Source organism: Eurytemora carolleeae, unplaced genomic scaffold, assembly GCF_000591075.1.
Source record: "Eurytemora carolleeae unplaced genomic scaffold, Eaff_2.0 scaffold407, whole genome shotgun sequence".
Taxonomy (NCBI): Eukaryota; Metazoa; Arthropoda; class Copepoda; order Calanoida; family Temoridae; genus Eurytemora; species Eurytemora carolleeae.
The window spans coordinates 181-72,269 of record NW_019402188.1 but is presented as its reverse complement, the minus strand read 5'-3'; the positions used below and the strand labels follow the sequence as shown (position 1 = coordinate 72,269).

Genomic DNA, 72,089 nt, shown 5'->3' with positions numbered 1-72,089 from the left:
GAAACGATTGTATTTCAAAAAAGTTAAAAACAACCCATTCCTACCTATACCCATCATCTTTAGGGCTCACTTTACTTTGCAATTGGCTATATGTTTTAGTATTTATCATCTATATAATAAGACAAGACATTCGTATAAACGGTTTGACCTATTGGGCTCAATTTTTTTGTGGACACTCAGGGGTGGTCGGGGGGTGTTACAGGCAAAAAAATTGGAAATTTTTTTTCCAATTTTTTTATTTTGTTTTGTCAAATTTTTTTAAAAATATTTTTTTTCATATTTTTTTTCAAATTTTTTTTTCTCACGGGCAATGCTTGGCTCTTCAGCTAGTTTAAAATAAAATATGCAATAATATCTTTTTTTTAGTTTAGTATTCCAATCTCTTAGCATTATCCCATTACATGACTCTTTTATGTCGCGTATAGTGGGAGAAAATGGTGGGAGGAAAAAGAGAAGTAAATATATCTAAATGTATAAACAAGTGAATAATAAATGTTTGACCTCTCAGTCCTAATTCATTTTTTTATTTGACCAGTTTTCTACTTGCCCAAGCCATGTCTAGCTATAGAATAATGTAGACCTGAACATAATTTTCAGAAATATTCTAGAAAAGAGAATAAATCCCACAATACAGTTTACAGACCCGTCATTCTTTAATAAATAATAACCCATGAGCTTCGTAGCATCGAAAGAATTATTAAAATGTCGTCTTGACAATTTTTCAATGCCTAAATCTCAGTATTTTTGTAAAAATAGATAAAAAGCCATGAAATATGCGGGAACAGAGCTTTTTATAAATGAATATTTTATAATTTTTTGGGACATTTCCGAACATTTTGACTTTTTAACTGGATTTTGCAAAAAAAAATTTTATTTTTGAAAATTTGCCATTATTTTTGCAGATTCCTAAAGTATAGAGCAAATAAGAGCTTTCCAATGATGTATCATTTGTCATATTTGGATATCAAACATGGGATTTAGAGGGAGGGGGGGTCAAATAAAGCCCCCCCCCCCCTAGAATAACCTTGTTTTAAAGTACCCCAGCATGGATGATAAGGTTTAAGAGCTCCACATAATTATTCAAATAACAAACCGAATATCAAAGTATTCCATTATCAGCAGTTTAAGAAAGCGACATTAATTATTTCTTCTGTTGATTTCTCCAATGTTCTGGGTTAAAGTGAAACTTAATTAGTTATGAAATTAAGCAATATTTTCCAATAATGTTTAAAGAGATGTGAATATTTGAAAGTTCAGATTTGCAAAAATTGCGAATTTCTTTGACGCCGAGCATTTATAAAACTCTTCCCAATTCTTGATTTATTAAGGATTCTCGCACATTTTCGCTGATATGTACACTGTACAGGGTGTCCCACGAAACATGACAGTTTGTAAATAGTTTAGAATGTCTTCTTCCATAATATGTTAAGTTGTTTTATACCAAAGACAACAGTAAAAATATTATGTAGGATTCATATTATAGTAAAATTAACTTCAAAGTAAAATATATTTGAGCAAAAGATTTTTGAACGAAATTAATATCTAATGCAGTATATGGAAGAAGACATTCAAAACTATTTACCAACTGTCATGTCTCATGGGACACCCTGTATTTTGTAATTGTACAGTAAGAAGAAAACAATTTGGAATTAACTTTTCTTTCTGGAAAGTAAAGTTATTGCAATTAACTTATCCCTTAAAAATAATTCGGTGGAAAATTCCAGAATCCTACAGTCAAGTTCAAATTTATAGAGACATCAGAAGAATTTATAAAATGTCGTATTCTTAACTTACTGATATTGCAATGCTGGTTAAACGCTCAAAAATAATTTCAATCTCGATATATAATGTGGGTATAATTAAAAATCTGGAAACTTCGATGCCTCTCTTAATCCTTTCAGTTGTAAATCACTCCTGACAGTATAAACCTGCGTTCATAATTCTTACGAAGTGGAAAATGATTTTTTTAAAAAATTAAACTGTACAAAGAACCTTTCTTTCCCCTTTGAAAATATTTCTACATCCTCCATCTTCAATCTCTTCTCTCTTTAACCTGTACAGGCATATTTAGAACCGCAATATTTTGTATATAGTTAAACGAGAAACCACCTTGACCTGAACGCCTGATGATCTGGGAGACCCNGATATTAGAAACGAACAATAAATGTTCGCACTTCTTAATCGTTACGTCTGATCATCTTGCTAATTAAGCCGCAACATGATTAAATATTATCTATATTCCCATTCCTAGAATCGGCCTACGCCGATGCACTATCGATGGCTACTCTTATTTTTATTATGTTAAAAAAAACGGGAAACTCGATCCCGTGTATGTTCATTTTTAAGCATGCACACTCTTAAATGTAGCATTTTTTTAATAAGATATAACACGCACCGTGTTTGTAATATCTACAGTAATACTCCTGATAAGTATGCTATCTTTCAATAAGTAATTTAGTTTTTTCCTCACGAACTGCTTTATTATAAATATTTGAATATAAACTTACAAATAATTCAGAAATGGAAAAAATACGTAAAAAATGTATCTTTTAAAATCTATTCCGACTTTATTGATTTATTTAACTATATTCGTATGCACATGATAACTCGTTAATAAACTTTTGTGATAAATTCATATTTTCAACAATCCTGTAAACTATAAATGATACGTAAATAAATATCTAGATTTCAAAAAAGATATTGCAATGCTGCATATATTTAGTTTTTTAATTAAATTTTAATTAATGGAGCTCTTTGAAACTGTAAATGGCTATTTACTTATTTCAGCAATTACTGACTGAGATTAACGTACAATAGTAAAAAACCAATTAATAAAAATTGTCAAGACGACATTTCATAAATTCTTTCGATGGCTCAAAATCTTTGAGGTAAACTGTATGTGTTCTGGTTCTCGAAATGCATCTATATTGCTATGTTTAACCTTCTAAAGAAAAAGATTATCTTTTATATTAAATTGCTATATTCTAATCTGTGAACAACGTGAGCATTGTGTGAAAACTAAAGAAAGGTTTCTGAATTATTCAAATCAAAATCTAACCTTTCTCAGATAAAATAGATTGTATGAAATTTTATTAATTTATTGACATATAATTCAAATGCTTTGCAGTTTATAATCCTACATTTATATAGTAGCATGTTGGATCCACAACGGCACCCTGTACATCCCTATCCTTATTGCAACTTCCAAAATATAAAATTAATATTTGCATTGTTAAATCTTAATCTGAAATTACGTGAGTTCTTCCGTGAAACTTTGATCAACGAAATAGAATAAAAATAGAAAATATAATTGAATTCACTGTCATTTCTCGTTGTCTACATTTTATATGAATTATTTTTTGTGACGTATACTGGTCAGAAAATACAGAAAATACAGACAATACAGACAATACAGACAATACAGACAATACAGACAATACAGACAATACAGACAATACAGACAATACAGACAATATAGACAATACAGACAATACAGAAAATACAGACAATACAGACAATACAGAAAATACAGACAATGCAGACAATACAGACAATACAGACAATACAGACAATACAGACAATACAGACAATACAGAAAATACAGACGATACAGACAATACAGACAATACTGACAATACAGACAATACATAAAATACAGAAAATACAGACAATACAGAAAATACAGACAAAATAGACAATACAGACAATACAGACAATACATACAATACAGACAATACAGACAATACAGACAATACAGATAAAATACAGAAAATACAGACAATACAGAAAATACAGACAAAATAGACAATACAGACAATACAGACAATACAGACAATACAGACAATACAGACAATACAGACAATACAGACAATACAGAAAATACAGAAAATTCAGACAATACAGACAATACAGACAATACAGACAATACAGACAATACAGACAATACAGAAAATACAGAAAATGCAGAAAATATAGAAAATACAGACAATACAGAAAGTACAGACAATACAGACAATACAGAAAATACTCTTATTTAGAATCCTTTTAGAAGTGAAGAAATTTCCCAGTGTTTTAAGAAACCTAAAAAATGTCTAATAATCACAAAAATACAGTAAGAATAAAATTGTGGAATATAAAGACGAATTTACAATAATAAGTGTTTTTGATGTAATTCAAAATGACTTTTTAAAATCATAACTTGAGTCTAACAGTGGTCTTCCTTAGTTTTTTGTTCTCACTGTAGGTTAGATATTCGTAGAGTTTCTAGAGTATTCGATAGAATTATATCTTAAATTTTAAATATTTAATTTCTAAGAATAATCTGTTTAATGAGAATGCAAACTACTGAGAAATGTAAATTGGGAAATTAATATTCAAAGTACTTTCACAAGGACTCTTTAAGACTGGCATGTCCGACTCACAACGGTAAACCTAAAAGCTGTTTCTGATCAAGAGTGCATGACAGAGATATCAATGTTTTTGTTTCTAAAAATTGTTTATTTTTTGAGGTTTGTAGAACTAAAGTGACTTGTGCATTTTTTTACGGAGCAACAAATGGAGAAGTTATCAGAATCAAACAGAATTATAGAAACTAGAAAAACACGTTATCTTCCACATTAATAATCATATTAAAGGTTTTATTGATACCGTTGTGAATCGGACATATCCTTTTTTTAAATGGAGGGTCACTTAAAGTGTTAATGACATTCCCTTTTAAAAATATTGCTTTGCACATTTTTTTATTAAATAAACTTAACACTTGCCTTAACCTTTTATATTCTAATTTCTTTATCTTTTCAACATCATATCTAAGAGTCAAATTTTCAAATGTTTACATCATATGGGTGCATATATAAATATCCATATAATAAAACAAGACGTTCGTATTTATGTTCCCTATAGCCGGCCAAACGACATGACCGAATAGGCTTAAATTTGCTCAGCTAGTGTATAATAAAATCAAAGTTTGAAGTATGTAATTGGCTTCTTTAAAAAAAAACACAATTTTTGTTGATTGGTTTATTTGAATTAAGACTAAACTAAAAAAAGTATGTTTCTTTTATTTACTGGAAATTTTGACTATATATCGTTTTTCTGGAAATAAATTTTTTTTTAGTTTTTCTTGAATTTTAAAGGAAACAATTATTGATTAAAAAAGATGACCGATGATATTTGTTCTAAATAATAACAAATACCAATGAATTGCGATAAGTTTAGTTAAAGTATCACGCTGCAAGCTAAACAGAAGGAGAGAAGGTCAAAATTTTGTATTATTACTTAACATTTCTAATTTTAATACGAAAATTCTTAACTTTTTATGTTATTCATAACAGAGATAAACATTTTTAAAACCCTTGAAAAATGAAATATTTGCAAAAAAAACTGAAATAGTATTTTTAACATATTTCAGACCTCCCTATCATCGAAATCATTAAAGTTAGCGTTCAAATCTTTTTGTTAGTTAGCTGGCGCCCATTGAAAGATCAAAAGTTAGAGCGCAAACGCCCCCCCCCCCCACCGTCCCTCCTCTTTTTAGGGGTAACAAATCAAAATTAAACTTTAAAAATGTTCTCTAAAAGAAATGTATTCATCAAATTGTTGATGTTTGTTAGAATATTTTCCATTCATAAATTGATTAAAATCTTGTTAAATCGTATTTCTAAGAATATTCAATTACAAGACCAAATCTCATATTTATAATCTTTTAAGTATTCACAAAGTGGAAAATTATTATTTTAACAATCTCTTCTCAAAATGAAAAATTACTGAATTATCAAAATTAATTAGGGTTTCAAATTTGTTCCCAATCTATTTGAATCCGGAAACGTTTTTTTCCACAAAGGGACTGTTCGGGTAATTTTCAGTGGCCCTCCTTGAACAAACGGCAATCCCCGATTCACAACGGTACCCTTGAAACCTTAATCTAATCAAAAGTGTGGAAGATAACGTCGGTTTTTTGACTTGAAAAGTGTCATTTCTGTATTGCCTAATTGCGGAAGTCATTTTCGTAGAGAACCTGCAAATGAAAATAAACAGTTTAAAGAAACAGAAACATGGATATCTGATTCATACTTGACCAGGCGAAGCTTTTAAGGGTACCTTTGTAAATCGGCATCCTCATTACGCTGACAGTCCCAGTAAGAATTAGAAACTGTTAAATACTTTTGTGATTAATGGCGGAAACTTTCTTTAAATAAATACAAAAAAGTTTAAAATCAAATCATATATTTTACAGCAGTAATGATTAAACATATATAAGTATACTACCCAGGGTGTAAGGAATAGATGGGAGATACAACTGACGCGGTTCGCCCTACCATATGATTATATACATGATATTCCTTACTCCCTGGTACTACCGTAGCAGTCTAGCAGGAGAGTTTAGATAGCTTTAGTCTGGGTGTTAATTATTTTCCCAAGGGCGACTTCCCAAGTGGCAATATCCCAACTGGCACCTTTCCAAGTGTGCACTTTCTCATGCGGCAACTTAAATGTTCATGTAAGGTTAGGTTAGGCCTTCTGAAGCGCCGTAGGCTATAACCGGGGCCGAGCGCTGCGGCTAGGTTGGGGTAGGGGGCGGATCACTGTGGGTAGGACAGACTAGGGAAGTTTCCACTTGTTAAACTGCATATTTGGGAATTTGGAAGTACCCAACTTGGAAAACACCTCTTGAGAAGTTGCCACTTGGGAAAATACCTTTGGGAAAGTACCTATCAAGCTGATATCACAAAGCTCCTTGTAATATTTTTAAACCCATTTTTGAAAATTCTACGAAACAACGTGGAATTTATCATAGAAAAGTCGTTTCATATTTTGTTTTATAAATATTTTCAGAAAAGGTTCTCGTACGACATATCCTTAACGGTATTGAAGTCATGGATCGGAAACCGTAGAGCTAAGTTCTGTTAAATCACCGATATGTAAAATATTTCGACTTGACAGGATTAGAAGAAAAGGACCAGGATTAGAGGAAAATGGCCAGGATTCGAGGGAAAAGGGTCAGGATAAGAGGAAAAGGACCAGGATTACAGGAAAAGAGCCAGGATTAGAAGAAAATGGCCAGGATTCAAGGGAAAGGGCCAGGATTAGAGGAAAAGGAAAATGGCCAGGATTAGAGGGAAAAGGGCCAGGATTCGAGGGAAAAGGGTCAGGATTAGAGGAAAAGGACAAGGATGAGAGGAAAAAATCCAGGACTAGAAGAAAAAGGCCAGGATTAGAGGGAAAAGGCCAGGATAACGGTAAATGGTCAGGATTAGAGGAAAAGGATCAGGATAATGGTAAATGGCCAGGATTAGAGGAAATAGACCAGGATAATGGTAAATGGCCAGGATTAGAGGAATTAGACCAGGATAACGGTAAATGGCCAGAAATAGAGGAAAAGGACCAGGATAATGGTAATTGGCCAGGATTAGAGGAAAAGGACCAGGATAATGGTAATTGGCCAGAATTAGAGGAAAAGGACCAGGATAATGGTAAATGGCTAGGATTAGAGGAAATAGACCAGGATAATGGTAATTTGCCAGGATTAGAGGAAAAGGACCAGGATAATGGTAATTGGCCAGGATTAGAGGAAATAGACCAGGATAATGGTAATTGGCCAGGATTAGAGGAAATAGACCAGGATAATGGTAATTGGCCAGAATTAGAGGAAAAGGACCAGGATAATGGTAATTGGCCAGAAATAGAGGAAAAGGACCAGGATAACGGTAATTGGCCAGAATTAAAGAACAATGTCCCGCAAATTTAAGCAATAGTTAAAAGAAAGAAAACAAAAATGAAGACAAGCAAAGCCGCAAACTTAATTTAAAACAAACTAAATTTTCGCAGAATTAATTTTAGACTTCGCATTTTCTTTTAGTGCCTAGTGTAATAGAATTACAAACTAGGAATTTAATTTTAAAATTAGAAATAGGAAAAACAGGAAAAACCTTTAAACTTGTCAGTTTTAGATACTTTATTCGACCGCGTATCATTTCACGTCAATTAAAGGGACAGTAGGCATTATTTTAGATAACCTTCCATTTACTGAGTGAAATGTTCAATTTACACTGGTAGCTTTAAAACTGGTATTATATCAAAAATAAGGAATATCCCATTGTTTCTTTTTCTCTCCCTGTAAAAGTGTTTTTACAAGGAACCGCAATATAAATAATGAATTTTTAGATCTAAGTTTTTAATTAACTAAAATCGAACCGAATTATTTTTCAGGGGTTTGGGAGCGTTGGATCATCTTTTATGATAACATTTTTATGAAATTACCAAAGCCCCCAAAAAATTATAGGTCCTAAATGCTAAGGCAAATTTAAATTTAATTTCAGAGGGTTGTAACTTCAGCTAGAAAATGAAGCCAAAAGTGAAATCACTTTTATTCAGATAAACATGGAAATACATGATGTAAAACGATATCAATTAAAACCCTTTATCTTATCAAAAATGTGGAAATTAATGTCGTTTTTTTAAACTCTAAAAGTGAATTTAATTCAGATAATTCCAATATTGATTCTTATAAGCGAAAAATGTGCAAACCACTTTTGAAGAAAAACCGCGGGATAAAATAACCAGTTTAAAGAAACAAAAACACGGATATCTAATTTATAATTGATCAGACAAAGCTTTTAATTAAGGCTACCCTTGTAAATCGGGCATCGTCATATTTGAAATTTCGCTTTGAGTTCCTTTGATTTTAATAATTTATTTTTATTATAGATTTTAAACTACATTTATGTTATAATCTTAAATGTTCATAAAATACATTTCAGTGCATAGATGTATAAATGTTACATGTGGTGTACAGTTTACAATGAGAACTAGGTAGATGTGGATTAAATGTCGTTTTCATTAATTATACTTTATAAAAACATCTCCAAAATGCAAAAGGCAGTTTTGAGAAATAATTTAGTTGAAAATTACAAAACCCTTGAAAGTATTTTAAATAAATGTAAATGAGAAATAGACATAAATTCTACTATTTTCTGGTTCTCACTGTATATGTAAAGTACACTTAATCATAATTTCTGTGAGATTCAAACCAACAGCAGCCCTCAAATAATTAGCATTGTTTTAATATATTTGCAAAAGAAATAAAGTTTTGGCACTACATTGATTGTGAGAAAAACAAATCTGTTCGCAAAATCGCACTCACTATCAGCATTTCAAAGTTACAAATTTTTTTTTTTTTTTTTAATTACCAGTAATTTGATCAACATTAGGAACATTTTGTGCGAATAAAATTTATTTTCTTCAAAATTATGAACATTTTGTTTAAAATTAAGATTTTTTTTTCAAAATTACGAACATTTTGGTTCAAAATTACAAACATTTTATTCAAAATTATGACCATTTTGTTCAAAATTACGACCAATTTGTTCAAAATTAAGAACATTTTGTTCAAAATAACGAACATTTTGTTCAAAATCACAAATTTTTGTTCAAAATAACGAACATTTTGTTAAAAAATTCGAACAATATGTTCAAAATAATGAGCATTTGTTAAAAGTTACAAATTTTTGGTCAAAATTACGAACGTTTGTCCAGAATTAAGACCATTTTGATCAAAATTACTTAACATCACAGAACAAATGTTTGCAAATTCAAAATGTTGTCAAATATTAAATAATCTCAACTATCTTCGTCACAAAAATTAGATAAAAAAATTCTCAATATTTTTAATTTTAACAATTAGTAAAATTTTGTATATTGCGTCCAAAAAATATTGAATACTGCATTAATAGTTAGCAATATAATGTACATTCACGCAATAAAAATAGGCTAATAGTTAAAAAATGTTTTCTTTTTTACATTAATTAAGAGTTAAACTATTTTTATACAAATTATATTTTAAAGATGTGTTATGCTGCAAAATAAAAGCAAATCTGAAAAAAATGAATTCATGTGATTTTATTTTAGCTTATTTAATAACAAAATGTAGAATAAAAATAGTATATTTTTAGTAATTTGCTTTTAAACTGTTTAAGCACGAAGATTTTTCCATTTTCAAATACGTGATTGTGCAACAATTTGACAAAATGGACGGTTATAGTTAGGATCAGGTAAATTCTATAAAAATATATTTTAAATAAAATGAATTTTTTGACTTTATCTCCACTTTTTTTAATCTTCAACACCCCCCCCCCCCCTCGGCCAAAAACTCTTGTTTTATGCGGAATAGCGCATCGTTAATTATACTTACTTGTGCAAAATCAATTTTCGCGAAAAATGCAGAATTCTGCGTTGAATTGGGCATTTTTGAAAGAAAATTGGCTTCCCCTAGGAGCCCTGTGCTTGTTTCTAGCTGAGAATTTAACCCTGGTTTTCCTTTCTGTTAAATTGAAGAGATAAATTTTGAAATATGTAAATGGAGAAAAAAAGCATGTTCAAGTTGAGCTGTTTAATAAATATATATATATATAGCATTCTATTTTCTTAAAATAAGATATCTCTGGCGTTATTATAGAAAGGTTTTGCAAATTTCTTTTAAAAAAACTATGGTAAAATTTAAAAATGCTTTTGCCACGAGTGTGGAGAAAATAACGTTTTAAATAGTTTCAAATTGCACTGATATAGTCTATATGAATACGGAAAAGCGCAGACAAAATCCATCCGGTCTGTGCGTAAAATGAACTATCGTTTACCATAGATTGAATTAAAATCATTCAATCAAAATATCCGAATTTAGAATTAAAATGATGGAACAACCAGCTTTATATCTTCACTGCTGTTGTTCTCGGTTGGAAATTGGTTTGTAAACTCATTTACCATAGAGTCAAGCCGCTGCAGGTCTCCAGCCTAAAATATTTAATTGATATTGCACCTGTTGAATCTTAATTCTGAAACAGTTAAATTAATTGTTCTAAACTACCGTTCTTTTATCATAACAAACTATGAATATTAAAAAAGAATATTAAAAAGTGGAAAAAATTAGAAAATTGATTGAGACCAAATCATCAAAAATCAAAAAGTGTTGATTCATTTTATTATAAAAAAATAATCAGTTTACCTGAGAAATAAAGTTTTCAATGTCTGAAAGATCAGAATCAAAAATGAGTGGGGATGGAACACCGTTTTCTTGCTTTCGTTCCGAGGGTTCCTGGCTTTCGGAGGATTCAGAGGGTTCTAGGTTTGAATTGGAGGCATGAGCTGGGACTGGAGGCGGTAAATCAAGATCATTGGATTTTTCCTCATCCTCCAATTTTGACTGAGTTCTTTGGAAAAGTCGCTGAAAAAGGGATTGATTAAGTTTTTCTGATTCTGACTCTGGACTTTTTAATCTTTTTTCTTCTTCCTCTTTCTTCTTTTTCTGTTTTCGTTCTTCCTCTTCAATGCGTTTTCTTTCCCGTTCCTCATTTCTTTTTAGCTCTTTTTCCTCTTTTTCCCTCCGTTTTTGTTCATCAAGAATTTCTTTTTCTTTTCTTTTTTGTTCTTCAATTTGCCTTTTTCTTTCTTGTTCCTTTTCCCTTTCCTTCAGCAGTTCATTCTTCTTTTCACTAAGAATGGTTATAATTGATGGAGGTTTGGGGGCAGTTGGAAGTGGTTTATCTATACTTTGAACTCCTCTATCCACACTCAAGCCTCTCTTCCGAACTGGGGGTACAGGCGGGCCATTGACATCCATCATTGGTAGATCATCATACTTGACGTCGACATCATCGTAAACACATTGCATAACATCATCATAGATCTGGTTCATATCAATATCCTCTACTATGTTACTAGAGCTAGGCTCTTCAATAGGCTGTACTGACTGTGCCTTGTTTTCCCTGACTGTTGCAACAGAACTCATGGAGCCCATATAGTCAACAGATATTTTTCTCAGAGCTGGTGCTACCTTCACGGGAGATGGTTCCTCCAGCTTGATAAGTCCCTGCTCCTGGAAATAAAAGTCAATACTCATATTGTCCAAGTTTATATTATCTCCAGATGCAATAGATCCTTCGGCAAGGCTTAGAATTTCATTTACAGACTGCCTGGTCACTATGGAAGCATTGTCACATTGAGTAAAGTCTGATAAAAGCGACAAATCTGACATTGGCCTTGGTTGTCGACTTGGTATACTTGGTATCTGCGGCTGGTGTAATAAATGAGACTTTAATGGAGAACGGACCGGCACTTCTGGGGCGGAATCTCTATTTGATGTTGTTGTTGGAGATACTAATGAGGAGGATGGTGAATTTAAAGAAGAAGATACTGACATCAAACCTGGCTGGGACAACCGGTGGCTTCCAGATCCTGGCATTGCCACAGGATTCAGATGCTGCCTGTAACCTGCTGTAATTGGTTCAACTTTGATATCATCAGCGTCAAATGGTCTAGGACTAGTTTCTGAAATCCCAGGGTATTGAAGGTTTAGCCCCAAATGTGCTAATCCAGGACTAACAGGAAACTCTACTCTTTGAGTAGGAGACTTATGCCTCAGCTCTTCTGCTTGAATTGCCTGGTCAACGTTAAGTATTTGGTTAAAAACAGTATAGTTGGTTTTCAATCTTTTAGCAGACCAATATGATCGACCAGCGTCAAGAGGAAGAAATTCAAAAGATCTGGGCTCAGACACAGCCCCATCGGAAGGTCTTCGAAGCTGCAGCAATACTTTAACTGGTGTCTCAATCTAAATATAGGGTTAGAATTAATGTTTCATCTAAACAAGCCATATTCATATGACACATGGTAGAGAAAACTTGAATAATATATTTAACTTCAAATGCACATTCACATCAAACAAACTTCATTAGAAGTTCAGCATTGTCATATTCTCTTTTTAAACATTAAGTTCTTATTAACACTTAAAAAGATAATTTTAACAAATCTAAAAATTCTGTTAAGGCGCAGTTTTTTATTAATAGTTGATCATTAAAAGTGTTTTTCTAAAGAAGTTTTTTACAGGTAATAGAAGATCTATGTTAGATTCTCAGGAACAGAATTATGGCTGAAAAGTTGTTAAATGTTTTAATATGCACATTTAGAAAACAACTTTATAAAAATACTTTTAAGTATCAACTAACAGGAATAAGCTGCCTTAAATAAAATAAATCCTTTTCTTTTTATTGTATATTCCGAGATATATTTAATATGAACATGATTTTGTGTATCTCATATAACTAATATTCCTCTTATTAAAGCATATTAAGTAAGTAGATCATGATTTATTTATTAATATCTTAATGTATAGTTCTTCTGGGGGGAATTCAACCTTAATGGCCAGCAGATTCACTCCTCTGTTCCATCACCAAGCTCATGTATGTCACCAAGGCTAACGCATCCTTCCGCTTCGTCTCCTCCTATGTTCCTTGAAGGCTTCTATGATTACCACGCGGAGCTCCTGCCAAATCACTTCTATCCTACTCTTGATCTTTTTCCAGTTCTAGATCACCTCTCTTATACATCCTCCATCCACCCTTAATCCTAGATTGTTCCAGACCTCTGTAAACTCGTCCATCTCTTCCACATGATCTGGAGTCTCATCATGATCTACTCCTTGACCGCCCTTCTCTGTCCTGAAGTCCTTCATCTCCAGACTCCTCAGATATCTCATAAGCAGTCAAAGCAGGGTGATTATTACCATGTTTATCACGGTCATCATCCAAGTCTAGAGCAGTTATGATCTCTACAGGATCTATACAATTATAAGGATTATAAGGAGCCTTAATTATCTCTGTGGTATCTTTAGAGATCAACGGCTGATCATCTACGTCACTTACATCACTAGCCATACAATTATCTGGCAAGGATTCATTTATATCATCAATACAGTTATGATAACGCGCCATTGTTTTATAGTTGTTTGATATCAATTATGGTTGTTTAGTTACACTGGCCCCAAAGCTTCTAGAGATTTTTCTTCTATCCAGGTTGTGTGCGTACTACCCGTTCATTTAATCTCTTAAAGGGAATAAATAGATATATGTATATCTATATATAAGGGACTGTTAAAGTATAGATATACTCCTTCCTGCATTATATCATTATTTACCTCAATATTATGATATTTAGGAGTTTTGAAGCATATCCCATATTGTTTGTGAACATCCGCAGGCTGAAAATCTCCAAAACCCTCCCAGGTAAAAGAATCATTGCTGCTCTCCTCATAGAACCTTACTTGTATATCATCCTTAGTAACCTAGATACACATATAGATAAGAAAAAGAGAGTTTTGAATAGGACTGGTCAAGTGGGCACGTTCAGACTTTTTTTTAATCTTTAGTTGTTAAAAAAATATATTTTTCAGGTAATTTTTATTTACTAAGTTACCATTCATTAATGATCTCAAATCTAGTAGCGGCATTTGCGCGCGTGAAAATTTGAAGACAAAATTCAAAAATATCAAACTACATAAAGTTTATTTTTTGTTTCAAAATTAACGAAAGTCGCTGTTATTTCAAAATTAACGGTTTTTACAGCTTGTTAACGGAACTTTTTTATTTCAATCTCATTTGCACCTATCATCTACATTTATTTAATTTGTCTTAATGTAGAAAAGAACTTTCCACTGGCTGAATGAATTTTTTATGTGTTTAGTCTGTCCGGGTTGATAAAATTAAACGAAAACTTTTTTATTTTAATATTTTATTTGGTTCTGAATAAAACAACATTATTCGTTTTAAAAAAATATTTTATAACTATATCGGAGTGGTTTTTTACAAAATACTTTTGTTCAGTTGCAGACTTTTGCTGAGCTTAGGTTGGGTCGGAAGGGTGGAGGGCTCTAAGAGAAATGACTTATCAAAATAAAATTAAACCTTATCACAGAAGAGCAAGATTTCCTTCCCTCCTGCTACTGATGCTGAGGTCTCTGTTAACCGACAAATCGTCAGATCACACTTAGACTCTAAACACAGCAGTGTCAGGTTTACAGGGACTGTTGGTGTAATTTCAAGTAACCCTCCATGCAAAGATGGCAAAGCTCGATATTATCAAGTATAAATATTTACATTTTTCTACATATATGTGACTTGCGCTGTTAAGAATTATCAGAAGTCAACACTTTTAAAACTAAAAAAACGACAATATCTCCACATTATTGATAAGATAAAGGTTACAAGGGTACCGTTGTGAATTGGACATTGCCAGCCATATTTTACACAATTTTTTTAATGAAGGGTCGCAAATAAAACCATCTTACCCCCAACAGATCTATATAAAGACCAAACTATTTAATACTTTTTGCGACATGTTCATTAAACACAGTTTTATAGTGAATTATGCACTTACACTAAACACGTCCCGTACATTGGACCAACAAATAAGAAAATATATACTGCACATTCAACAAAGAGCATCAAAGGAATTGAGTTTTTGCCACAAACTCAGGTTTATAAAATCCTATATCTTAGCAAACTGTTAATCGATATTGTAGACCACCTTTGATATTTTACTATGAATTCTGTAGAATAACACTATAGTCAATGTTTAAAATATCAAATGTTTACACCATCAGGTTGCAAAGATAAAAAGATTAGAAAATATGACTTTGCGGCAAAGACGAATTCCTTTCAATGACTATTTTAAAATAGATGGAACAAGAACCGATATTTAAAAACAAAATTTATTTTGTATTTTATTTGAACTTACTTTTATCATAAATAGGATCTGACACTACAGGTTTGAGTGCAAAGGTAAAGGCTCCAGCATCATTTCCTTCCAGAAAGACCTTTAAAAGCCCGGATAAGTCTTATTCATTTTTCTCATTTTTACGACTGTGATATGCAAATCTGTTACATTCAAACATTTTAGAAAGCCCAAGGGAACTTTAATCATCTGCAATAAAGTTGCAAATATTTTTTAGCGAAAAATGTGAAAAAACAAAAGTGGTGCTCTATATGACAAGTTATTCATTTTTGAAAATCTTTTAAAAATCAAACATGCAAAAATATTAGCAAATTTTAAATTCTAATATGTGTTTTCAAGAAAACTAAAAATATTAGCAATATTTTCAATTCTAAATGTGTATTCAAAAAAACTTAAAATATTAGCAAAATTTTCAATGCTTAATGTGTGTATTCAAGAAAACTAAAAATATTAGCAATATTTTAAATTCTAAATATGTGTATTCAAGAAAACTAAAAATATTAGCAATATTTTCAATTCTAAATGTGTATTCAAGAAAACTTAAAATGATAGCATGAGGGGGGAAGGGCCAACAGTCTCCCATGCATTGGAACATTATTCATACAATCCGGATCAGCTAATTAATCCTTTCAATTCCTAATTTTACTTTTCTATAACATTCATTCTAGTTCTTATTTAGTCAATAAAGGCTCTCCGTTTAAATATTCTGTGTAAGCAAGGATTAAATGTAGAATAAAATTGAATGCAGAGTTCTATTAGAGTTTTCGTAGAACTAGTATTTATTTTTAGACTTCTAGATTCAAAAATAATTGGTTTTCAAAAAAATTCAAAACATTTTTGAACAAGTGTGGCTTAGACTTACATTACGACTAACAATTTAACAAAAATATTATTGTGACTGGTGACTAAAAAGTGGCTTTTCTCAGTCAATTATTGAGTTGATCTTTTCTATTTTCTGAATTGGAAGACTTCTGACAATTGTTAAAATTATGACTTTTTACAATGTAAAAGCAAAAAAACAAGATGACCTTTCATGAATCATTAATGGAGGTCATGCAAAGGTTGCACACTCTCAGGCCATTAATTGATGAGAGGGTTGCCAATTACTTTTAAACTAAAGCAAATACACCTGTTTATAAGTTCTAAAATTCACATGTCTAGCGCTACCAAAAAGTAGAAGTAAGTAATCAAGGGCAAAGCGTTGCAACACTTTAAAGTCGATCAAGTTTTAAAAATTGGCGCAAAATTTCCAAGCAGTCTGGAAATAACTAATCTATGTGTGGCGCAACTCTAACGTGGAATAGCTTATAAATCTATATATATATATAAAGTTGTAATCTCTGTTTATCTGGGTGTTTGTTTGTCCGATCATAACTCAGGAACCCCTGGACTGATTTGCCTTAAATGTTGGTTGGGGAACTTTGGAGAACCACAAGAATGCGCTTAGCTCAGATGAGTGGGTTTGAAAAATAGCTAAAAACGTAATATACGACGAAGTGCGGGTAAACGGCGGGATTAACTTTGAGAAACCTGGGCAATGCTAGTTTTGAATAAAATAATAAATATATAAAAAGTTTCTTTGAATACCTGAAAAGCAAGTCGAACACAGTTTAAATCCACAGCTGCTGGGTTGGTTTTATGAGTAAATCCGGCTGAAAAATAAACAAATTATAATTTATTAAAATTGAAAAGCTGAAAACTTATTTTACGTTAAACTAAAGTAATTTACACGTTGAGAGGTAGAAATCTTATATTATCGTTTTCTTTAAAACTTCTATAAGAAGAACCAAAATCTTCTAAATTTCATAACATATTAACGGATTAAATTGCTTTCCTCATAAAACTAGAATAGCTAAAAGGTCACAAAGTCGTACAATTAAAGTCGCGTGAATTTGACCTTCTTATTTTGTTCAGTTTTATTTTTATTTTTTCTAATTCCTACAGCTTTTCAATCCGATGGTGTAAACCTTAGATTTGTATTACTAAGCCAGTTTAATCTTTCAGAAACATCAAATGTTTAGAATATTATATTTGAGTTGGAACTATATGATCGCAACAGGCTACTTGGACTGAAATTTGAGGTTTTTTTCCTGTAGATATCTGAAGAATTAAACAGTAAAGAAGGGAAAGAAGAGAACTTTTTTCAATTTTCGGTTTTAAAGTACCCTTTTAAAGGACTTTTCATAAAAGGTCGGATAAATTTTCACATTTATCTCCGAAACCCTGGGAGCAATTCCAAAATTCTGAGAACATCCACCCCTCCCTCTTTCAAGGGTACCGTTGTAAATCGGGCATTGCCTTCTTTGCAGGGGGGGTCACTTAAATACACGCTTACAGTCCTCTTTTCTTTTAGATTGAATTTGCTGGTAATCTTTTGGAATGTAAACAGAGGCCGAATTGAAAGAGTTTGAGCAGCGGCTTAAATTTAAACCGCGGCTCAAATATGGTTGGTTTCACTTAGAATTGTAATAAAATTTAAGCCGACGCTCAATTGAAACCGGTTTTTGGGTGATTTGAGACGCAGCTTAAATTCCTTAAATTCGGACACAGGAAGAATATCATTTTTTTTAACAAAAACCTTAAAAAGATAATTTAAGATCTGAATGATTCTTACTTTGAAATGGATCTACTCGAATCTGTTGACGAAGGTTTAGAGACTCTTCAATATCTTTTTTCTTCACGCATTGGATCCCTAGGGAGGGGAAACTACAGGTCATATCCGCACCTTGATAGATAGATATATAGTAGATAGATATATAGTAGATAGATAGATAGTAGATAGATGGATAGTAGATAGTAGATAGTAGATAGTAGATAGTAGATAGTAGATAGATAGATAGTAGATAGATAGATAGATAGATATATAGATAAATATATAGATAGATAGTAGATAGTAGATAGTAGATAGTAGATAGTAGATAGTAGATAGATAGTAGATAGATAGATAGATAGATATATAGATAAATATATAGATAGATATATAGATAGATAGATAGATAGAAATATAGATAGATAGATAGATAGAGAGATAGTTAGATAGATAGATAGATAAAGAGATATACCTAATTCCAATGTGCAAACTCCTTTCTTACATCCTTCCTTTCCAACCAGGTTGTGGGGATGGGGCCTGTATAGAATAAGACATATATAATAGTTAAACATATTATTTATTTGTAAAGGGGTCTCAAACGTAAAGAGGTCTCCAATATAAAGGGGTCTCCAATGTAAAGGGGTCTCTAATGTAAAGGGGTCTCCAATGTAAAGGGGTCTCCAGAGTAAAGGGGTATCTAATATAAAGGGGTCTCCAATTTAAAGGGGTCTCTAATGTAAAGTGGTCTCCAATATAAAGGGGTCTCCAATTTAAAGGTGTCTCCAATGTAAAGGGGTCTCCAAAGTTAGGGGTCTCCGATGTAAAGGTGTCTCCAATGTAAAGGGGTCGCCAATGTAAAGGGGTCTCCAATATAAAGGTGTCTCCAATGTAAAGGAATCGCCAATGTAAAGGGGTCTCCAATATAAAGGGGTCTCCATTGTAAAGGGGTCTCCAATGTAAAGGGGTCTCTAAAGTAAAGGGGTCTCCAATATAAAGGGGTCTCCATTGTAAAGGTGTCTCCAATTTAAAGAGGTCTTCAGAATAAAGGGTTCTCTAATGTAAAGGGTCTCCAATGTAAAGGGGTCTCCAATGTAAAGGGGTCTCCAAAGTTAGGGGTCTCTAATATAAAGGAGTCTCCAATTTAAAGGTGTCTTTAATGTAAAGTGGTCTCCGATGTAAAGGGGTCTCCAATGTAAAGGGGTCTCCTATGTAAAGGATTCTACAATGTAAAGTGGTCTCCAATGTAAAGGATTCTCCAATGTAAAGGGGTCTCCAATGTAAAGGGGTCCCCAATGTAAAGGGATTTCCAATATGAAGGGTCTCCAATGTAAAGGTGTCTCCAATGTAAAGGTGTCTACAATGTAAAGGTGTTTCCAATGTAAAGGTGTCTCCAATGTAAAGGTGTCTCCAATGTAAAGGTGTCTCCAATGTACAGGGGGTTCCAGTACAAACGCCGGACCCACAAACGTCGGACGGTACAAACATAAGACTTACAAACGTCGGACAGTACAAACGTCGGACCAGTACAAACGTCGGACCAGTACAAACATCGGACCAGTACAAACGTCGGACTGGTACAAACGTCGGATCAGTACAAACGTCGGACGGGTACATTTATAAGGAAAAACGTCGGACCAAGGAGGAAAAAATATATTTGAATTTTTTAGATTAAAATTATTGTAAATTCGAAATTTTATCTCAAAAAAATTCCCAATTTTTTATTGTTAAAAATTCATAATCCACAAAGTCTGGATACATGGACGAGGAGACTGCTAACTATATTGAGGTCAAGGAGGGGGGACGGCACCTACTTGATTCAAATCAGTTTGAATACAGGGTTACAAAGAAGAAACCAACAAAAACTATTACCAATGCATTCAAAGGAAAAACAATTCTTGTCCTGAAGGAGCAGTTATAAAAAATGAGAAGGACGAGATTATCAGTTTCCTGGGATCTTTTGAAGAAAAGAGTACGTGAAATAGAAAAACAAGTAGTTAAAGAATTGTAGAATTCTTTGTTTGAAATATCTAAGGTCTACAACAGCGGGTTGCAAAAATATATGGATTAAACTGTATGATCTTGTAGAATTCATAGTTTGAAATTTTTTAAACAATGGTCCATTCAAAATCCACCAAGTCCGACGTTTTTTCTTATAAATGTACCCGTCCGACGTTTGTACTGGTCCGACGTTTGTACCAGTCCGACGTTTGTACTAGTCCGACGTTTGTACTGGTCCGACGTTTGTACTGGTCCGACGTTTGTGCGTCCGACGTTTGTACTGTCCGACGTTTGTGGCGTCCGACGTTTGTGCGTCCGACGTTTGTACTGGTACCGTAAAGGGGTCTCTAATGTAAAGGTGTCTCCAATGTAAAGGTGTCTCCAATGTAAAGGGGTCTTCAATGTAAAGGGTCTCCGATGTAAAGGGGTCTCCAATGTAAAGGGGTCTCCAATGTAATGTAAAGGGGTCTCCAATGTAAAAGGGTCTCCGATGTAAAGGAGTCTCCAATATAAAGAGGTTTCCAATGTAAAGAGGTCTCCAATATGAAGGGTCTCCAATATAAAGGTGTCTCCGATGTAAAGGGGTCTCCGATGTAAAGGGGTCTTTGATAGTACATTCAATATTAAGATTTATTCTCAGATTTGTTCCACAAGGAAATATTAAGAGAAGGAAAAGAGAAAAATTAATCAAAATTTAGATTATTCATGATTTAATCCTACTCCCACTCATAATCTAGTATTTAAATTATTATTCTCTAAAACTAATCTGGGAATTAGAAAGAGAGTGTGCTCTAATCTTCAACGAGGGGTTTAAGAAAATTAATTCTAAAATCCAAGGAAGAAATTGTTGTACTGCTGAAAAATATCTTTACTTTTTACGCTTGCGCTTCAGTTTTAAAAATCTTAAAAAGGGTAAAAAAAAAATTGGCTGATATCTGAAGAATTACAAGAATTACTTACAAGCCAAAGTGCCCGGCATTGACCGTTGCATTTCAGAAACACGTCGGAAAAATATATTTCAAATTTTAAAAATATTTAAGATTTTTGAGAAAATGAATTTCTTGTTTCTCCGAGAGAAAGGTTTGTTCAATCTAACTCAAAAGCCTAACAAAGAAAATGGAAAATTAATCTATGTTTTACTTATCAGATATGAGATATCAGATATTATCAAAGATAGATATAGTTTCTATAGTTTCAAAATTTTACGAACAAATCGATTTCCTGCAAGTGCTTTGATCTTTTACAGTCTTTAAAGGGATTGCTGTTGCAATTTCAAGTGGGTTTTCATGATTGATAAAGTGGTATGTTATATTCATAACGGTAACCTTAAAACCTTTTTCTGATAAAGAATGAACGTACATTTATTTTCAAGATACGACAGAAAACAAATTATAAGAATTAAACACTTTTTATGTCATTTTAACGTAAAAAAAATCTTTGTGTACTTAATGTTTTCATAGAGCAAACAATGTTTTCTGTAACCTCATGAAAATCAACCAATTATGAGAAATTGGTATGTTTACTCTGCACAATCGCTGTATTTCATGTTTATTCAACTTTTTAAAATCAAAAATTGTGTCTAACAGTCGTCTTTAAATTACATAATTTTAAAGTCCGCACCATATGCATTTATTCCCTTTCAAATAAAAATTTATAATAGCAGGAAGGATTTTTGCATGGATTTAGCTTGAAGAAACATATATTTATAGCAAAAAAATTAACTAATTTGCTTATAGCTTGGAAACCGAGCTTTTCCTGAAAAAAAGTTTTTTTCTTAAGAGTCAACCTAGTCAACCAATAATTTTAAGAACATTGTCAAGAATCTAACAATATCCCCAATAATCATAGGAAAATCGTTCTGAGGATTCATGAGTAATGATTAGACATATAAAGAATCAAGCAGAGATTACTAATTTAAATATTATTATTTGACCTGTAGGGAACTTCTGCAGAAACACAAGATACGACAACTACAGCTCTTCCTTTATAACCAACAACCTATTAACATTGTTATTATTATTATTATTATTATTATTATTATTATTATCATTATTATTATTCTGTACTGTACTGTACTGTACTGTACTGTACTGTACTGTACTGTACTGTACTGTACTGTACTGTACTGTACTGTACTGTACTGTACTGTACCTGGAATGCTTCCGGCACTTCTCCCCTCACATTCATATCTGAACCTTAATCCTTTCCCTGCTGGTTGCTCAACCACCTACGAACAAATAGATCAATCAATTTATCAACTTCCCAAATAAATCAATCAATCAATCAACCAATCAACTTCGACCCTCACATTGTTATTTTGACCTTAACCCTGTCCTGGCTGGGCTATTTTTGTCTAATATAGGCTGGTTTTAACCTTAAAGTTTTTAAATGATTTTACCCTTTAAGGTTTAAGGGGAGTGTGAAACATGTCCTTAGTCCAACTTTTCAAAGCCTGTTCATTAAATAAAGAGACCTTTATCATTTAATTGGTTGCCAGGGAGGATATAAAACAAAGTTGAAAAAGTGTGTCGGAAAAATGTATATAAATCATTAGTTTTACTTTTGACAAATTTAACATGTGACACATAATATTACATCCATTTTTCAAGGGCTTTAAAAATCTATATAGTTTAGTCCAATTGCTTATTGAAAAAATGTTATTACGCATATCTGCTTTTTTCAAACACCGACTCGCCTTTTGACTGTCCTCCACCCTATCCTATGCATAAAAACAAAATTTGTTCACAACTATGAAAAGTTAAGAAGTTTAAGTTTACAATTATGTAAGCCGTTTTTAAATTATTTCGAAAAAAGGGGAGGTTGGAAAACAACTCCCCCCCCCCAGCCGTGATTAACCAATAAATCAATTAATCAGTCAAGCAGATTGTAAATGAGCAAGAACTTCGCCCCTTCACATTCATATCTGAACCTTAATCATTTCCATGCAGGTTGCTCAACCACCTTCAAACAAATCCATCATTCATTCAATTAATTAATTAATCAATCAACTGATGAATTAATTAAACAGTGAATCAGTAAATAGTCAACAAATGAATCAATCAGTAATACAGCCAATTAAACAAGAAGTCAATCCATCTAGTCAATCAATCCTTCAATCAACAAATCATTAAATTATTTTGTAAAAATTTCAATAAATCAATCACTCAATCAGTTTATCACTAAAATTGTCAACAAATTAATTAATCATTAATCAATCAATTTTTCGGTAAGTCAACCAAGGAATCAATCTATCAATCAGTGTACAATTTAATATTTATTACTCAGTCAAAAAATCAGTCTATAAATTGATTAACAATCAGAAAAGAATAGTTAGGTTCAATTAAATTTGAATTAGACAAACAGACCAATTCATAAATTAATTGAGCTTATTTTTCAGATAACCAGGTTGAGGGCCCAGCAAATATAAGTTCAAATGGCTCAGCAATTATAGAGTAAAATGTTGGGTTCACAACAATACCATGGTTCAAGAATTTAAGATTTTTTTAGATGGACAACAATATCTTCCTTATTGTTACTCAAATACAGGTTTATAGGTTCCGTTGAAATTTGGGCGTGCAAGTATTAAAAAGGAGGTCATTTTAAATAAGGTCTCTAGTCCCCCTAAGTAAATGTCTATTTCTGGCTCTTTATCATTTCAAGAAAATAAATTTACTTTAACAAACATAACTGGTTAGTCTTTCTCAAGTCTTTCTCAAGCCTTTATCATTTTCAAGTCTTTCTCAAGTTTTTCTCAAGTCTTTCTCAAGTCCTTCCCAAGTCTTTCTCAAGTCTTTCCCAAGTCTTTCTCAAGTCTTTCTCAAATCTTTCTCAAGTCTTTCTCAAGTCTTTCTCAAGTCTTTCTCAAGTCTTTCTCAAGTCTTTCTCAAGTCTTTCTCAAGTCTTTCTCAAGTCTTTCTTAAGTCTTTCTCAAGTCTTTCTCAAGTCTTTCTGATATTGAAATAACATCGATGGAAGGGAATATGGACGATATTTAAAAAAGAGAAATTATTTATACAAATTATAACAATTTAATTGTTTCTCTGATGTTGAAATTAAAACAATGAAAGGTCGATTGTATTAACGTAAATTTTCCGGACAACTTCTTTGTGGTAATTTTTAAAAGGGAACACACGATGAGAAATACGTCATTTTTGGCTGGAATAACAAGAATATTTGATTCATTCTTGATCGGATAGAGCTTTTGTTGACAGTGTTGTGAATCGGGCATGCAGGCCTGTAAATGGCAAGTAGTTTACCTCAACATAAGCAGATTTTTTGAGTTTGATCGTCTCCATCTTCTACAGATTAATCCTCAACATTGACTCACTAGTTCGCACTTCTAGAACAAAATTAATTTGAAATTAATTTGAAAAAACGTCTGAATTTAATTTTGAGAAAATGTTCGAAATTAATTTTAGAAAATGTCCTAACAAAATGATAATTAGATAATTAGAAATGTAGACACAGAAACACTTTGTTCCTTAAATACAGGGTTAATCACAAAGGATGAGACTGCAAAGACGACCAGAATCTCTTTAAATTTGATGATTCCAAAGTCGAATGAAGTCCTTAACCCTATCCCTTCTGGGGTACTTGAAAACCAGGATACGCTGGGGGGGGGTCGGAAAGCTCTTGTGCTCTACTTTTAGAATCTGCAAAAAAAATTGCAAATTTGCAAAAATTGAATTTTTTATTGCAAAATCTAGTTATATAGTAAAAATGTTTGCAAAAAAAAAATTGTCCAAAAAATGATATATTTTACATTTTTGAAAAGCCCTTGACCATGCCATTTCAAATATGCAAAAAGTTTTGCAAAATTTTAAATAACCTGATTTTTAATCAAGAAAAACTAAAAAAGTGCAAATTTCCTTTGACAGGTTGTTTGCAAAAAATTTGCAATTTTTTTTCGCAAAACTTGTGTAATCCGTTTCCTTATGTCATAGGCTTTCCAAAAAGCTAAATTTTATCAAAATCTGACAAGTGAAAGTGGGTCAAAACAAAGATTTAGTTTGTTACAGGAAAAAGCAGTCATTCAGGCAGTGTGCCTGAGGACTCAGGCAGTTAGTATTAAAGCCCGGTTTTAGGCCTAAAGGGAGTGCTTTGGGTATATAGGAAAAGTCAGAAAATTTCAACAACCTCTGACCAATACTTTTTTAGTTATGTAAAAAAAAAACTACAGGGGGGGGGGGTCAAATTGACCCCCCCCCAGCGGGAATAGGGTTAAATAAAGCCTTTTTTTATTAATAGGACAAAGAAAGGATCAAATTTAGAGTTGCATTAATTTAAGGAAACAGAGGCTGAATTTAAAGAACTTGACCCGTGGCTTAAATTTGGAACGCGCCTCAAATACGGCTGGTTTTAAAAATATATTTAATGTTGTATTCAATTGAAACCGGTTTTTGGCCGATTTGAGACGCGGCTCAAATTCTTAAAATCGGACTTAGATAGTATAAATTTCTGCAGTCGTCTCTGAAGTCTTTTCCTTTTTGGGTAACCCTGTATAAAATATAACAACTAAAAGAATTAAGAACTTACGAACATAGTATGTGAGAAATTACTAAAAGAATGTTTAATGTATGAGGGTTTCATCACAAACTCTATTTTGTTCATGATCTCTAACAAGATTTCGGTAGGTTTGAAATTACAAATAAAATGTTAGATTTTGTTTTTTGCTGTACGAGTTTACAGGTAAATACTCGTATACAAATACTCTACTTTAAAGGGAGTATTCGCGAAAATGAAAGGGGTGTATTAGGGTTATCAAATGGTTAATCATGACTCATACCGAAGAGTGTAGCCTCTATACAAATGAATGATATACAATCTGAGTGGAAAATGTAACTTTGTGAATTTGTATGGACGCTACGTTCTATGTATGAGTCGAGTTTAACCTTATAGGCGCAACAGATAGCAGAAAGATTAAAAGCGATAACCATCGAATTCAATTCGAAATAAGCCTATACCACTTTTCATTGAGTCTGGTTTAGTATGACTTTAAACAACGAGGTTATATTGTAAAGAGTGATAATGTAAGCTGATCCTTTACTAATACATCGACTGGAAACTACATAGAGAGCGTACACTGCAGTTTTAACTATTATATTATGGGTTAGGCTATAATCTCCTTAAATCATTTATTAGTTTAAACAATTGTATTTGTACAGTTCAGTCATTAAGGCTGATAGGTAGACAACCTAGGCTTAATCTGGCGTGCTATGGTATGTTTTAGCCTGCTGTGTCATGCTCAAGTTTATCTGGCGTGCCATGACTAGGGATGTTATCGTTTTCAGTATTTTTTAAAAACGACCGTTTCGTTATGAAAACGACGACAAAAAATCGAAAACGCAACGATCGTTTTTAAAAACGATCGTTATCTTAAAAAGTTCGTTTTTTAAAAATGGTCGTTTTTAAAACGACCGTTTTTTTTATAAAAATCGTGGTTTCGATTTTTCGTGGTCGTTTTCATAACAAAACGGTCATTTTTCAAAAAACTGAAACCCTTCGTTAACGATCGTTAACGAAGAGAGGAAATGAACCTGAAAGGCATCTGTTCTTATCATTAAGTAGTTTTGAAGAAAATATCAAGAAGTTTTAGCTCCCACACAACTTTTCAACTTCATATGTAAGACGACATTCAATAAAGTTGTGTGTATTTTTTTTCAAAAATGATTGTTTTTTCCAAAAACGACCGTTTTTATAAAGTTCGTCGTTTCGTTAACGATCGTTAACGACAACCCTTCGTTACCAATAGTTAACGAAGACCCTTCGTTAACGATCGTTAACATAATTAATGCCCGGGTTTAGTTTGGCATATAATAAAATGTTTAGCCCGCGGCATGACATGCGCGGGTTTAGTTTGGAGTGTAATAAAATGTTTAACCCCCGCTGCATCACATGCCCGGGTTTAGTTTTGCGTGTAATAAAATGTTTAGCCCACTGCATGACATGCTTGGGTTTGGGTTGACATGACATGACATGGGTTAGTCTGCTGTGACATGCCCGCATTTAATCTGGCATGCTTATGACATGGTTTAGCGTGCATGTTGTTTGTCCGAGGCTTGTCATCCTTTTTCAGAAAATATTTTTATTGTTAATTATTGTTTTTCTTGTAATTGATAAACCGTTGATTTCGTCATAGATGACTTTCATTTTTTAATTTGTTTTATATTACTAAGTTATTTTTTACAAGTGTATAATTGAAATAAAAACATAATTTTTGTCAAGAGCGGCCAAATTTTTCATTATGAAATATAGAGCTTTGCTAACACATAAAACCAGCAATTTCAGAAAGAAATTGCTGGTCCTGGCCCAGAGACTATCCTTGTACTTTCAGCGACCAAACTTTGCTACAGTGGTTTATGTCAAAACAATGAAGCATTTAACCAAGGGCCCCGAAAACAAACAAAAAATCTAAATTTTTTTATAAATAAAAAAATAATTAACATTAAATTATAAAACAACGATGATAATAGAGGAACATACTAATTTTTTTAAAAATGATTATCTAATTAGGTTTCAATGTGTCTTCAGTGCTATCTATCGATCATCATTCTATCTATCTATCTTTAAAAAAATCCACCAATAGGAGAAAAATAAAGAAATTTAGCGGCGATATCAAATGGACAGTATTACTACTAATCATACTAGGGTGGAAGAAGACTTTTCTATTTTTGTTTTGACATCAAACAAGCTTTTTAAAATTATAAGTTTGCCAGTTAACGTTAAAATAAGCTTTTACTCGCAAGCTTGGTAAAAATCAAAATTGAAATAGTTTATTCGAAATAGAAGACCTGTAAAATATTTAACGTGAGCAAAAGACTTCTATTGAATTTAAAAATAGGATTTAAATATTAAATTCTTCATCTGAACACGTGACACATTATATAGTTGTATTGTGCTACATTTAGTGGAATTTTTAGCGTAAGACTTCAAACGATCCTCCATGCAATGAGACCGATGTCCGATTTACAACGGTACCACAATTTAAACCTTATTCTGATCAAAAATGTAGAATAAACTGTTTGTTTTTTCTGATTCAAAAAGTGTTTAATTCTCATAAACAATTATGCAATTCTTTTTCGCACAGTAAAAGCAAATGAAAATATACAGTTTAAAACAATCAAAAAATGGATATCTGATGCATACTTGATCAAACATTTAAGGGTGCAGTTGTAAATCGGACATTGACTTGAAATTACACGTGCTTTACTTTAAACTGAAAAACTAAATATTTTACGAAATTGTTCTTCAAAGTTTTTTGTTAAAAATGACTTGCATAATAATGTTAATATTTTTGAATGAGATAATTTCTTAGCTAAAGCAAAAGAACTTTTAAATAGGGTTCTGGGCGCGCTAAATCCAAAACTCAGTTTTACAGAGACACCACACTTGAAAACGGTGTTTAACAGTCTTATACAGAGGAATGAAAGTTCTGTTCTAAGGAAGTAGGGTCATTTGACAGTTGTTCACGATTTACTATCAAATGCAATTATACCTTAGAACTGAACATTATCTTTCTAATTTTGTGCAAATTTGCTGTAAATTACTTTTTAGAATTAACTAAAACAATATATTTTTCACTGAAATTTAACATCACTTGGCTTAATGACAATATCATTTTGTTTTTTGAAATGTTAATCATTTATAAACCAATGTACTGGGGGCATGTGAGGGCCTACACCAAATGTTTGCCCAATCCGTTCAGTGACTTTGACGTTTATTGGATACAAAATAAACAAACAGGCAAAGAATAAGTATAGAAACAATATAAAAATAATTAAGTATACATTTTTTGTATCTTAAAACGTCTAAGGCGATAGTCAAAGTATATAAATTACGTCTCAGAAAATTTAAACAAATTTAAATTTTTTGTTTAGACAAAAACATTGTTGTCATTAAAACCATTAACGTCAGTGTACAAACTGGGCATTCATCAGTTTTACACATTTTGTTGTTGTAGACTCAGATAAATGTTAGGATTTCAAAATTGCATGAACTTTAAATATTTTAAACTCTCAGAAACAAAAAAAAATATTTTATTAAAATGATTTTAATTGGAAATTTTAGCCATATTTCTTTTATTTTATGTAACTGTTTGAAACAGAAAAAGATATATATTTCGGGTCAAATATTTATTCTTCATAACTTGCGTTCAATGTTTTCTGGTTCTTACTGTAAACTGGAAATCCAGTTTTGACTTGAAATTTTTCTCGCCCAACTTCAACCCACTCCCCTTTAAACTAATCTAAGAGCATCAACAGATGAGTTCTGATCGGAGACAAACAACCTCGTATAATATATAAATGTTGTATATTAGCTAAAAAAAGATATTTTTTTCTAAATAATTTTTCAAATTTTTTCTCGGGCAACGCCGGGCCCTTCAGCTAGTATATATATATGAATGTTTTGTTGATTTTGTTTTTGTCATTTTGGCCAACAGAGTTGATTTGTACTTTTCATTAATTTGAAATAAAATTTGACCTGTAATTCTGGTCTTGACATAAAGTATACTTATGTAAGAGTTTAAATTTTAAATTCTATATTTCAGAATTTCATTGTATTTAGTTTATTTGACTGAAACCAAATAGGGTTGCTTAAATTCACATTATAGGGACAAAAATTACTAGGGTTTCCAGCGAAATGGGAAAATTGGAAAATGGGAGGGCTTTGAAGCCTCTCCCCCACCCCCCGGCTATACATATATTCAGACCCCCTAGCCTTTATAGGGTTAAATTTGTTTCCACCCATTTTTCTATCTTATTCTAATCCCCTTTCTTACTCATTCTCTAATCCCCGCGTTATTTCTCATTCTAATCCCATTTTTAAACCATTCTAATTATTATAATCCCCATTCTATCTGATTCGAATCCTCTTTACTTTTTCATTCTAATTCTATTTATATCTTAATGCAATCCACTTTCTGTCTATTTTAAAATCCATTTGCTTTCAGTTCCAATCCACAATTCTAATTCCATTCTTTCGCATTCTAATCCCATTTTTTTCTCTGTATAATCACCTTTCTTTCTCATTCTTATCCCCGTTCTTTCTCATTCTTATCCCCGTTCTTTCTCATTCTAATCCCATTTATGTCTTATTGTAATGAATTCCTTTCTATATGATTCCAATCCCCTTTCTATCTCCTCCTAATCCCATTGCTTTCTCATGTAAATCCCCTTTCTTTCTCTTTCAAATCCCCTTTCTTTCTCATTTAAATACTCTTTATATTGTATTCGTATCCCCTGTCTATTTCTTCCTTTAACCCCCTTTCTTTCTCACTCTAATCCCATAGCTTTCTCTTTCAAATCCCCGTTCTTTCTTATTCTAATCCCATTTATTTATCATTCTAACCCCATTCATTGCTCATTCCTTCTTGTGAATCTTATTCTAATTCCATTTCAATTTCATTGTAATCCCTTTTCATTTGCATTCTAGTCCATTATTCTAATAATTTAGATATGTATATTTGTACCCTACGTTATAATTATTTACACGAAACAAATAGTAGTACGTATTGTACATACTTTAGTTTATTTCGTGTACATTGTACAAGCTGTACCGAAGTAAAGATATGGATATTGTTCTCCGATTAGGACTCGTAATTCCAAATGATAACGGCTCAAAGGAATTGAGTTTTTGCCGCAAACTCTGATTTTCTAATTACTATATCTTTTTATCCCTATGTTGTAGACCTTTAATATTTCAAACTTTTGTGACAAAAACTCAATTCCTTTGTTTCAGCAAAACAAGATAAATATGAAGAAAATTGATTAATTTCATTTGTGATTTTTTATATATTTATGATTACCAATGTGTTTCTTTGCAACAGAAACAGAAAAGGAAATCTAAAAAATTAATATTTGTTTAAGATATAAAAATTATTATAAAAACCCTTTATTTGAATGGTTATTTGAAATTACGCTTACAGGCTCTTAACAGATTACTGCAATAAATCTGACTTCTAAACCACCGTTTTTTTGCCCTATTATAACCATTAAAAGTACTTTTAATGCCATTATATCGGGATATATATGGAGAGAAAAACAGTGTAATTTCTATTTCTATATTCACCTCTTCTTCACTATTTTCATGTGCAGTTCAACTATGTCTTTCTTTAATTCTTCTTCCATGCACTACCTTTTCATTTTGCTGCTTTCCCCCAACATGGGGAATTCTATTTTTTCCCGCATTTTCAACTGTTTTGGAAAAAAGCATGAAAATTTAAAAAATTTTTATTAACTTTACAACTGTGTAAATATATTTTTGTAAACTATATTTTCCCTGGGTTTCCCGAGGCCTACGTCACAATTTATACTTAGAAAGCAGGCAGTGGGGACAGGGGAATATATTCCCTCAGAAACAATATCATTAAAAAAGGCCAGAAAAATTCCTCTTTAATTTTGAATGAATATTATTTTCTCTATTCTTTTCCAGAATTGAATTTAAATTTATTAAGTTTAAACTGTGGGTGAAGATTTATATTATAAATAACCCTTTTATATCCTTTACTAGCTTTGTAAAGGTGTGGAGGGGGGGGAGGGGGAGAGGGGGTAAACGATCCTTCATAATCGTCTAAAACCAAAAACCTACATCACTCTCAGTCAACAAAATGATGAAAATCAGAGAAAAACTATTATACCTGTTTTATTTATTCTATCATTGTCAAGTTTGTCTAAGAAAAAGCCAGATTATTTATTATACTTTTTCCCAATATTAAATCTAATGTCTTCTAACTCTCGCTAAACATTTTCTATAAATAGCGTGTTAAAACATTAAACAACACACACAAATACGATTTTTTAATGTGTTCTTTTTGAATCAGGTCACTCCGAGAAAAATAAATGAATGTTTAATAAGTAAGTATAAAAAAGTATAAAATAATGGGTAACATGATAAGTATAATGTATAAAAACTGCTAAATATGATATTTATTGGAATAGTATTTCTTGTTTAAGGTTAAGTATATAACAACAAACAAATATTGTGTTTTTTCAAATCTCTTATATCTTTTGATGGTTAATATAGGACGCGTAAAAAACACTACTCAAGGTGAAAGAAAATAATTTGTAACATGATATGTATACATAAAGACATGCTAATATAATATTTATTTGCTCTTACAAATATATTTGTGAAACTTGAGAGAACAAAATATTGTTTATCATCCTTAACACTGGTCCAACGGGGACCTCCCTGACGTTTTTAGGAGATAACTGAAAAAGTATTGAGGCTGTTTAAATTTTTTTTATTTCAAATTAAGATAACTCAAAACATATTGGTCTGAGACTGTTTATATCTTTTATTTTTCTAACTAATCCATGCCCCTCACTTTAGGTTCAAAGCAGGGCTTATATACCTACTGCCTGAGTCCTCAAGCTTACTGCCTGAATGCATTATTTTACATTTTTTCGACTAAATCTATATTTACTATTAAGATCTATTTCCGGTCATTGGATTTCGACTTTTTATTGCTCTTTGGTAAGCTTTTAACGAAATTAAGCAGATTGCACAATTTTTGCGAAGAAATTTTTCAAAGATTTTTGCGCAGATGTTTTTAAAGAAAATTTGCTCATTTTCAGTTTTCCTTGAATAAAAACTTTGTTTTCGAATATTTTAAAAATATTTTTGAATATTTGAATTCGCCGTGGTAAGGGATTTTTAAATGTATAAATTGTCATATTTTGCGAACTTTTTGCTTTTGCACATTTTTAACTTAATAACTTGATTTTGCCAAAAAATATTAAAAATCGTGCCAATTTGCAATTTTTTTTTGCAAATTTTAATTTTGAGTCTGAAAGTGTAACAAATATCGTAGCTTACCCTATATTTGCTAACCTGAACATACCTAGATATATTAAGGTCTGTAAATCTAAATGCGCTTGTAAATATCTACGCAAAACTTGTATTTAGATTAACCTAACCAAGCTACGTCTGTAAATAACTATGTCAAACCTGTATTGTGATTGGCTTAACTTTGCTTATAAATATCTGCGCAAATCTTGTAAATACATACATCAACTTAACCTGTAGCATAGATATCGAAATACACGTCAGTTGGAAAATACTCCGCTTTGATACTCTTGAAAGATAGAAATAGATTGGGAATCAATACGATAAAGTCATGTCCAGATTGACTTTGATAGTAAAGTATTACTGAACTGAATGGCCCTTATGTGTCATCAACCATAACGAGAGGGAACGAGTATCAATACAGATAAAGTCTTGACAGGATTGACATTCATAGTAAAGTATTACTGAAATGAATAGCTCTTACGCCTCGTCAACCATAACAAGAGGGAACAAGTATTGGTACCCGTAAATTTGTGTCCGGATTAACATTGATAGTGATATTCGTGGAGTTCCTGTCTGAGTTGTGCATAAGTTGGTACTAAAAGACTTTATGGAGTAGGGCATTTATACAAAAGGGCTTTCCAAATGTTATAAATTCTTATCACAATAATGAAATAGAGGGGGGGCCTGTGACACCCCCCCCCCCCCACTATTTATGGTATTCCAGACGTCAGCCTGAAAAGGGTTAAACAGAAATAAATGTCCGATTCACAACCTATTTGACTAAAAAAAGGAGGATATATTGTCTTTTTTTCTAAAAATGTTAAATTCTGCAAAAATCCTTCGTTGTCTCTGCAGTCTGCAGCTTGCAAAAATCGTGCCTAGAAAAAAAAACACCGATTGAACGGGATCAATTTTTGATTAGAAAAACATGAATAACAATGTCTTTTTGGAAAGTTTGTATCTTCATATTTTAAGGAGGTATGACAAAGTTAGGTAAATTATCTAAATCTATATATAAATTTGGCTTGTCTGTCTGTTTGGGTGTCCGTTCGTTTGTTTGTTTGTTTGTATCCAAAAAACGTCAAAACGGCTGTACCGATCGGGCCCAAATTTTTTGTGGGACATCTAGGGACCCCAGGGAAGGTTTATGAATGATCAAAATTTCAAATATTTGTCTCCATCAAAATTCGATCTTCATTAAATTTTTCAAAATTTTGAAAATCCACGAAATTTTCTGTGAAAATCCGCGAATTATTTTTGTTTTGTTTTACGATGTAAACAAAGAGAACATGTTTACAATTAATTTAGAAGATGGGTGCGAAGCGCCCTCTAAGGCTAGTCTATATATAAATTTAGCTTGTCTGTCTGTCTGCTTGTATCCAATAAACGTCAAAACGGCTAAACCAATCGGGACCAAATTTTGTGTGGGACCTCACGTGATCCCAGGGAAGGTTTATGAATGATTAAAATTTTAAATATTTGTGTTTCAAAGTTTTTTATTTTTGAAAAAATTTTGAAAAAGCGCAAAAAATATTAAGAAATCCGCAAACTTTTTTTGTTTTTGTTTTATACTGTACAAAGAGAAGAGGCTCACAGATAAAACCACAATTAAAAGTTGAAATCGAAGATGGGTGCGAAGCGCCCTGAAAGCCTAGTAAAGCTAAAAAATCTTAAATAAATCTGATAAATTACAATACAAGAGAGGGGGGGGGAGTAATCCCTGTTGTGATGTTTGCTGTTTTGTCCGATCATGAAAAGTTCCGTTTTCAGGCAAAGCTGGGTTCCGAAGCTTGTATAATATGAATTTTAAAAAATTTGAATATGATTATTTATAGGATTTAGGACTAATCTCTATTCTGAGAAGAATTTAAAAATAGCTTTCCCCTGTAAATTCCATTTCCAAACTTATAGTAAAGCCAATTCAGGAGAATTGTGGTAAAAAATGATTCAATTATTTTTTGAAAATTCTACGATTTTTAGATCCAAGAAAAATTTAAAAATCCATATTTTTTCTTTATTAATGATTAATTCCCTCAGACTTTGAGTGTGACCCCGGTAGAACCCTGGGAATATCAAATTGTTCATGCATATTTTAAAGGAGTGTTTGCGAAAAATGAAAGGGGTATAGACTTAAGACGAAAAGTCAGCGATTTTGATCGCTACTAATCTTTCTTCTATCTGTTGCGTCTAGAAAACTGTTAAAAACGACTCATTCCGAAGAACGTAGCATTCATACAAATTCAGAAAGTTGCAATATTCAACTCGGATCATAAAAAATCAATTTAATTCCAAACAAACCTAGATAAATTAGGTTATTCTTGTATATCAATGGAAACGAATCGCTCAGATATTACAATCAATAATCATCAATAATTTTTCGACGCATTCGTATATAGATGATATTTCATAATATTTTTTTTTTATTTTTCGTCGTAAGCCTATACCCCCTTTCATTTTTACGAACACTCCCTTCAAGTAAATTTTTGGTGATTTCATTTTTCTTCTATTTTATTTTTTAATTAATGAGAGAAATATACTTTTGAGAACCTTTATTATTTTTTTAAATATCAAGCTTTGGTAAAATATATGATATAATGATATAATGATACAAAACATAATTTGTAGTTCACATTTTATTCAACAATAAATTAAACTAAAATAATCCACGGTACACATTTTCAGTAGTCAAATTCTTCAGACCTCTAAAATTTTTCTTTCAAACATGGCACATTTTTTTAAATTGTGTTGCGAATTCTACTGTGCAATCATTTAAAAAAATATATAGAATATGGACTGCTTCATCTAATTTTGCTCCCAATAATATATTTATCATATTTTCAAAACTGGTTCACGAAATAAAATTTTTTTTTTAAATTTTGGACTTTGAAAACCTTTTGTATTAATTCTGTCAACCTAAAATCAAAATGAAAAGTGATCTCTCTCTAAAAACCATTTAATTATCTCTCTAGAATACTTTTCTTTGCTTTCAACGTGTCACTTTATATATTTCTGATATCTATATATTTTATCTCAACTGAGGCCGAAATTTTTTAGTGAAGTATTATTGTCAATCTTGAACGGTTGATCTCGATTTCCATTGCAGGCACTTTTTTAATTTAAGGATAAATGCTTTATCCCTCAGTTCAAGTTATCCCAACAATCACTGGGATTCCCAGAAGAATCAAATTTAAGTTCAAGAACTTCTGAGACAGGAACTTTTATATTGGAATCTCACAATACCGATCTCTTGATCTCAATGTCCACTGCGGGCATTTTTAATGTTGAGGGTCAATTTTAGGTATTCCTACGAGGTACGAACACAATGCTTGATATCAAAGGAATAATAAACTTATCTTAAGTAAAAACAAACGACCAAGTTCAAGCATTGATCTGGAATCTGGATATTAACTCTACTTAAATATTATTTCTCCGGAGAATGTCGCCATGTGGAAAATCTTCGTGGATTCTCGCTAGATAGCTTCCTGGTGTCAATACTGCAAATTTAAATTCATAAGTCACACTTAGTCATAGATTAATTAACCTTGACAGATAGGACACTAGATGTCGTCTTTTCAAGATTTAGGGGTTTTTTGTTCACAAAAACCCATGGGCAGAAGCCAAAAGGAGTTCCACGCAGGCAGCGTTTAATTACAAGACAGACAGAGAGCATGCACTGCCTGCGCAGAACTCTTTTGGGCCTCTAACTTAGGGTTATTGTGAAGAAAAAACCAAATTATACAGCTGAATCAGACTACTTTAGAAATCAGAATGTTCTGCACACAATACAGAATATTAAATACATAGTGCTTCATCATCTTTTGTTCACAACTGCATCATATCATCCTTTAACATCATTATTACATTATGTAGATAATGCAACACAGTTAAATAAAGTAAAAAAGAGTAGACACTAGACAGAAAAAAAGAACAAATTTGTGCAAATGATTCTTTACATTAAAACCCAAATTTTTCACTGCATCAAAAACATGTAGCAATACCAAATATAAAATACCATGTATCAATACCAAATATTTAATACCATGTATCAATACCAAATATTTAATACCATGTATCAATACCAAATATTTAATACCATGTATCAATACCAAATTTTTCACTTTAGAATTGTATTTTGTAAAAAACATGAAAATAAAAAATACCCAATTTGTTACAAAAAAATTCAATTGTTAACTACCATCAAATTCAAAGTATGCTGACTCAACCGACCTAATTGAAACAGAGAAACCAATTTATAAACTTTAAGATAAGGTTTAACTTTTAAACTTAAACAGTAAACACAAACATAAAAAAACTTCAAGCTTTTCAGAGCTAATATGAGATTAACAAGGAAGAATATTTTGTTGTGTTGTTTTTAACTGTGTTGAATTCTTACTTTTTTCTACTGCATAAGTTTGCAAGTCCCTTTTGTACAGAAGCCACAGTTAACATGTGTTAGTTTTACGAAATATGAGGAAGCACAGCTTTTATCCCAAAATATCTGTTGATATATATTTTAAAATTCGCCAAGGCCGAAAAATCTTCAGTTTCAATCTTTAAATTCTGATGATAATGCACATTTGTACCAACATCATTATCATGTTTACAAAAAGGTTGATTAACCATGAAAATTATATTAATTAGTCATAAAAACAAATTAAGAATGATTGAATTGCTTAAAAATGACAACTTAGAACAAAATTGTACTTTGACATAGCCTCAAAGTATAACGTACTTTTATGACATCAAAACTAAAATTTTAATTTACAGATTTAAAATTTAATTTAATATTGTGATGATGTCATTTGCTCTAAAAATGGACTCTTCTTGTGAAGTAAATAAGCCCGTATTCATAGATTAATAACAACACAGATTGAACACTAGATGTCGTCTTTTCAAGATTTAGGAGTTTTTCGTTCACAATAACCCAGAGGCAAAATCCAAAAGGAGTTACGCGCATGCTGGGTTGAATTACAGAGAGAGAGTCTGTTCTACGCTGAATGCGCGTTACTCCATTGGGCCTCTGCCTCAGGTTAATTGTTAACGAAGTGTTATATCTGTGTTGTTATAAATCCATGTCCGTAATCCTCAGTAAAATATCAGAATTAAATTAGCACTGAGGTGAAAGGAACTGTGCAGTAGACTCTCCATCATATATATTTACTGAGTTGAAAGGGACTGTGTAGTAGACTCTCCTTCATATATATTTACTGAGTTGAAAGGGACTGTGTAGTAGACTCTCCTTCATATATATTTACTGAGGTGAAAGGGACTGTGCCATAGACTCTCCTTCATATATATTTACTGAGGTGAAAGGGACTGTGCAGTAGACTCTCCTTCATATATATTTACGATTCACAATTGTTTTAGTGAGAAATAAATATCGTCATAATTTTATATAAAAAAGTGTTGAATTCTGGAATTTTCCTTCATTGTTTCTGCAGCAAGTCTCTTAAAAATATGTTCACAACTGAGCCAGCTTACGGGGGGAAAATTGGAGGAACGCCCCCCCCCCTATGGAAAATTGGGGGAACGTCCCCCATATTGGAAAACTGGGGAAAAATTAAGAGCACAAAAAGAGAGACCTGGCACTTTCTAGCCCTTTAATTTTGATTTTTTAATTTTTAAGAATAGATTCATAAAGAGTTTTCACTTATTCACTTTAAATAAAGATTTATTATCAAAATTGAAACCTTGGTTACACATTTTCTTCCCCCCCCNCCTCTGGTCATGGCTTGGGCGTAAAATGAATTCACTGTAAAAATAAATCCAGGGTGGATTGCGCGCACAAATGTTCAATTATTTACCCGCTTTGGAAAATATAATGAGCCGCTCCTGTAAATTTTTTTGAAAATCTTTTTCCAGAACTGCATTGTAAACTATATAAATAGCCAGACTGTGTAAAGATTTCAAACTTAAATTTAATATTATCGAAATTAATAATTTCCAGCTTGAAGTGTTATTGAAGAATAAAAGGCTAAAGAATTAGTTTGAAATTTGCATCAATATTGACACCTATAACGACGTAATCAAGGACCGGAGAGGAAAATTAATTGTAAGTATTTGAAGTTACAGAGTGCCCCAATAAACATGGGAATTTTAGAGACTACTTTATATGTTATGCATGGCAAAGAAAGTAAAAAAATGAGGCTGAACATCTGACAAGCTTTATATTAAGTGGTCTACACCTTTCTCGTATCTTAAAAATTGGCCAAGATATTAGATTATTTAAACAATTCTGATTTATTAAATGAATTAAATTTTAAAACTTTTGCAATATCTCCGTCAATTTGAAGATGCAAAATGGTAGATCACATATTGAAAATCTCAAGACCAGAGTCTAAAACTAAAGAATGCGCGAATTTTAAGTTCGAGGTTAAAAGTTCTGTAAAATAATGAATAGCTACTTAAATATTAAACTTTCTCAATTTTAAATTTGAATTTCCCGGGAAAATCTGAACCAATCAGAGAAAAGGATTTACGGAGAATATTACATAACCATCGCTAATCAGCTGATTACGTAACCGAAAACAAAACATATTTCGAATTACAACCGTATTTTGGGTTTACATGCAAAAATTAATTAATCTAAAGCGAAAAATTTCTTTAACAAGGTTTTCACTTTTAAATATAACGTAAAAATGAATGCCACTTTCTCAGCTGAATGATGATTGAATAATAGACAAATGGAAAATGCAGGATTTCAAGATTTGAACCCTGTGTTTAAATTTTAACTTTCGATTTCGTCGAAATATTTAACCTCACGGTTAAAGTTTAGGTTTAAATTAAGTCAGAAGTGGCATTTAACCATAAACTTAAAATTTAAGTCAAAACTTTTCGTTCTTTAGTTTTAGACTCAGGTGTTTTTATATTAGATGTTTAAACTGGAATACTGCAATTATTGTTTTTTAAAGAAAAAAACATGCTGCATGGATAGAAGACGATATAAAAGTCGTCACTGAACTTCTATGTTTTTTGGGACACTCTGTATACAGATAGACAGTCGAACAGGTATGTTGAAATATTCATGCACTGCACTGGACCGAATTTTCGTCCGCATGTATGTCAGTTAATTTTCCAAACCAAACATTTTTAAATACCGATTGTAAACCAACTCCATGTGTGACTTAAATGAATTTATTCCTAAGAACAGGATACAATTTGGCCTCTGCTCGGTCTGATGCTTTCACCTTAACAAACATCCCTTTATTTTTAAAGGACTATAGACAGATTTACAAGTGACTCAACATTTTTAGAATGACTTGTCCAATTTACAACGTTTAAGCTTTTATCTAAATAAAAATATGGAAAATAACTTTCGTCATTGTCACTCCTTAATTTGAATTTGATTATTTTTTTTCTTCAGTTCTGATTGAATTCTATTTTGAAGAACAACGAAGATATCTTTATCATTTTGGCTCTTACGAAGTCTTGTGGCTTGCCATCATGAATCGGACTAAACAACTCTAAATAGGGGATCGCGTTTATTACGTCGAAGCCGTACCGTAACAGTTATTTTTATTTATAAAGGTCGTCTTTATCACTAAAATAGTCTTTATCTTTGTGATGAACCAAACCTCTGTCCTCTATAAATAAGTAAAGCAGATGTTAATTCCACACCTTATTGAAAATATATTTCGGTCTTGGTTAACCCTCGTCAGTTCTAACATTATATAATAACCATCAAACTCGATAATGAAAAATGTAAAAAAGCCAGAAGAAAATAAACAAACTGAAAGTCGTCTTACACTTACCTTCTCTGCCCAATCAAGCTGCATCATGCTCTCTGTTCTGCTTTCATATCTTGGAATATTCTTCTCAAACCCTAGGTTTAATCTTTCCTGAACAGAATCAACATTTGAGGGAAGGTTATGGTAAACAATGTTGCAAATAATCCTTTAAAATACAATGCCTTAAAATAACCTAAATGTCAAGGTTATACAGAATTCCGAATCAGCAAGAGAAAAGTGATTTGAGGTTCACCTCATTTATATATATGTCATTAAATATATATTAAAATGTATTTAGTAAACCGTGGCTTTAAAAATAACGAAAAATACTATTAACAAAACGAACAGTCTGTTCTCAGCTAAAAAACTAAGTGTTAACGACAGTCTAAATAATTTTTTATTTCCGGAAAACAATTATCGGTTCAGAATCAAAGCTCATTATCAATTGGAAAGCCAAAAAAAGGCATCAAAGGATTTTCAACCTTGCTAATCTGCTCAGTAATAAAGTTTTGGGATAAACTTTTTTATTAAGAGATCCTGTGGCCTGTACATGGTTATAGTTTATACCTGGAACTTATTTTTAGAGGTTCCCAAAGCCTGTATGATCTTATCATCCTCCTCAACATTATTCTCCAGCCTCCAGCGAGATCGAGGCTAAAATACAAACAAAGAAAGATTTATGATCTTATCAGCCTCCTCAACATTATTCTCCAGCCTCCAGCGAGATCGAGGCTAAAATACAAACAAATTAAGATTTATGATCTTATCAGCCTCCTCAACATTATTCTCCAGCCTCCAGCGAGATCGAGGATAAAATACAAACAAAGAAAGATTTATGATCTTATCAGCCTCTTCAACATTGTCCTTCGACCTCCAGCAAGCTTGAGGCTGAAATACAAATAAAGAAAAATTTCCCAGATACCCAGGCATTTGGGAAATTCCTTTTTTCGACATTTTTTATTGTCATCCTCCTTAACATTATCCTCTAGCCTACAGAGTTGGAGGCTTAAATACAAATAAAGAAAGATTTGTGATCTTGTCATCCTTCTTAACATCATTCAGCAAGCTCGAGGCTAAAATACAAATAAAGAAAGATTTGTGATCTTGTCATCCTCCTTAACATCATTCAGCAAGCTCGAGGCTAAAATACAAATAAAGAAAGATTGATGATTTCATCATCCTCCTCAAGATTGTCCTTTAGCCTTCAGCAAGCTTGAGGCACATAAAGAAAACTTTATGATCTTTTCATCCTCCTGCCTCTAGGGAGCTCGAGGTTTAAATACAAATAAGTAAATCTTTATAATTGTATTTTCCTTCTCAAAATTGTCCTTTGACCTCCAACAAGCTCAAGACTAAAATAAAAATATATGAAGCTTTATGATAATATCATACTACTCAGCATTGCCCTTCAGCCTCCACCAAGCTCAAGGCTGAAATACAAATATATAAAGATGTTGCCCAGGTAGGGATGGGCATCGCTTTAAAAACGATCGTTTTGAGTTTCATTTTGGCTTTTCCAAACTAATTCTTATAATTAACATTGTTTTGGTTTTAAGCTTATGAAAGCAAAAAACGAACGGAAAAATCTGTGATTAAAATTTTTTTAAGCATATTATCTCATTTAATTTAAAATACAAATTTTTCCGTTCGTTTTTTGCTTTCATAAACGTTTCGTTCGCCGGAAACCCTACTAATGCCTCCTTTGTTTGCGGGGTAAGTGAATACAACAAATGCAAATGCTGTATTGGGAAGGACACAAAGATATAGAAAACAATTGAGTAAGGTGGCAACTTTATTTTTTGATTTGTTTATTATACATCGCAAATCTTTAAGAGATTTAAAAAATTTACTCTTTGTTTAAACCTATACTTTTTTCAGACTTTAAAAAAGATTATAATATATCAATCAAGTTAACAAAAAAAAAAAGCTTAGAATTATTTTTATTTCCGTAAGATCATTAATTAGTTTACTTTTAAAGACCCTATTTATAGCAATTGCACGAAATGGTTAATACCATTTTTTAAATAAAGTTGTAAATATTTTAAAATCTTTTACCTTCACTCCGAAACTTGTTTTTCTTTCTTTTCCAATCTTTTCCTTTTCTTCCATCTGTAGGCTATAAACTTCAGACCACAGTTTTTCCTGATCATCATCAATACACGTTATCATCATTATTATTATTATTATATCATCATTATCATCACCATCATTATCATCATTATCATCATTATCATCATTATCATCATTATCATCATTATCATCATTATCATCATTATCATCATTATCATCATTTTCATCTTTATCATCATTATCATCAAAGTCATCTTTATCTTTATGTAACTTACTAGAATATCGAGGATTGGCGATGCTTCTCTGAAAGTTGTAGATTTTCTCATGAGATTCAAAAACTAACAAATTCTTATTTTAATCTCAGGATATCAAAAACTTCAAAACATTAAAGGGAGTGACCGGCTTTGTAAGGTAGTTGAACTGAGTACGCAGTGTTGTCGAAAACTTCTTTCGGGTTCATTTGAGACATATTACACTTTTTAAAGATCGGAAAATCCTGAGTTTGAGTGCAAAGCCGACGTTCAATACTCCTACTTTGGGGGTGGATACGCTTTTAGAATTAGTTTTTTTAACTCAACTCTGTGGAAAATCTGATGCAGCTTGAATCCGAAAGCTCAAGCCGTAAATATGGCCAACGACATCTTAGACAAGAACCGTATTTTCCCCAATTTTCTCTGGTTCTCACGGTATAAAGAAAATAAAACAATCTTATTTCATTCATCTATTTTAGAAATTCATGCATTTTCCTTTCTTCTGTGAAACCCGAGAAAAAAGGTAAAATGGCGGAAATTGTTAAAATATAAAAATAGAATTCCTGAAATTGGGTTGAAGCAAGAAGATCCCTGCAGAGAACATTAGGAATTCTAAACAGACAGAGCTCAATACTTTCCTTTCATCTTTTAATAAAGCTCCTGGTCGGCTCTTTTCCCTCAAATTTATCTTTATATATAAATACTTTGCTTGTATGTCTTTCTGCTTGTTTGTATCCCATAAAAGTCAAAAGGGCTAAACCAATCGGGCCCAAATTTTTGAGAAGATCAAAATTTCAAAAATTAGCCTCCAACAAAATTTGATTTTCATGAAATTTTTGAGTTTTTTTTTAATCTGCAAACTTTCATTTGTTTTACAATGTATTTACACAGAGAGAAAATATTTGCAATTAAATAGAAGATGGGCCTGGTATTGTAATATTTAAATGATTATTTTTAAATTTGTTTTAAATTTTTACGGTTTTAGTGGAACAATGCAAAAAAAGTTAATTTTGATCTTGACTGTTGGACATTATTAAAAAGTGTTCAACCATTTTCTCCTTATATACAGGGTGTCCCCAAAAAACATGGGAATTCAGTGACGAATTCGATATCGTCTTTGTTATAAATTGGCATTGTAATACCTGATTTCAAAAGCCATAATATTATTATTTCTGCTAGAGTTTATTTTATGAAAACGGTAAAAGATTGTAAAGATGTGTCCATAATGTCTCCGTAAGATGAACAGTGAAGACGTACAAGTTTACTCTGTTTGTATACTGCAATTTTCTTGTTTTACTAAGTACAACCGTATGCAGTCAAAACATAAACAAACAAAATGTAAACATAGCAGACGAAACTCTTACAGATTACAGCTTTCTCAGTAGGTATCACTATACTAAATCAAAGAAATATTTAAAAAGACGATATCGAATTCGTCACTGAATTCCCATGTTTTTTGGGACACCCTGTACATAACCTATAGAAGTAAGTTTAGTTGCGGTTGAATCTGATTTTGATTAGGATTTAGCATAACCCCCCTTTTATTTTTCGTGAACGCCCTCTTTGATTATCACTCAATACTTTTTATCACGTTTCAAATTTTACTCGTTTTTTCACGCGGTATTTTTTTAATAATTATTTAATAACATTTTCCCTGGCCCTGTTATTTAAAATTGGTTCTCCCTGAAAGGCTGCACTGTTTCAATTTGATCTGTTATTTATTTACAAAAGTGTAAAAAATAAAAAATGTCGATTAGAAAGACGACATTTGAGCAATTTTATAGGTATTTTATAGCGTTATACATCAGGAATAGTCTAATTGTCGTCTTATTGTTCTACAGATTTATAAATCTAACTGTTTATTGAGTTTGCCTATGATGTTGAATATCAGTTTGAAGTTTGAACCATTGAATAGTTTCATCTAAACTCCAATCAGAGGGTGGAAGACACCTCAAAGACTACAACCAACATAAAATAAAAAAATTTAGGAAATATTTATTCTATGTAGCTGAACATTTTTTCAATTGTGGTTCTCTGTGAAATTGATTTGAGGATAAACATCATGCATTTGGTTGGTTTTGCCATACGTCTCAAGTTCTCAACAGAGGAATTGAGCATTTGTAACAAACCATGATTTTCTAATCCCTGTATCTTTGCAATTGCAACCCAATGCCGTAGAACTTAGATATTTCAAACTATGAATTCTGTTAGATGAAAGAATCTAAGTTTGAAACATCAAAGGTTTACACCATCAGTTGGATACAATATAGGTTTTAAAAAATCAGAGTTTGTTACAAAGACTCTTTTCCTTTTACCTATTTCTAATTAGCTGAATAGTCTCAATTCTCCTAATTGTTTTGCTCTTCTTTAGGTATCGAACCTTTCGGAAGCTATTTGAAAAAATGTACACTTTGTTCTAAATGGCGAAATGAAAGTTAATTTTGAACAGAGTTTTCGTAAAATCCTAATGGTTTTGATAATTTTAAATGTGCAAGGGGGTTAATAATAATAAACTCTGACTCTCTGGGTTTAATTATAATATCAATATCCAACAACAAATCACCTGAGGGTTTAAATTCTACATCTTTTGATCAATTTCACCTGAGGGTTTATTTCTGCAACTTTCGATCAATACTACCTGAGGGTTTATTTCTGCATCTTTAGGGTTCCATTTCAAACTTGCGAAGTACTTGCCGAGCTCTAGCAACAAAAATATCAGCTGAAAGGGACTGTAAGCTTTATTTTAAGTGACCCTCCATGCAAAAGTGGCATTGAGTGACTCACAAAGGTCATCTGAAAAGCTTTGTTTCATGCAGTATAAATTAGGTGACTTGCGCATTTCTACTTCAGGCAAAAATGTAAAAATTGTCAATTAAAAAAATTGAGTCTTTGCCACAAACTCTGATTTTCTTATCCACATATCTCCTTAACACAATGTTGTAGACCTTAGATATTTCAAACTATGATTTCTGTTATATCAAATAATCTAAGTTTGAAGTATCAAAAGTTTACACAGTCTGGTTGCAAAGATATATGGATTACAAACTTTGAGTTTGTGACAAAGACTCAATTCCTTTACGCGTTCAGTGTCTTGAAAAGGGAGTGAGCGACACATGTGACATAGGGGTATTTTAGCAGTGTTTTGAAATACAATATATCCGGATTCATTTGCAATTTGATAACATGCAGAATATGTTTTACATTGTAATAATGTCTGTTTAATCGCTGACAAAAACTTTATTTTACAATTATTGATAAAAAAATAGAAAAATTCTAGAAGTTTTCCGGTAAAAAAAATAAAATTTATTTTGTTCACAAATAATAACAAAAGACAAAATGTTTTATATAAATTTTTCAAGAGCTTTCAAAATACTAATTTTGATTAATAAAGAAATTGACTTTTTGCCACAAATTCAAATTTTCTAATCCCTATATCTCTGGAATCTGATGGGGGGAACCCCTGTAATTTCAAACTTAGACTATTTGATCTAACATAATTCCTAGTTTCATATATCTAAGATCTACGACATTGGGTTGCAAAGATATAGGTCTAAAAAATCTGAGTTTGTGCCAAAGGCTCAATTCCTTTCACATCCTTTAATTTACTATTTGTTGAAGTCAAGAAATGAAAAGAACAGTGCGAGGACAAATATTGCTAACAAATTAAATTGTTTTCAAATTATAATCTAGTCTAGAAAAAAAATGAATGCGCAGTTCAACTAATCTTTAATAATCTAAAGATTAGATCATATTTTTCAAACTAATTATAGTCACGTTGAAATGTTTAACGATTCTACGTTTAAGAGTAATTGAGATTAAGATATTCTTCAAATTATATTATTAAAGTTTTTGAATGAAACTGATTTCTAACTCGAATTTTCAATTTCGTAAAAAAGAAATATGAGCTTTATACGATCTAATTATCATGCATAACTTATAAGACATGTGAGCTAATACATTTGATCTCATTCGCTAAACTTATCATTGAGCGTTATATAAATTATCAAAAGAAATTAAATCTTTACCACAAACTCTAATTTTCCTATCCAGCTACATTTTTGAAAACTGATGGTGAACACCTTTGCTATTTCAAATATTGATTTTTTTATCTAACAGAATGCGTAGTTAGAAATATCTAAGGTTTATGAAATTTTGGTTGCAAAGATATAGGGGTTAGAAAATCAAAATGTATGGCAAAGACTCAATTCCTTTTCACTTGTTTTTAACTCAAAACAAATGGACTCATCATGTTTTTCTTCAAAAACAATGGAGATTTATTGTGAGAACTAAACACCTGTCAGGCCAAATTGAGGGGGTTAGAAAGCTGAAATTTAGCATGCAGCATCTACTTGTGGTCAACTACATAGATCACGAAGATATTTGATATCGGAGGTCATTGACCTCCATTTTGACCGCCATGAACTCATAAAATAAGGAAAATACCACTTTTTTCATTCTAATGCAATTATTTTAAGTTAATCAGACATGAACCTTTTCATAATTATTTGCTACCACATAAGTCATGCGCTGAATTAGACATAGACCTCCATTTTGACATCCATTCGAAAATGACCTCCAAAAATGGTTAGCATATTAAATCAATGAAAATTATAAGTTAGGTGAGTTATCAAATCATAGGTTTTTTGGTGTACCAATTGCATTCTAATACCTGTTTGTCCTAATATGTCTGAAGGTCTTGATCTCCAAACTTGCTGTTTTGTTCTGTTACAAAAGTTGGTGTCGAATTGCCCCCCCCCCCCCCATCTTTAAGATGTCAAGTGTAACGAATTGGGCATGTCACTCTTTACATGGAGACGGAGTGTTACAAAAGTACGAGACCAGAATCATTAATTTTTACCTTTATTACTCTGTGTATCCAGTAGAGTGGGACCGAAGGCAGCTATAACAAGAAAACTGACTTGTCTTCCTGGTTTCACAGAATTTAATAACAAATATTTTTAGATGATTATAAGTAGCTATAAACAATATGACAAGAATTTACTGTAATGTTACATTGTCTATACGCAACATCCCCCCTACTGAACTTCTGACCTACTAACTAGGACAAGCTAGGGGGCCGAGCGCCGCGGCTAGCTGACAGGCTAGGGGTCCGGGCGCTGCGGCCACAAGTTCAAATAGCAGCTGTAAATTCACGTACTAGTAGGTTGGATGTTTAGTATAGCGGATTTGTTTAGGTCAGAAGTGGAGTATAGTGGATTTGCGCAGGTCAAAAGTTGCACCATCAAATTTACATGTAGGTTGACGAATAAATACCGCAAATTAATTTAAAGATCAAAGACGACTTTTAAGTTGTCTTACAACTGTCTTGTTTAGTAAATATAAGTTTCCACAGAAAAAAATATAAAATCTAAACATTTTTTTCTAATATTATTAATTTTTTAATTCTTTTAACCTCGATTTAGTTTTAAGAATGTGGACCTTTTTTCGTTTAATTCAAGAAAAAAATGTTAAACCAATCTTTATTGAAAAATGACATTTCAAAACATAGCTTTGTTGAAGACATACATTTTCAAATAAAATTTAAAAGATTTTGTTAACAATTTTACAATAGGCATTTCGCAAACATTTCCGTAAAATTGAAATTGAAATTACAAAAATGTTGATTTTTTAATTCATAACCGAGGGGGGGGGGGGTGAATGCAATACAGGGTCATAGAAGTAAAAATTATAATTGGTATTAATTGCCTGGACCAAGAATGAACACTTCTTTCAAGAGCTGGGTCAGCTTGCTAGCCTAGTAAACAGTAATTTTCTAATCAGAATAATCAGAATAAAGAGCACATTGCATATCACTTGTTCTGGTATTAATCTTGGCTATGCATATTATGCTCACTGGTCTTTAATACCATACAAATTTTAGAAATATTTCTGAATTTTTTGCAGAACTGAAAAAAGTTCAACCCGAAATAATTTTTTACATTTTTTTAGCGTATTCCCTAGGTCATGAATAGAATAAAATGCACAATTCAATTTTAGATACACACGGTCGTCTTGAATCAAAATGTTCAGTGATGTCCTAGAAACTAGAATGCTTATTTCAAATAAGCAATATTTTTGCTCAAATAATTGTTGAATTACTTCTACTCTATGAAACTTTATAATAAAGATAAATCATGATAGTATAACTTAGAAACTTTAAAAATCCCATTATTTATAATAAAAGAATAAACTTTGTTTCTATAATTCATTTAGTCAATAGGATAGTACAGCTTAGTCGGCGTTTATATCAATACAATAAAGACAACTTTTCCTAATTAGGATAAATGATCATAAACAAGTATTTTTTTAATCTATTGGCAAAAATAAAAAATTCAAATAGAACGTCGTCTTTATTGTACTGATATGTACGACAAAGACTGTGTTATGAATAAGTTTCCTTTGGTTTAGAGGGAACCCATACAACTATGATATGAGTTATTATTTCATATAATTCATTGCAACACGGACCAACCAGAAGCATTCGGTTTCTTTTATTTGAAATGAAACGGGGTTCATCAATCTTTTAACTTATGGATTTGTTTACTCTATACTTTTCCATTCAAAACGTATATGCCGACAAAAAGTACTTAAGAAAAAGGTTAAAAAATTATGTATAATGAGTCAAATTGTGATCGAAAGCCATAGCTTTCTGGAATATTGAAAGAACCGTCAAAAACATGTGAATGAGCATTCGTAAAAATTAAAACATCATAGACTCATAAGATTGCTTAAACTCGTCTTCATATTTTACAGATTTATGGTTCTCATACTTTTAGAAGGGTTATAGAATAGATTTGAAAAAATTAGTATTCCTTTAATCTCATCTCCTGAGAATGTTATTTATTTGTATATATCTTAAACTCTTTAAAAAATGCAGTATGTAAAATTTCCCGAGATAATTTGTGAAAACAATTTTTGTTGCTATAAAAAGAACATTTTGTTCAACGATTTCTGTATAAAATATTGAATCCCATTTTAGTACAAATCAATTTTTCTCAAAAGTGAAGAAATGAAAGTGTCAAAATAAAATTTTAGCGGCATTTTTAAAGTGATATACCTGATTCTTAACGATAACCCTAGAACCGTTATCTCATCAAGAATAAACTAGATATTCTTGTTTTTCAGCTTTAAAGTTTTCAATTTTAAATTGAGGTTTCTCTTAAAAAACGACTTTAGCATTTTAACTCCCAAGTAAATGGATCAAGAAATCTAAGATTACTACTTGGATAAAGATCTATAATATATCACAGTAAACTCAGGTTAATTTCAAGACCCGGGCCGACTTTTAAGGAGCAAATATAATACACATACTTACAGACTAGATAAGGCTAAACGGGACGGCACACCAATCCCTTTGATCCCTTGATCCCTATTTTTAAACCCGGCTTACCTGATATGGTATTGTGATGTATCTATGTGGTGTGTACTGCGCTCTGTACTAATATATCTGTTATATTTTATACCAAGCAACGTGATTAGATTTAGGGCTAGAGGGAGGGTTTGCGCACAGTTTTATTTTTATACTATGCAAAGTGATTAGATTTAGGGTTGGAGGGAGGGTTTGCGCACAGTTTTATTTATATACTATGCAAAGTGATTAGATTTAGGGTTGGAGGGAGGGTTTGCGCACAGTTTTATTTTTATACCAAGCAAAGTGATTAGATTTAGGGCTAGAGGGAGGGTTTGCGCACAATTTTATTGTAAGTAACAATTGCTGATTTTAGGTAATTAAAAAACAGTGAGTGAACCAGCCAGAGAACCCTTTAAAGATACTCCTTGTTATTATTTTAATGAAAATTTTTACAATTTAAAGAAAATTTACCAAATCTGAAATGTAAAATATTCTACATGGTTTTGAAAAAAAACTTTTTTGCAAATTCACGAAAGTACATATGTTATTCTTGTATTATACAACAAATTTTTTAATGTTTGATTAACATGTAAGAAAATGATTGCATGGGTAGTTTCCTTGTATTTCATAGGAGATAAGAAAACTGCAATGTCAGAAAAATACTTTATAAAAGCATAATACGGATTTATATATGCTTTAGTACGGTTTAAAGATTCAATAATGTTGACTATACTATTAGTATTTTTATTTCTATATGCTTGGTGGAGATTGTTCTCCAAAGAAGTAAGTAACATACCAGGACCTCTCTGCATTCCATTCCTCGGGTGTCCGTTGTGGTTAACGTCTAAAAGAGGTTTTCTAGACTGGCTGACTCATCCTAGTGTAATCAAGAACCCAATATCTTTTATACAAATTGGACCGACTGTTAAATATTACATCATCAATGACTTCAGAATTATGAAAGAGCTGTTTTCTAAAGAAGAATTTTCCCATCGTTCTGCTGCCGATTTCCAGCTCAAGCTTAGGTTTGTAACTGTAAACAAACCTGATGGTATTATGCTCACTAACGGAGATCAATGGAGTCATCAACGACGTTTTGCTCTGAAAACACTGAAAGATTTTGGTTTTGGTAAGCAATCTTTGGAAAGTACAATCAATACTGAGATTGAGGAGATGATCACCAAGTACAGTTTACATCAAGGAGATATCAAGATCGGATCTGATTTTAATATTCCAGTTATTAGTATACTATGGAAGATAGTCTCTGGATCAAGAATAACTATAAATTCAACCGAGGCCGTTCGAATGGTTGAACTTGTAAATGAAATTTTTGCAAAAGGTAATCAAGTTGAATTTTCTATAATTTGATAAACTATTTCGTTGTAATTTCAAGTGATCTGCCATTCACAACTTCATTTTGAACCTATAGCTGATCAAAATGTCGGAATTTTATCCTTTAATTCTGACAATTTCTCCATAATTTCTTCAGTAGATATCTGCAAGTTTCTCTATTCAAAAATTTTATTTTTTTATTAGGAGATTTTCATTTGAGAGTTCTGCCCTACAGCTTTTTGAAGCATTTTCCCAATGTAACTGGTTATAAAAACAGAGCTGAAATTCTTAAAGAGCTCAAAGCATTTATGCTAAAAATAATTGATGAACATGAAGAAAGATTTGAAGCTGGTCAACTTAAAGATTTTATAGATGTTTATCTAGATCAGGTAGTTTCATGTATTATACTTAAATGGTATTTTCAAAGAAAAGGAAAAGATGTTGATTGTTACATTTACTTCAAATATAGTATTTAAAATTTCTCAGGACGATTTGTTTGTTTACTTTTTTCATAATAGTTTGTGTCACATTTTTAATTCACTCAGGTCAATTATTTTTACCCCTTGATCATTACTGTCCTTTGATCAGTTATATCCCATTCATCAGTTCATCAGTTCATCCTTTGATCAGTTCCTCTCCTTGATTAATTTCACCCCTTGAAAAGTTCCTTTCCTTGACCAGTTACTTTCCTTGACCAGTTCCTTTCCTTGATCAGTTCCTTTCCTTAATCAGTTCCTTTCTTTGATCAGTTCCTTTCTTTGATCAGTTCCTTTTCTTGATCAGTTCCTTTCCTTGATCTGTTCTTTTCCTTAATCAGTTACTTTCTTTGATCAGTTCCTTTCTTTGATCAGTTCCTTTCCTTGATCAGTTCATTTCCTTGATCAGTTCCTTTCCTTGATTAGTTCCTTTCCTTGATCAGTTCCTCTCCTTGATCAGTTTCTCCCATTGATCAACTTCTCTCCTGAATCAGTTCCACCCATTGATAAACTTCTCTCCTGAATCAGTTCCACCCATTGATAAACTTCTCTCCTGAATTAGTTCCTCCCATTGATCAACTTCTCTCCTTGATCAGTTCCACCCACTGATAAACTTCTCTCCTGAATCAGTTCCACCCATTGATCAACTTCTCTCCTGAATCAGTTCCTATCATTTAACCGTTATCTTAGTAAAACCATGTTCTCAAATAGTGCAGTTTAAACAGTGCATTTGATGCTTAAACTGCATTGATGCAGTATTGACTTATCTAAATAATTGCATAGATGCAATCTGACAATAGTGGAAAGTATTCAAAAGAAGATCTATGTGCTTCCATGATAGATTTCTTCCAAGCTGGAACAGAAACCACTTCAATTACGCTTAAATGGGTTCTACTCTACCTGGCTTTAAATCAGGTCTGTCAGAATTTAAAAAAAAAATCTGCGAAACTATATCATCATGTTTACTGCGGAAAAAAGGCTTTTTCTCGAAAATTTGAATTGCAATTATTCTTTTCAACGAATTTTATCTACGTAATTTCACGTGACACTACATTTAAAGAATTATATGGACAATTGACAAAATTATGCCATTTAAAGGACGCTGGCTGTCCCTTTGTGTGTATTTGCAGGATGACCAAGAAGCATGTAGAAGAGAGATAAAAGAGGTTCTGGGAGAAACCAGAGCAGAGGTGGCTCATATGTCAAGTCTTCCATATACCGTGGTAATGTTATTCTTTATTATATTGGGTTTTTTTGTATAACATATCTCGGGGGGGGGGGGGGGGTCATGTTCCTTATTGAACTTATTACTTGGCTAGCTCATAAAAAACAACACTAGACCTCTGACTTAGTTGAGCGCTCTAGTGAAAAGCGGCAACTTCCCAACTGTAACAATTTCCTTCACTAATTTACTATGTTAAAATTAATAACTGCAGCGCTCAGCCCCCTAGCCCATCATAGCTGCAGCGCTCGGCCACTATCCAATTCTAGTCCCAGTGCTCGGCCCCCTAGCCCATCCTAGCCGCAGTGCTCGGCCCCCCAACCTTACCCTAGCCGCAGCGTTTGGCCCCCCGTTGTAGCCTGCGGCACCTCAGACGCCTAACCAAACCTTTAATAATTACTATATTTTCTTTACAACGAGTTATAGCTTTAGCACTCGGCCCCATAGCCCTTCCTAGCCTCAGAAGGCTTAACCTAATCGTAAATAAAAATAAGGACCAACATGTTCTTGCTTTAACTTTAAAAAAGACTAGATGAATTTTTTATTTAAGTTGCGCATTTTCTAAAAAAAAAGTTGAGAAATTCTTTAAAAATTTAAAAACTTAAATGTTCATTTAATACTTCCTTCATGGGGAAAATTCCGTTTTTCCTTCATGGGGAAGATTTTAATTAGTGTAGCTCCGAAATATCTCAATAATGACAATATATTGTTCAGGCGACAATAACAGAGATACAGAGATTATCCAGTGTAGCTCCGATATATCTCAATAATGACAATATATTGTTCAGGCGACAATAATGGAGATTCAGAGATTATCCAGTGTAGCTCCGATATATCTCAATAAAGACAATATATTGTTCAGGCGACAATAACAGAGATACAGAGATTATCCAGTGTAGCTCTGATATATCTCAATAAATACAATATATTGTTCAGGCGACAATAACAGAGATACAGAGATTATCCAGTGTAGCTCCGATATATCTCAATAAAGACAATATATTGTTCAGGCGACAATAACGGAGATTCAGAGATTATCCAGTGTAGTTCCCATATATCTCAATAATGACAATATATTGTTCAGGCGACAATAACAGAGATACAGAGATTGTCCAATGTAGCTCCGATATATTTCAATAATGACAAGATACTGTTCAGGCGACAATAACAGAGATACAGAGATTATCCAGTGTAGCTGCGATATATCTCAATAATGACAATATATTGTTCAGGCGACAATAACGGAGATACAGAGATTATCCAGTGTAGCTCCGTTATCTCTTTTTTTAAAAAAAGTGAAGAAAAATATGTAAAATGTGCATGTTTAACAAAAATATAACCCCAACAAGCTTTTTAAAGAACAAAAATGCTTTTTTAGGGAGCTGTTGATTGATTCCGTTTGGAACGGGTAATTAGAATATTTGTTTAAATATTTTTCAACAGTTGAAAAGAAACATCACACCTCATTTTTAGAATATCCACAAAGAGAATTGAGTCTTTGTACCAAATTATCTAATCCTTGCATCTATGTAACCTGATGGTGAAAACCTTGATATTTCAAAAATAGATTATTTGATCTAACATAATTCATAGTTTTAAATATCTAAGGTCTACGACATTGGGTTGCAAAGATATAGGGATTTTTCAAGAAAAGCAGTTTTATTTTGTTTGCAAAAACGTAAAAGCTAAATTGACATTTGGCATTTGTTATTTTGAGGTGAATATTTTCTTTTATCTTGTACTCGCATTTCAGAATCTTCTAATCCTTATTTATCTTGACAATCTACCTTTATAAAACTTTATTATTTTAAACTTTAACTGTATAATAGATTTATTTTAGTTTAAAGTGTAACATTAACATCAGACTGCAAAGACATTAGGATTAGAAAAGTAGATTTTGAGCCTCGAGCAATCAGTGACAGTTACTTTATCAATTTATCAATAATTTAGTTTTATATCTTGTCAAAGATTCATTTATCAATTATTTTGTATCTATATAAGGTAAAAGATTCTGCATGGGAGAACTATTGGCTAGGAACAAACTATTCCTGTTTACGGTCAACCTAATCCAACAGCTGAGAATCCAACCTTCAGACAACCATCCTCTACCTAACCCAGAAAACTACTGTGTTAATTTGACCAGAATTCCGGATGATTTCTATGTAAAATTTACTACAGTTCGATAATTTTAAGGAAGAGCTGCAGGAAAAACGTTTTTTTTCAGAAATGTTGAAATACAGCAATATATAAAGTTTGCTTATCTTTTAGCCTTGCTGTTTGTTTGTGTTCAATTACAGGGACAGACCGGCTATGTAAGGTAGTTGAACTGAGTAGGCAGTGTTGTGGACAAATTCTTTAGGATTCATTTGAGATATTACACTTTTTAAAGATCTGTAAATCCTGAGTTTGAGCGCAAAGTCGACGTTCAAAATCGTACTTTTGGGTGGATACGTTTTCAGAATCAGTTTTTTTAATTATTAAATAACGACGACATAAAATGTAAAAAAAAATTCTACAGTAAACTAATTAGCGGCAAATCCCCATTTGCGTATATGTGGTTCATCTCCAATGGAATACATGTAACTTGAAATTCTGCATACTGGAAACCATTATGAAAGCATAAGAAAGAAGGGATTCTAGAACAGGATCCCGTTCTCCTCACCCCTCTATCCTCAACCTCCTACTCCTCTATCCTCAACCTCCTACCCCTCTATCCTCAACCTCCTACCCCTCTATCCTCAACCTCCTACCCCTCTATCCTCAACCTCCTACTCCTCTAAATATCCGTACCTCAATGTCAATAGAATTAGTTGAAGACAACACAGACCCAAATTGATAAAAAGAATAAATGTATTCATAGCCTTAGAAAAAAGCTAGCTTGTTAATCACTGAAACAGCAGAGCAGGAAACCCAAGCCATGAGTATAAACACAAACAGAGACTAGAAAAGGGTTTCCAACAAAATTCTAGGATACAAAAATATATTGATGATTATCAAGATTCAAGACATCCAACAAAAGTTTTCTTTCGAAATTTAACCAAGAACAAGATTTAAAGAACAAGAAGTGTAGAGCAGAAAATCAAGTTAAAAAAAAAAACTATGACGGGGTGTCTGCAGACGTGTGGTCCACCATATTTGAGTGCTTCGACCATCATCTCATTTATTCTTAACATATTGTTAAAAATATAAGTTTAGAAAAAAATAATAAACGTTAAAAAACACTGTAGTTTCCCAAATTCAACAAATAATAATTTATATGTTTTCTTTATAACTGATATTCCTCAATCTTGCTTTTATGCAGTCTTGCAACACTTGGTAGGATTTCCTGAATTCGATTATTCTAAGTCTAGGTCTAGGTCTAGGTCTAGGTCTAGATCTAGGTCTAGGTCTAGGTCTAGTTCTAGGTCTAGGTCTAGGTCTAGGTCTAGTTCTAGGTCTAGGTCTAGTTCTAGTTCTAGGTCTAGGTCTAGGTCTAGTTCTAGGTCTAGGTCTAGGTCTAGGTCTAGTAGGTGTAGGTATTGGTCTAGGTGTAGGTGTAGGTCTAGGTCTAGGTGTAGGTGTAGGTCTAGGTCTAGGTCTAGGTCTAGGTCTAGGTCTAGGTCTAGGTCTAGTTCTAGGTCCACCTGAACAAAGAATCAGTATCCTGATCAATGTTTGCCAGATCAATTATGTTAATCCATCCATCCATAATCTCCTCAACCTTGAGCAATAAAAATAAATCAATTTTCAATGAATTAATTTTCTAAAAAAAAATTTCTGATAAAATTGAATCACGTGTTCTCCCACAACGTGATTAGGTTTTGGATATTATTATTTTATAACAAACGAGCTGAAGAGCCCGGCGTTGCCCGTGGAAAAAAAAATTGAAAAAAATATTGAATTTTTTTTTTTAGCCTTTAACGAAAAATCATATTTTTTATGAAGCTTGTCCTTTCGTTAACGATCTTTAACGACGACGCTTCGTTAACAAACGTTAATGGAGAGAAGTAGAGAGAGGAAACCGACTTGAAGGGCATTATTACTTATCATTTTGTGGTTTTAAAGAAAATATCAAGAATTTTTAGCTCCCCCACATTCTTTTACCTGCATGTAAGACGACATTCGATAAAGTTGCATATTTTTCAATGACAACTTATTTTTTCAAAAAAAAAATTTTTTTTTAAAACGACCGTTTTCAGGAAGTTTGTCGTTTCGTTAACCATCCTTAACGACGAACCTGCGTTAAAGATCGATAATAAATTTATTAATGACAATTTTTTCTTTCAAAAACGATCGTTTTTTAGAAAACAATCGTTTTTTTAGAAAACAGTAGTTGAAAAAACGGTCGCTTATTGTTTTTATAAAAAACGATCGTTATTCATTTTCTAATACTTCAAAACGATTGGGTCTTTTTCAAAAATGATAACTTTTTTCTAAAAACGATTAACAACCCTGTATATAGATTTACATTTTAGACTAAAGTATTCAGACTTGTGACTACATGATTTAGACTTGAGACTAAGTACATAGACTTGAGACTAAGTACATAGACTTGAGACTAAGTATATAGACTTGAGACTAAAGTATTTAGACTCGAGACTAAGTATATAGACTTGAGACTAAAGTATTTAGACTTGATACTAAGTATATAGACTTGAGACTAAGTATATAAACTTGAGACTAAGTATATAGACTTGAGACTAAAGTATTTAGACTCGAGACTAAGTATATAGACTCGAGACTAAGTATATTGACTTATAGACTTGGGACTAAGTATATAGACTTGAGACTAAGTATATAGACTTGAGACTAAGTATATAGACTAGAGACTAAGTATATAGACTTGAGACTAAGTATATAGACTTGAGACTACAGTATTTAGACACGAGACTAACCGAGACTAAAATGTACTACTAAATAAAGCTGAAAACAACCAAAATAAATAATGGAGAAACCAATACCTTGTGTTTAAGTCGAAGTTTTAAAAGAAAATGGGATTTTGATCCAGTCTTACGTAAACACAAAACCTAGATAAAAAATAAATAATAAAAAATGGATATATAAATATTAAATATATTTTTACTTAAAGGGAGTGACCTGCTATGTAAGGTAGTTGAACTGAATATTGCAGTGTTGTGGAAAACTTCTTTTGGATTCATTTGAGACATACTAAACTTTTTAAAGATCTGTAAATCCTGAGTTTGAGCGCAAATTCGATATTTAATTTGATTTGATTTGATTTTATTAAAGAATTTAACATTTATTGAAAAAAATGCTTAATATTTTTCATTTTTTATTTTGAGTGAATTAAGTTTTTATCAATAATCTGATTTAAATATTTTTGTCGGAAATTAAACTTCATTGAATCATTAGCCTATTTGAAAATATACAGAATACAATACAATTCCGAATTAGAAAAATAAATAAGCCTTTCTTACAGCTTATTTTTGCAGTTAAAATGTTATATCTTATTTTTATATGTAAGTTAGTAAATTTGAAATTCCAACATTAAAAAAAATAGTTTTGAAGGTTTTTACAATTTGAAATTTGATTTTTGTTTTAACTCTTTCTTTAAATATTAAGAAAAAGATTTATTTCATAGCTTAATATTTTTTTGTAAAATTTAGAATTTAAAAAAACGATGCTCCACATGTAAATATTCTAAATGTATGGTATTATCAATTTGTTCATCAAAACTATTATAAACATTAATAATGATGAAATAACATCTTCAAATTTTATCTTTAATCTTACACGTTCAGAAATTATTTTTAAAAATATAATTTTTGGAGTTAGATTATCCTTAACCTTGAGGTTGAACAAGTTAAATCTTTAAATCTTGTTTATTCCACATTTAAGGAACTGTTAGAGGAGTTTGAGAAATATCACGTGACCCTCCAAGTATAGATGGTTATCACGTGACCCTCCAAGTATAGATGGCTATCACGTGACCCTCCAAGTATAGATGGCTATCACGTGACCCTCCAAGTATAGATGGCTATCACGTGACCCTCCAAGTATAGATGGCTATCACGTGACCCTCCAAGTATAGATGGCTATCCAGTACCTGGAAACTTTGTCTGATCAAGTATGAATTAGATATCTAGGTTTTTATTTTTTAAACTGTTTATATTCATTTGTGATTTCTCTGAAAAAAGCTTGTGTTTTTCTTGCTTACAAGAAACAATAAAGGAACATATCAGAATTAAACATTTTTCGACATTGAAATTACGTTTGCAGTTCCTTAAAATATTCCTGATTTAAAACTGTAAAAAACAAACAATACTTTTTGAAATTACAAATTGATCTTTGCGTGGTTTTCTGCAGAGAAAAAAAAATAATTCTCTCAATATCTGTCATTGCCTCTTTTGGAAGTTACTTTTATAGTACAAACCCATATGGAAGTCTCATTCATTCTGAACCAAACAACAGTTCTAAGGGTACCATTGGGAATCAGACATGCCACTCTACAAATGAAGAGTCAATTACAATTACATGTACAATCTCTTTAACCTTGAGTTTTGTAACTGTTTAATCTGGTTAAATCTTGTTTATTTTGCAATAATTTGCATCAAGGGGTCTTACAGCCAGGATATTTGAAAACTTTATTCAACTAAACTTTAAATTAAAAGGGACGGTTCCCAGTTTAAAGAAGGCAAATTTTTCTTTCAATATTGCAACTTTTGTGCATCTTGAGTAAGGCTGAAACAATTGCACCGTGAGGGCCTTTTTGAACCAGAGCTGACAATTTAAGAATTTTGGATATCGAGATCAATGCTTGATCTCCCCTCTTTTTATTGATCTAAAGACTAAATTTATCATAGGTTAATACTTGATCTCCTCTGCTTATTAATCATTAAGACTAATTTTATTGTACGTTAAAATCCGGGAAATTGTCTAAAATACAACCATGATCTGGTGTCGGAATTGTAGAAGCCAATCAGAAGCACAAGAAAACGTTGGTTCGTAGTGCAGCAGGGATATCCGAAAAATAGGATTTTAAGCAGAAAATCAAAAGTGTCTTATTGGATATAGAGATTTAGCAATTAGGGGTATCCAATAAAAGAGTTTCAAGCTCAGCAATCATAAAGAAGTAGCATAACAAAAAACATTAAAACTACAGGGTGTCCCAAAAAACATGGGAATTCAGTGACGAATTCGATATCGTCTTTGTTTGAATTAGCATTGTAATACCTAATTTCAAAAGCCATAATATAATTATGTCTGCTAGAGTTTATTTTATAAAAACGATAAAAGACTGTAAAGATGTGTTTATAATGTATCCGGAAAATGAACAGTGAATACGGACAAGTTTACTCTGTTTGAATATTGCAATTTTCTTGTTTTACTAAGTATACAACCGTATGCAGTCAAAACATAAACAAACAAAATGTGAATATAGCAGACGAAACTCTCACAGATTACAGCTTTCTCAGTAGGTATCACTTTACTAAATCAAAGAATTATTTGAAAAGACGATATCGAATTCGTCACTGAATTCCCATGTTTATTGGGACACCCTGTAGTAAAAATCTTTTAAAATCATGGAGGTCGCTTCCTTTCTTTTATGAAAACAGCTGACATGAATATTTAAACATATAGCCTGGATTTTCTGAAAACCATGCATTTGGTTTGCTTTGCTCTTAATTCTATACAAGCCTTTTTTCGATGGAAAATATTTTCATAAAATTTGATATTTTTTAAACTTTTTCAAATCAAAAGAAAAAAGTTGTATTTACCTTTTGAAGTTTTTTGGAAGTTTCCGCCAAAGAGTGACATTTGACTTCTGTGAATCCATTTCCGCCGGATATACCGTACACACTTCCAGCTTTTCCGAGGACACTTCCGGCTTTTTCCAGGCCATACTTCCGCTCAAAGGAAGTATTTGTCTCCCTGGCCTCACCACTTGTAGAAACCACCTAGAAAATGTTAAATAAAAATACAATAAATTTGTTATGCAACACATGTTTTATATCTTTTAGAAGACACAAGATTTAACAAAATTGACAGAAACCCTCTTTTTGATGGGGGTGGGACCTGACTTGGCACTTTTTGATGGAATCTGACTTGGCAACAATCAGTTTGTGTCCGGTCTAAATTTTAGAAGTGTCCATCAAAAAAGGTATTTTCGTTACAAATAAAAACAACGATATACTAATAGAACTCTGATATAAGGTTTATTGAGATATATTCTGATAAAATTAAAATAGTTTAAATTAAAATCAGACCTTGTTCATGTCTAACAAATCACAAGCTTTGTTTCCAGATATTTCTAGGCAGCTCATTGACAGCTCCCAACTGCCATGACAAGCTGTAAACAGCTCCTAGAAATAGTATATGTATGAAAAGCCGCTCATTAACAGCTCCCAACTGCCATGACAAGCTGTAAACAGCTCCTAGAAATAGTATATATANCCCCTATGCCATGGAGCATATATAAAAAGCAGCTCATTGACAGCTCCCAACTGCCATAACAAGCTGTAAACAGCTCCAAGAAATAGTATATATATAAAAAGCAGCTCATTAACAGCTCCCAACTGCCATGACAAGCTGTAAACAGCTTCTAGAAATAGTATATATATATACAGCTCATTGACGGCTCCCAACTGCATTGACAAGATGCAAACAGCTCTTAAAAATATTACATTTATACAGAGCAGCTCATTAACAGCTCCATAATACTTTGGTAAGCTGCAAACAGCTCCTGTAATTATACTGTAAAAAAAGAGCAGCTTATTTATAGCTTTTAGCTACACTGACAATCTGCAAACAGCTCCTGTAAATATAAGCTGTTATAAAAGAGATGCTTATATGCAGCTCCCAGCTACACTAACAAGCTGCAAACAGCTCCTAGATATTATTGTTTAATAAAAAGAGCATCTCATTAACAACTCCAAACTAACCTGACAAGCTGAAAAAGTTACTTTAAGGCAGCAGCAAAGGCTCTAATTAATAACCTCAAAATCTATTCTATATATAAATTTAGCTTGTCTGGGTGTCTGATTGTTTGTATCCAATAAACGTCAAAACGGCTGTACCGATCGGGCCCAAATTTTGTGTGGAACTCCAGGGAAGGTTTATAAATGATCAAAATTTTAAAAATTTGAGTTCAAAATTTTCTTTATTTTTCTAAAATTTTGAAAATGCGCGAAAAAATATTATGAAATCCGCAAACTTTTTTTGTTCTTGTTTTATAATGTACAAAGAGAAGATGTTCACAGATAAAGCTACAATTAAAAGTTGATATAAAAGCAGGGGCGTAATTTGTATTTAAAAGTTAATTTTAAAAAAATAATTTTTAAATGAAAATGCTCACCTGAATAAGTAAATGAATAGATTCTCCCAGATAGCTGGGTCGGGATTTCTTTCCTCCCAGGATAATGGTAGAAATTACACCTAGGACATTTTTATCTTCTATATAACAAAGTTTTTGTGGTAACTCACATCAATGAGGAAAGATTTACATCCCGTTGAAAATTGGAAAAAATGTTGAATCTTTTGAATCCATCAATGCTAACAGAAAAATTCACGAAATTTTGTTATTTTCGTTTACAAAAAAAAGCCGACTTGATAAATCCAATTTTTCCAAATTCAGTTGAACTGGGTATAACTAGTTCAACTAACTATTTTGTCAGGTAATGAATGAGATTTTTACTAGTTCTTTTAATGCATTGGGATGGTTCAAAAGTAGCAAACGTATCATATTAAACTACGAAACATAACAGTAGCGAAACGACTTGAATGTCGTCTTTGATCTTTGAATTTATTTTGACATTTAGTCGTCAACTAAATACAACTTTAGAAAATAATTATTTTTTAGAAAATAAACTAGAAGCGTTGGATACTTGAAGTAAATATTAAAATATTGGCCACCAAGTACAAAATGCTGCCCATTTTGGAAATTATTAACTAATTATTCAATTTCTTCGATTTTTTACAAAGAAAAAAGAAAAAATTAAATCTTTAATGTTCTCTTAATTTGATATTAAATTTTGTTCCTTATAAATGATGCCTATTTTTACCTTAATTTGGATGAACAAATGTTTAATGCACAAATTGTAAAGAATTATTTCTGAATGGATAATAATTTTTCCAGAATTTTACTCATTTTAAAGGGGGTATTCACGAATTTTTAAAGGGGTTATAGGGTAAAGTTAGCAAGAGTTATTTCTGGGTTTTTAAAATCATCAAATCAAATTATTAAAATCATCCATCACTAATCAACTAACATCTAAATCAATGATCAAGTAATAACCGATATTTTAAAATCTAAAATTTTCAATTTTATGACCATCACCATTTTTATTATTGTTCATCAATTTTCATTCGCTGAGTTTACTCTATTTTTCTTGAAGGGAGTGTTTGCGAAAAATGAAAGGGGGTATAAGCTTAATGCGTAAAAAGTTAATATTTCATAATATTTTGTATTTTTCATGATTTGAGAGTTACTTTTTGATAATGAAGACGATATTTTCATATTTTCCAGGAATGTTCGAAAATCCAATGCCAGCGAAAATTATTTTAAAAAAAAAATCAAAAATATTATGAAATATTAACTATATACGAATGCGTCGTAAATTAATCGATGACTACTGTTTGAACACTCCCTTTAAACTTAACTTGCACTTCTAGTGTAACAATGGGTGATTTTGTTGATCTTTTACGATCAGCGATTCAAGGATCTTTTTAGATCGCTGAGATCATAGCTAGCTAGGGGTATCACCCCCCCCCCCCTTTATACCCTTCGTTTGGACTTTTGAATCCTATTTTGAATCCTAACGGATTTATTTGAGTTTGCATGTGAATTCTATAAATAACCCAAGCCAAGCTGAAAGTTCCGTTATTCCAGAGACACGGGGGCTGGGGGGCTAGCCGGCCAGCTCCCGGGGAACTAGGGTTAAATGAGAGCCCAGGGTGGAGCGAAATCAGGGGAAAAGAGTCAGTTGATCATCAGCTCCCTTAACTAGAGGTTCCCTTGAAGATTCCCCACCACTCTGAAACGACTTCAATTCATAATATTTGATTAGTATAGTATCATCCTTTTAGTTTTTGTATCTTTGTAAGTAATAAACTGTAAGAAAAACCGACTTGTCGAATATTAATAATATGAGTAGTTGCCTTTATTAATTTTTCTTTCATATGTAATATGGTGACAAGTTCAAAAAATTGGAAGCCAAAATAGCAACACTCGTTTTTAATAATATTCGGCGAAATAGTTTTCTAGCGTTTCGGCACACCCTAACTGAAACCTAGAGTACTATCGGTAAGCTTGCGCGGACCGCGGCATTGAAAATAGACGCCAACTCATTCTACAGCATAGTTACCCGCTACTTTTAAAATTGTGAACATTTAACTGGAAATTCTAAGGTAAAACAAAATTATTTTTGTTTTGTTTGATAGTTTATAAGGTTATGAGTATGGCGCAAATATTTTCATCAAGCTTTAATATTTTGTTTGACAGATTTATGTAGTTAATTTGACGCGAGTTAAGATAACATGTTAGAAACACAGACGGACAAAATGTTTTTTAACTTCCAACGTATTATTCAAACGTACTCCATTCTTGTATTCTAGGATGGATAACGACGTCCCTGAACAACGGGGACCTGGGGTTAGACCTGATTGGTTCCCCAGCTGGCTGAGGGAGGTGTTTTTGCCGGCATCTCGTGATCCCTTAGCATCCCAAATTGAACAGTTTGAAAGTGCAGTAGAGCGAATCCCAAACATTGATGAGTCGGTTAAAAAGTCATTAACCACAACCCTGTCCACGGAGGCGAGGATCATCTTGCAAAAAGAGGATGATAAGTCGAAAGTGCAGCAACTGCTTAAAACTCAAACCCTGATTCTTGATGAAGCAGTGTCCCCTATGCCATGGAGCCAGTTGACAGAATCTGAAGCGAAGATCATCTCCCGAGTCGTGGAAAACATCAAACAGCAAGATTTCTCTACAAGATCTCTCAAACACTGGGGTGTACACTTTTCTGACATGTTCGATAAATTTTTTATTTCAAGCAGGGTGGGCCGTATTGCTGTCATTTATAATAGCTGCTCAACAAGCTTGAGGCAACGTCTCCTGGTGCTAGATGTCGGTCAAGAAGCCCAGAAAGATTCCTACTCTTATCTAAACTTGCTACAACTTATAACCACTGTGGTGCACAGCCCTATCGCTAAGGACGAGGCCATGATGAATATATATAAAGGTTTCCGCCAGGCTAGTTCAGAATCTGTCCAGTCATACCTGCAGAAAGTTTGTGATACGGCTGAGGAAGCCTATGGCCCCAGTTCAGGCTGGACGATGTCACAAGCGTCTCTCCTCCTTAAGAAGATATGTGAAGGTTTATGTTCCTCAGAGTTGGCTAAACTGACAGCATCGATAGTTATTTCTGTTCCGTTCCAGTGGAATACCCTGTGCGACTCCATTATCCAGTTCCAGCAGAGAGTAAAACCGGCCCAGTCTGACCCAAATGTTAATGCAGTTCAGCAAGTCCAAGCCAAAACTCCAGTCTGTTTCAAGTGCGGTGCGTCTCATTACATGCGTGACTGCAGGGTTTTAGTGTGCAAGTACTGCGGCCAGAACCACAAGCACGATGATTGTACAAAATCTGGTCAGAAGACATTCTGCGCAAAGTGTAAGAGTAAATTCCACAACACTGATGGGCATTTCAAGTATGTACCGGAAGGCCTGAAGCTGCGCAATCAAGGAATAAACATGATAGAAGCTACATCGTTCCTAGAAGGTGCTGTACCAATGGGCATGGATCATACAGGTAACCATTTTGAAAATACTAAAATTTTAATCGATACTGGCGCCCTCATACCAACGGGCATCACTATCAGTGAGTATTTTTCCACTAACCATCTGCAAGGTAAAATTAGTGACCTAGTACCGTCGGATTTGAACTCAGCAAATGGGGCTAGTTCAAACTCGACGATGGAGACAGTAGGGCAGTTAGAAGTTAGGATAAGGTTTAATCAAATGTCAACAATCTTTTCAGGTTCAGCTGTTGTTTTGAAAAATTTATCCCTGCCAGTTATTATAGGGGTAAATTTTTTAAAAACTAACAGTCTGAGCCCAGTTTTAGAACCATCAGCAGCGAAGGTTGTACACAGCACTACATCCGAGTATCAGGATTTAATAGCCAATGTCTCAAACAGATCCAGTCTCCAATTTTCACTCCTCACTCTTCACTCCTATTGTGATTTTTACTCGTATATGGGTGTTCTGTGTTTAGTGCTACAGTGCGCGAATATATCATCATTATGCCCTGGGCGTTAAAATCCTACAGAACCCACGTCCTACATGCAATCATTCCAAAATATGGATTACAAGACGTCCGATAAATGGTGGATCTGCGTGTTGAAAAGTTTTACAATATAGGTGCCGGGTGGCAAAAAAAAGAATAAATCAAAATTAGTTGCAATCAAGAATATTGCAATCAAAATTAATGGCAATCAAAAAGATTGCAATCAAAATCAATTGCAAACAAAAAGGTATAAAACTTGATTGTACTCATGAAAAAGTGATATGCAATTAAATTTTTGAATTTTTTTTGTACAGGGTGACCTGTAAAACATGAAAATCTAAAAAACTTTGGTAATTCATAATTATTTAATTATCTTCAAAACTTTACTTTTCATGTTTTAGTTATTTAGATCTTTAAAAGAAGATTCCAAAAATTTCTTTAAATTTTTTCTAAAAAAAAATTGACAATTTTATAGATTCAAAACTAAATTACAGGGTGTTCTTTTGGGTTTTTTTCCGAATTCAAAATCTTGTTATTTTGGGTTTTTTAAAATTGAAAATAAAATAAAAAACCCAACTTTGAAGTTACGTCAAATATAAAATGTGTTTTGAAAACAGGAAATCCTAAAGAAAGCGCAGGAAAAGACAAGACAACATTTAGTTTAAGAAAAAAGGCACTTAAAAAAAACCTCACCCGGTCAAAATTGACCTTCTCGTCACTAATGGGTTAAGACAAAATTATCAGCTATCAAGTAAAACCAAATAATGTTTAAATTTTACAAGACGTCCAATAAATGATATTATCAGTATTTAACAGTAAATTGGAAATAAATTGATTAGTTTTTCTAAAACTTTAAAGCTTTTTGGACCACACAAAAACGGTGTACTCTTGAATGTTCCAACATCTAAAAATGAATATTCTGTGATTCATATCTTGTTCATTGGAACACCCTGTTTATTCATATCCTTTTTATTGAAACACTCTAAAGATTCATATCCTGTTTATTGGAACACTTTGTAGATTCATATCATGTTTATTGAAACACTCTGTAGATTATTTTCCTGTTAATGGAACACTGTAGATTCATATACTGTTAATTGGAACACTGTTTAGATTAATATCATGTTTATTTGAACACTCTGTAGATTATTTTCCTGTTATTGGAACACCCATATCCTGTTTTTTTTTGTACACTCTGTAGATTCATATCCTGTTTATTGGAACGCTCTATAGATTTATATCCAGTTTATTGGAACATTTTGTAGATTCATATCCTATTTATTGGAACACTCTGTAGATTGATATCCTGTTTATTGGAACACTCTGTAGATTCATATATATCCTATTTAATGGAACACTCTGTAGATTAATATCCTGTTTATTGGAACACTCTGTAGATTAATATCCTGTTTATTGGAACACTCTGTAGATTAATATCCTGTTTATTGGAACACTCTGCAGATTCATGTACTGTTTATTGGAACACTCTGTAGATTAATATCCTGCTTATTGGAACACTCTGTAGATTATTTTCCTGTTATTGGAACACCCATATCCTGTTTTTTTTGTACACTCTGTAGATTCATATCCTGTTTATTGGAACACTCTGTAGATTCATGTACTGTTTATTGGAACACTCTGTAGATTAATATCATGTTTATTGGAACACTCTGTATATTATTTTCCTGTTATTGGAACACCCATATCCTGTTTTTTTTGTACACTCTGTAGATTCATATCCTGTTTATTGGAACACTCTGTAGATTCATGTACTGTTTATTGGAACACTCTGTAGATTAATATCATGTTTATTGGAACACTCTGTATATTATTTTCCTGTTATTGGAACACCCATATCCTGTTTTTTTTGTACACTCTGTAGATTCATATCCTGTTTATTGGAACGCTCTGTAGATTAATATCCTGTTTATTGGAAAACTTTGTAGATTCATATCCTATTTAATGGAACACTCTGTAGATTAATATCCTGTTTATTGGAACACTCTGTAGATTAATATCCTGTTTATTGGAACACTCTGTAGATTCATGTACTGTTTATTGGAACACTCTGTAGATTAATATCCTGCTTATTGGAACACTCTGTAGATTGATATCCTATTTAGTGAAGCATTTTGTAGATTCATATCCTATTTATTGGAACACTCTGTAGATTGATATCCTGTTTATTGAAACACTTTGTAGATTCATATCCTATTTATTGAAACACTCTGTAGATTAAAATCCTATTTATAGGAACACTCTGTAGATTAAAATCTGGTAAAAGCTTAGTTTGTGTTTGCGCGTAGGAAAATTCTGATTTGTCTAGAGAAACGATTCCACCCAATAATTTAAAATATGCGTAGGTGGAACCATTAGCCTCACGCTTCACGCAGGTCTAAGCTTTCAAGATCTATTAAATTCAAGCTCAATTCAATCTCATGTCAAGTTCAATTCAAGATCAATTCATGCTCAATTCAATCTCATTTCAAGCTCAATTCAAGCTCAATAAAAGCTCATTTCAAGCCTAATTAAAGTCTAGTTTAAGCTCAATTCAAGCTCAATTCAAGCTCTTTTCAAGTTCAATTCAAGATCAACTCATTTCAAGCTCAATTCTAGATCAATTCATACTCAATTCAAGCTCATTTCAAGCTTAGTTCAAGCTCAATTTAATCTCATTTCAAGCTCAATTCAAGCTCAATCTAATCTCATTTCAAGCTCAATTTAAGTTTAATTCAAGCTCAGTTCAAGTTCAATTCAAGTTCAAGTCAAGCTCAATTCAAGCTCAATTCAAGTCCAATTCAAGTTCAATTCAAGTCCAATTCAAGTTCAATTCAAGCTTACTTCTAGCTCAATTCAAGCTAAGGTCAAATTTAATTAAGTTCAATTAAAGTTCAATCTAAGCTCAAATCAAGCTTAGTTCAAACTCAGTTCAGGTGCATTTCAAGCTCAATTCAATCCCATTTCAACCTACAGCAATTTCCCATTTTTTCCCCTTTGTTATTCATTGATAGAATTTGTTTTCTTTATTTTGTAATGAATCGGTTTTTATAAACACTTTTATAAATATCCTTTTGTTGTTCTGATCTGTTTTTTTTTATTTTCTCAAATAGTCTCAAATAGTCTCAAATAGTCTCAAATAGCCTCAAATAATCTCAAATAATCTCAAATAATCTCAAATAGTCTCAAATAGTTTCAAATAACCACCATTTAAATTTAAAAATATCGGAGATTTACCTGTTTTGATTGTGCAATGGCGGATTTCTAAATTTTCAAAAAATCTAATTTATTTTCAGGCTTTTTTAATTCAACCGACCGTGTGAGTTTCTAAACAAAGATTGGGTCTAATCGGTTTAATATATTTTGACGTTTATTGGGCACTAACAAACAAACCGACAAGCGGTCGCCCCCTAAGTATGATAGGTAGTTTAAGAATGAAGCTCTCAAATTCAACATTTACATTTATGCAACCACAAGAGTAAACTTCACCTGTGCATGCTTTATCGACGAATGGACGAAAAATTGTTGATTTCAACTTGTCCAGTCGACGATGGTCGAATATGTTGTCGACTTTGTACTTTAAAACTCCCAGTCTAGCAGAATTCCTAGAAATTTTTAATGATCCTAAGATTTGATATATTTTTAGATATTAGTGTCTAGTGTTCAGTGCTTATAAAGAATGATTTCTAATTATTGGAATTAATAATTTGTTATTATTTAAATATTGAGAGTAACATTTTGTCTGGTTCACTTTCGTCTAAGTTCACTTTTGTCTAGTTCATTTCCGTCTAGTTCATTTCCGTCTAGTTCATTTCCGTCTAGTGTTCAATTCCGTCTAGTTCATTTCCGTCTAGTTCATTTTCGTCTAGTTCATTTCAGTCTAGTTCATTTTCGTCTAGTTCATTTCCGTCTAGTTCATTTCCGTCTAGTTCATTTTTGTCTAGTAACCTTTGGTCTAAGTAACATTTGGTCTAAGTAGTTTTTGGTCTAAATAACTTTTGGTCTAAGTAACTTTTAGTAGGTAATTTGGTCTGAAATATGTTAAGTGAACACGTTGAACTGAGAGGAACTCAATGGCGGGATTAATTAGATAATAAGAAAATTTACGTGATTCTTTGTTGTTGTTGTTGTTTACCATAGATCAATAGTAGCGTATGAATGAATATTGGAGTGATGAAGTAGTTTTGACAACCATTTTTTATGGGGCGAGGTTCACATTCTACAGAAGATTGTTACATCTTTCTGTAGACGCACTACTTCACGGAACCATCTCATTTAGACAGTTTAGTTTTAGACCAAATTCCTTACTAAAAATTACTTATACCAAAAGTTACTTGGACAAAATATTACTTACTCCTATCTTAAAGTTACTTAAACCAATTCTGTTGCTTTAGACCAATTTACTTACTAAAAGTTACTTAGACCAAATGTTACTTAGACCAAATGTTACTTAGACGAAATGTTACTTAGACCAAATGTTACTTAGACGAAATGTTACTTAGACCAAATGTTACTTAGACCAAATGTTACTTAGACAAAATGTTACTTAGACAAAATGTTACTAGACCAAATGTTATTGGACCAAATGTTACTGAGCCTAATTTTTTATAGAAATTTTTACAAAATATAAATATAAAGATTTAAATTTCCAAACCTCGAATTACATTTTCTAAGCAAAAGAAAATAGAAGAAAAGACGCTTTTAAGAATTCTTTTTTTTAGGATTAAAATCTTTTCATTGTAAAAATTTGAATAAGTTGGTTCAAAATTCTAATATTTAAACAACTTTTTGGACAGAAAAATTCTTTTTAAAAGGATTTTTCAGCCTTTTTTGAACCACATTTTGTCAAAAAAAAATATTAAATGGCGTCTTAGATAATTCTATGAAATGTGTGTGTTTTTGTTTTTATGCGAAGCACGATCAAATTCTATTTGCATAATAGTAGAAAAATTTTCTATAGAATAAATTTACTGATTGTGTTATTATATATATTATGTAGCTACTCTACCATTTTAGAAATGCATTTTTTTTTTTTTCATTATCTTCGGCCCTCGGATCCAATGATTTCTACTCTCATCTCTCGTCTTATTCATCTTATCATCTCAATTTTGCCTGCAAATGCAAGTTGAGCGAAATGAATTTCATGCCTGCCGCAATTAAATAATTCCCATCTATAATCCTTCTCTCTTTTTCTTATTTTGCCAGTAATTGCAAACATTAAGTTATGAAAAGTAGAAGATAGTTTATTCCCTGTCCCTATCTCTGAATTGTATTTTTAATACGAATTCAGATATAAGTCTTCGACTAGGGCTCGGAGCACACCCTACTTCTGAACTGACATTTTTATCTGAAAGTTCAATTATAAGTCTCCGGTTTGGGCCCGGAGCAAGTATATTATACTAACAACTCTCTTAAATATTTCTTAGTTTTGCCTGTAATTGCAAGACTATCGTTTTAGGAAGTTATTAGGAGATGTTTTAATTTAAATCCCTATTTCTGAATTGT

The 72,089-nt window shown here is 32.2% G+C and overlaps 5 protein-coding genes across 8 annotated transcripts; 2 read left to right on the top strand and 3 right to left on the bottom strand.

Moving 5' to 3' along the window:
- Positions 1-4,408: 4,408 nt before the first annotated feature.
- Positions 4,409-7,747, top strand: LOC111718223 (bifunctional endo-1,4-beta-xylanase XylA-like). The gene is made up of 2 exons (XM_023493762.1): positions 4,409-4,425; positions 6,943-7,747. Exons 1-2 carry the CDS (start codon positions 4,409-4,411, stop codon positions 7,745-7,747), a joined length of 822 nt encoding a protein of 273 aa, XP_023349530.1.
- A 1,960-nt stretch (positions 7,748-9,707) lies between these two features.
- Positions 9,708-31,292, bottom strand: LOC111718228 (proto-oncogene c-Rel). The gene is made up of 12 exons (XM_023493770.1): positions 31,214-31,292; positions 24,403-24,485; positions 22,263-22,373; positions 22,080-22,144; positions 18,621-18,685; positions 18,173-18,283; positions 17,146-17,210; positions 15,562-15,640; positions 14,730-14,818; positions 13,964-14,110; positions 10,997-12,601; positions 9,708-10,785 (listed from the first exon to the last, which is right to left on the bottom strand). The coding sequence occupies exons 2-12, from the start codon at positions 24,439-24,441 to the stop codon at positions 10,678-10,680; spliced, it is 2,484 nt and encodes an 827-aa protein (XP_023349538.1). The 5' UTR covers positions 24,442-24,485; positions 31,214-31,292; the 3' UTR covers positions 9,708-10,677.
- A 4,521-nt stretch (positions 31,293-35,813) lies between these two features.
- Positions 35,814-61,680, bottom strand: LOC111718224 (uncharacterized). The gene is made up of 17 exons (XM_023493763.1): positions 61,572-61,680; positions 61,083-61,262; positions 58,305-58,370; positions 56,988-57,064; positions 56,645-56,689; positions 50,374-50,416; positions 48,690-48,738; positions 47,842-47,910; positions 45,622-45,683; positions 44,856-44,941; positions 43,547-43,595; positions 43,008-43,070; positions 42,718-42,804; positions 41,230-41,316; positions 40,687-40,773; positions 40,076-40,122; positions 35,814-36,429 (listed from the first exon to the last, which is right to left on the bottom strand). The coding sequence occupies exons 1-17, from the start codon at positions 61,626-61,628 to the stop codon at positions 36,357-36,359; spliced, it is 1,227 nt and encodes a 408-aa protein (XP_023349531.1). The 5' UTR covers positions 61,629-61,680; the 3' UTR covers positions 35,814-36,356.
- Positions 50,829-55,454, top strand: LOC111718225 (cytochrome P450 2H2). 4 transcript variants are annotated; one of them, XM_023493765.1, is made up of 6 exons: positions 50,831-51,673; positions 51,871-52,055; positions 52,926-53,057; positions 53,273-53,365; positions 54,743-54,772; positions 55,366-55,454. In XM_023493765.1, the coding sequence occupies exons 1-5, from the start codon at positions 51,055-51,057 to the stop codon at positions 54,755-54,757; spliced, it is 1,044 nt and encodes a 347-aa protein (XP_023349533.1). In that variant the 5' UTR covers positions 50,831-51,054; the 3' UTR covers positions 54,758-54,772; positions 55,366-55,454. The 4 variants fall into 4 exon arrangements, 2 of the variants coding, with proteins under 2 accessions (XP_023349532.1, XP_023349533.1); XM_023493764.1 differs by lacking the exons at positions 54,743-54,772; positions 55,366-55,454 and adding an exon at positions 54,375-54,641 and having other exon boundaries at positions 50,830-51,673; XR_002769009.1 differs by lacking the exons at positions 54,743-54,772; positions 55,366-55,454 and adding an exon at positions 54,597-54,647 and having other exon boundaries at positions 50,829-51,673; positions 52,926-53,365.
- On the bottom strand, positions 61,668-70,189 carry LOC111718235 (uncharacterized; the record flags this gene model as incomplete). Its single annotated transcript, XM_023493776.1, is given in 3 exon segments — positions 61,668-61,739; positions 62,660-62,739; positions 70,074-70,189. Coding segments are annotated over 3 exon segments (268 nt in total), but the record flags the coding sequence as incomplete, so codon positions are not given.
- Between the last annotated feature and the right edge of the window lie 1,900 nt (positions 70,190-72,089).

Coding starts and splice junctions, on each gene's coding strand:
- LOC111718228 (XM_023493770.1), bottom strand. CDS start 24,441: ATGGAGACGATCAAACTCAAAAAATCTGCTTATGTTGAG. Junction 18,686..22,079: donor TCTGCAGAAGTTCCCTACAG/GTCAAATAATAA, acceptor TATTCTATACAG/GCCCCATCCCCACAACCTGG. Junction 15,641..17,145: donor GTGTTCGACTTGCTTTTCAG/GTATTCAAAGAA, acceptor GGGCTTTTAAAG/GTCTTTCTGGAAGGAAATGA.
- LOC111718225 (XM_023493764.1), top strand. CDS start 51,055: ATGTTGACTATACTATTAGTATTTTTATTTCTATATGCTTGGTGGAGA. Junction 52,056..52,925: donor TAGATGTTTATCTAGATCAG/GTAGTTTCATGT, acceptor ATAATTGCATAG/ATGCAATCTGACAATAGTGG. Junction 53,366..54,374: donor CAAGTCTTCCATATACCGTG/GTAATGTTATTC, acceptor TATATTGTTCAG/GCGACAATAACGGAGATTCA.
- LOC111718224 (XM_023493763.1), bottom strand. CDS start 61,628: ATGAGCTGCCTAGAAATATCTGGAAACAAAGCTTGTGATTTGTTAGAC. Junction 48,739..50,373: donor ACATCACAATACCATATCAG/GTAAGCCGGGTT, acceptor ACTGTTTACTAG/GCTAGCAAGCTGACCCAGCT. Junction 43,071..43,546: donor TTGCTTCAACCCAATTTCAG/GAATTCTATTTT, acceptor AGAATTTGTTAG/TTTTTGAATCTCATGAGAAA.